This window comes from Cupressus sempervirens, chromosome 10 (assembly GCF_028749045.1).
Source record: "Cupressus sempervirens isolate cs-2001-9-10 chromosome 10, ASM2874904v1, whole genome shotgun sequence".
NCBI lineage: Eukaryota > Viridiplantae > Streptophyta > Pinopsida > Cupressales > Cupressaceae > Cupressus > Cupressus sempervirens.
In genome coordinates, this window is record NC_143127.1 from 582875560 (window position 1) to 582947648 (window position 72089).

The following is a 72089-nucleotide window of genomic DNA, read 5'->3' on the forward strand; positions in this document are numbered from 1 at the left end:
TCTAATCAAGTAGTGTTATCCCTAACCCTAAATCTAACCCTAACCCTAACTCTATCTCTATCTCTAACTCTAACTCTAACTCTAACTTGAACCCTAAATATAACTCTAATTCTAACCCTAACCCTAACCCTAACCATATCACCAATTCTAATCCCAACTCTAACTCCAACTCTAACTCTAACTCTAACTCTAACTCTAACTCTAACTCTCATACTAACACTAACACTAATACTAACACTACCTCTAATTTTAACTCTAACTCTAATTGTAATCCTAACCCTAATGCTAACCCTAACCCTAATCATAACCTTAACACTATCCCTAACCCTAACTCTTAACTCTATTTCTAACCCTATCCTTAATTCTAACCCTAACTCTAACTCTAACTCTAACTCTAACTGTAACTCTAACCCTTTTTCTAAATCTAATTCTAACTCTAACTCTAACTCAAACTCAAACCCTAACTCTTATTCCAACCCTAACCCTAACCTTAATTCTAACCCTCACCCTAATTCTTACCCTTACCCTAACCCTAACTCCAAGTCTAATCCTAACTATATTTGTAACCTTAAATCTAACCCTAATTGTAACTCTAACCCTGACCCTAACTTTAGCTCTAATTGTAACCCTAACCCTAACAATAACCCTAAATCTAACCCTAACTCTAATTCAAATCATATCCCTCACCCTAATTTTAATCCTAATGCTAACCCTAACTCTAACTCTAACCCTAATCCTAACCTTAACACTAACCCTAACCTTAATTCTAACCTTAACCGTGACCTTAGCTCTAACTCTAAACCTAACCCTAACCTTAACACTAAACTTAACCATAAACATAACTCTACCGCTAACTCTAACCCTAAATCTAACTCTACCATAATTGGACTCTAATCATAACCTTAACCCTAACTTTAATTCCAACTCAAACCCTAATCCTAATCGTAACTCTATCCTTAACCTTGACTGAAACCCTAACCTTAACCCTATTCCTAGCGGTAGTATAACCCTAACTCTAACCCTAACCTTAACCATGAGCATAACTCTAACCCTAACCTTAACCATAAATATAACTCTACCCCAAACTCTAACCCTAAATCTAACTCTAGCATTATTGGACTCTAACCCTAACCCTAACCCTAACCCCTACAATAACCCTAACCCTAACTATAACCATATCTCTAACCCTTGCCTTAACCGTGAGCATAACTCTAACCCTAACCTCAACCATAAACATAACTCTACCCCTAAATCTAACTCTACCATAATTGGACTCTAACCCTAACCCTAACCCTAACTTTAATCTTGACTCAAAACCTAACCCTAACTCTAACCTTAACCCTAACTCAAACCCTAACCCTAACCATAACTCTAACCCTAACCTTAACCATGACCATAACTCTAACCCTAACCTTAACCATAAACATAACTCTAATCTAAACCTTAACCATAACTCTAACAATAACCATAACCATAACTCTAACCCTAAGCTTAACCATAACTCAAACCCTAACCCTAACTCCAACCCTAACCCTAATTCTATCCCTAAGGTTAACATTAATGGTAATGGTAACTTTGTCCCTAACCATATATCTATGTTTGACTATAACATTTTACGTTACAATATCCCAAAAATAAAATATTTTTTTTGTAATCTAAATTAAACTCCATATATTAAATTTAAAAAAAATGTTTTGAAGCATAATTTTATAGTAACTTTATACAACTGTTATTAAAATTTAATTAACAATTTTATAATAACCTTATCAAAAAATAAATAAAAAGTAAATGTTTTTACTATTGTGCCGCGACTGCCACTAGCTTATATATATATATATATATATATATATATATATATTACACCAAGAGTAATCTTTCTTGAGGCACCTATTTTTATTTAATCCCAAGGTTATTTTAATCAGAGTTGGAATTTATGAAAATAAAAATAGGCACCTTGAGAACAATTACTCTCAGCGTAATATATATATATATATATATATATATATATATATATATATACATATATATATATATATATATGTATATATATATATATATATATATATATATATATATATATATATATATATATATATATATGTATACATATATATGTATACATATATGTATATGTATACATATATATGTATACATATATGTATATGTATACATATATATGTATACATATATGTATATGTATACATATATATGTATACATATATGTATATGTATACATATATGTATACATATATATATATATATGTATATATGTATACATATACATGTATATATGTATATACATATATATATATACATATATGTATATATATATGTATATGTATACATATATGTATATATATACATATATGTATACATATACATATATACATATATACATGTATATGTATATATATATATATATACATATATACATATATATGTATATATACATATATATGTATATACATATATATGTATATATATATACATATATATGTATATATGTATATATATATATATATACATATATATATATATATATGTGTATATATATATATGTATATATGTATATATGTATATACATATATATGTATATATATATATATATATATATATATATATATGTATATATATAAGCTAGTTTAAAACTTTATTTTATGAGGATTATAATTCTGTAAAAAAAAATTGACAATTAAGATTATGGTCAATAATTATAATTAATATTAGGACTATATTTTAAAATTTGATTTAATTTGAGATTCGACGTAATCTAATATTCTAATAATGGTTGGCAATCATAATTAATGATGATGATTATAGATCACAAAGATAAGATAACATATAGGCTTAGTATTTTGAAAAGGATAATATATCTAGCTTTTTTTGTTACTATCACAATTTAATTAGACTTAGGTAATAACTTAAAATCTTAAGTAAATTAGAAAACGTTGATTACTAACATAGGAATGAGATTTTGAGCATGTATATTTTGTTTGCATATGTAAATAATCTTATTAAAGGCAAATACCAACACACAACCTAACATACGAATGAAACATACATATCTTATTTGCACACATAAATAATCATTTTATTATTTAATCTAGGTCATGGAGAGTTATATTGATGAAATAGAGATGTTTGAGAATCCAATCATCAAAAATCATCTAGAAGAAGTAGAAATCTCCAAGATTCCAGACGTCAATTCTGAAAATTTAGTCATGAGCCCACATTCAAGTACTAGTTCAAATGATTTTACAATTACAAAAGTTCAGAAGTTGGCAAGTGACGTTTTAAATCAATACAAGGAACTCATTGATAGGTTTAAATTCATAACATCATGTCTAAATGTAGTGGAAGGTGAAGATGTTACATCAATTCAAGAAGCATTTGAAATTGGGTGCAAATCAAATGATCTACTTGTTGCATTTGGACGCCTTGTTAGGGAGATATTCTACGATGAACAATATGAACAGGGTGACTCTTATTTGATTATACAAGGGTTTCAAAGATACTTGAACCAAAGTAATCAAAGAAATGTCATAATGTTATGCAACAAATTTTTTGGTTTTGTAAGAAACAATTTTGTAGTTATGAAAATCTAAATACAATATTGGTTATATCAAAATAAAAAATTAGCATTTTGTATTTATTTATATATGTTGTATATTATTTAAATAAAACTTTACCATTTGATTAAAGTTATTTTATGAACTTGTACTATGAGCATCATTTTTTAGTCAAAATTATTATGTTATTAAATAGTTTTATACTTCAATATTTACTAGAAAGTTTATTTATTGCTTCTGTTTCTATTTATAGCTATGGTTCAACTGAGGAAAAACTTCTTTGAGATGGAAGGGTAGAGAAAACAATATAATAGAGAATATCAACAAGCATATCATAGATGTTGTATGCAACAATTAGTGAATTCTGAAGTCTATGGGCATGAAAGTGAAAGGAATGAGATTGATCAAGAACAATATGGTAAACATAGATCAGATGTCACTATCAAGCAATTACAAAATGAAACAAATATAGGTCATGAAATCCCTGGGCATAACTATAATTCTCAAATACATGATGTTGACAACCCACAACATAGTTACATAAATAGAAATATACATCAATGTAGATCTAAGGAGGAGCATTCACAAGTAATAAGAGAAAAGGATGTTGCAGAATGTCCTCCTCAAGTTGAGGGAGATGTACAAAAAAATCCTAAAATAAGAAAAATTGAACAAATGAAACATTGTGATAATGATGAATTGCATTTACAAAGATAAGATTTTGAAAGGAATAGACAAGAGGAAGCTTCTAGGTCCATAGATTGTGTTGCAGAATCCCCTGAAAATGAAAATTAACAAGCACAATGATCAAGTCCTAAATCACTTCCACATGAATTCCTAGATGCTAATGGATCGCTAGAAACTGATTTTATGAAATTTCAAATATCAATTTCATAATAAATTAGATTAGTTGGCATCACCAACTATTTGCTACATCTGTCAAGAATGTTACATTGGAATTTTTGTCTCTCGTACTCCACAAGGTCCTATTTTTAATAGATGTAGACAAGAAAAAGGTGATCACAGATTCTCAGTTGAAATTAATATGGACCCTGAAGCCCAACCAATAGAATTGGCAAATCTAACTCAAGTGGAAGAAATGCTCATCGCATGTGTGAGCCCAATTTTAGAAGTGACACATGCAATTGGAGGTCAGTTAAAATATCAAGGGCACACAATAAGTTTTCCACAGAATATTGAAAGTGTTGCCAAGAAATTGCCACACTTAGTTAAAGATCTTCCAATCATTATAGTGCGTAGAACATATCAACATGGACCACACTACAATTTTATAGTAAATAGAGATCATGTTTATGATGCCTTACGATGTAAAATAATGCATGATAAATTTTACTCAAATGTTATTGTTGATGAAAATGCTTTGGACAATATATCACCAAATATAGAGCACAACATTTTCAATGAGTTACAAACTGTGCATATGGAGTTTGATTCAGACAAAAATGACATTATATTTGTGGGCCCTTTAGTGGAGATAGATGAGAGAAAAATAATAGAGCACACAACATCAATGGTATCAAAACCACCAAATATCCAGAGGGAAAAAGAGTTGATTCGTACATGGGTAAGAGATCCTAACATAGACCCAACACTAATGATGGATTGGCCTAACATTGGTGCATCTCCCATAAATGAATATACCACTCTTGGTTTTCTTGAAATGACATTCCTCTCTTTATTTCCCAATGGTAAATGTGATTTGCTAGAACCATGACTAAGGAAAGTACATTTACATGAATATGTTAAGCACTTAATTTGATATAGAGATAATAGATTTGGAAACCATCCAAGGTTTCACCACTACATGATGAATATGATCATGAGACACAGAGCACATAGCACAACAAGTGTTTGCATGAAAAGAAGCTTGCATGAAATGCCAATCATAATACAAGAGTTGCATGAACATATGTAGAAAACACCACACTCCCATCTAGCAGATAGATTGATGCGATTTGGAACTACTTTAAGGGGAACACAATCATATTGGACAAAGTGTCGAGCATAATTAACAGACATGCTTCATCAACTTGGAATGCCAACAATATTTTTTAAATTAAGTGCAACAAATTTGTACTGCCCAGATCCACAAGAAGCACAAATATGGAGGAAACAAAATATCATTGACTATCCACACATTGTTGCACAATACATGCATTTGTGAAATACAACTTTTAGAAAAGAGATACTTGAGAATGGGATGAATGTTGAAGATTATTGGTTCAGATATGAATGACAACATAGAGGATCTGCACATGTCCACAACTTTATATGGTTAAAAGGAGCACCAAAAATGGAAAGTATTGATTGGAATAATCAAGATGAATTGTATTTTGTTGCATCATATCTCCATGATTTGGTTCATGCATGTAACCCTCAACGAGACTCACACCTTCAAAATATATAGGTATAATTATAGAAAGTTATAAAATTAAACATTCTTTATTGTGGTAACTTTAAATAAGAATAAATATGATATTAAATATCTAAATTTATGTTTCAGGCATATCAAAATTTTAGTCTACACCCATATCTGAAAAACACCAGACAATTGGTCAAAAGTGATTTCAACAAAAACTATGATGAGATTCTAAATATTGTACAAAGACACACAATGTGTAAAGAAGGTGCATATTTGTGCAAAAAAAAAGGGAAATTAGTTTGTAGATAAATACTTCCTAACGATTTTTATTCATTTGAAATGTTAATATTCTTTTCCTTTAATGTATCATTGTATTTACCAATAAAAATATGTTAATGAAATATAGGTATAATGCACCATGACTACTAAATTTACAAGGATCTAGATTAAAGAAAGATTTAGAAACTGGTGAGAGAATATTTGAGCCATTTAACTCTTATAACTATTACATACTTCAATTATGGAGAGCAGATATTGATTGGCAACCTATTATGTCTAAGCATGCGATGATTAAGTATATTGCCCAGTATGAAGCTAAAGCTAAAAGAATTTTAGAGACATACCATTAGATGTTATTTCAACTAGCAAATGTAGAAAATCTTGATGATTTAGCATCAAAAGCTTATAGACGACTTCTCATTGAAACATTGATAGAAAGGGATATTGGGGCACAAGAAACAAGTCATATGCTACTAGAGCTTTCATTGGTGCAGAGTAGTAGAGTCTTTGTCAACTTAAATGTTTCAAAGGAAGTATTCAAATGTGCAGACCTAAATGTTGATGAAGAAAGTGAGGAACATACCATATCTTTAATTGATGCTTACAAAAATAGGCCATACTTTATGGAAACTTTGTGCCTTATTGATGTTGCAAAATCATGGATATATAACAAGAAGAAGAGAGGTGAACATAAATGGAGTCCAAGAAAAAAATCAGCTATTATGAGAGTATTTTCTAGATTTTACTCAATTCCTGCACGAGACTCGGAAAAATGGATTGATTTTTGCTTCTCAAAATTATTTCCTTATAAACCTTTTCGTGACATTCATACAAATATTGGTAACAATTATGAATCTATAGTTGAAACATGGGATAACTTCAGATATAATGCATGACATCTTGAAAGAAGAAAAGATTCAAATAATATTGAAAATGGGCCTGATTCAGAATCTACAGATAATGATAATGCCCAAGCTACTATTACAGAGAATGAATGGGAGATTTTATCTAGACTTCACTGTGCTCAAATTATGCAAGTTGCTGAGATAGATATGTTAGGGAGGAGAGATATTGATTGACAAACAAATTGATCTTAAGAATTTCAGAGTGAACAATACACAAATGAAGCCGTAAATTTCATAAGATTGATGAGAGATGTAGGTTGTCTTATCCATGAGGAGATACCACAATGTGTGGACTATGAAAAACTTAGTGAGAAACAAAATAAAGTAGTTAACATTATAATATCACACTATCATACATGTCAAGATGCATCACCCTTACATATGATAATTCAAGGGACAACATGAACAATGAAGTCATATTTGATTGGTGCAATTAGCCAAGCATTACAAAATGCATCTTTTTTACAATGCTCTCCTCTCCTTCTACTTGCACCAACGGGTGTTGCAACATTCAACATTGGAGCATCAACAATTCATTCCTTCCAAGTTGAGAATACCTATAAAAGAATTTATAGAGCTACAAGGAGCAAGACTCACACGTTTCCAAGAGGAATTATCTCATATAAAATACATATTGATAGATGAAATGAGCTTCCTTGGAGAGAGGTTAATCCAAAACATAGATTCTCGTCTTTGACAAGCATTTCCAAAAAATAGCCATAAAACTTTTGGAGGTATGTTTAGTATTTGAATCTATTAGAGTAAGAGATTTGCATTGTACTTTACTTTGTTCCTTACTTTTAGAATACTAATTTGCACATATTTGTTTGATACACATATTTTAATATTTTGTCAAGGATATCTATGATATTGGTTGGAGATTTGGCACAATTAGCTCCAGTCAGTGACATACCAGTATATGAAAGCAGAGGGGGGCATGCAAATCTATTATGGCAAGAATTCCAAATTGTAGTTAGTTTAAACCATATTTTTAGATAGGATGGACAAAGTAATGAGCAAGAAAGATTTCGTGTTTTTCTATCAAATATAAGGGATACAAACCCCACACTAGAGGATTGGATGCTACTTATGTCAAGATGCAATGCACACATGAGTAGTACAGAAAATGAGGAGTTTAAAAATAGTGTTCATTTATTTTCAACAAATGATAATGTGTACAATCATAATAAGAAAATGTTATTATCATTATCAAACCCTATTGCACAAAGCATTTCTATTAAAGCAACACATGCTTCTATGGATGGAGATGGAAGTGATGAGTTGGACATTGAACTATTACTTAGCAAAGATGCAAGGGTATTGCTAACTTCAAACCTATGGATTGAAGTTGGTCTTGTTAATGGAGCATTAGGATATGTTCAAAGTATTGTGTATCGTCCTAGAAGTGCACCACCACTACCACCATCATATTTACTTTTCAATTTTGATAGTTACTTTGGAATTCCTTTCAATGATCGTCATCCTCAAAGGGTCCCAATTCCTGCAATTGATAGGGGCAATAGAAAAAAAATTCCATTGAGATTGGCTTGGGCTTTAACTATACACAAGTCACAAGGGCTAACATTACAAAAAGATACTATTGATATTGGTCCCATTGAAAGAAGCGGTCTCACATTTGTTGCAATATCATGCATCAAATATTTAGAAGGAATAAGAATTATGCCACCCTTCACATATGACATATATGAAAAAATGAAGGCAGGAAAGCAAGTTGCTAGAATAAAAGAAGAACAAAGTAGATTGGGAACCTTAGAAGTTATTTGATACATTATGCATTTTGTGAACACATTTTTGTTGTTTGTTTGATACATAATATATATTATCAATAAATTTTGGTGGTTTGTACTTCTCAAGATAATGAACAATATTATTATATTTTGTCTCTTGATCCAAATGCTTGGTGATAAAATCTAATATCCATTTAATTATATTATATAGGTTTGGTATTTCAGATACATTATACTGTACTCAAGTTAGTTATTTGAATGGTTAAAATTGTATTTTCATGTCTTTATATGTTTATACATTTTAGGTTTACTAAAGCTACGAATTTTCATATGAGAAAATGTAAATATTGCTCTTTTAAAAAAAATATTAAAATGATATCATATCTTGTTTCAAAAATAAAATAGACAGGAATAACTATTCCAAACTAACAAGTTGAAATTTATCTATGTAACAACATGTCCTTATAATTTTATATTTGGTTTTCTATTTCAAGTTTATTTTGTGAGAATTCACCTTGGTAAAAAAATTAATCTCTTATTCTGAGTATTTTTTATATTCCTTGCACAACATGTAGTACCAAGCATTATTTATTTTAACTCTTACTTTATTACAAATTATGGATAATTTTACAATCATAATTTTGAAATACTGATATTTTCTATTTTTAGTGTTTTTGTAGTAAGGAATTTAAACAATGGATGCTTCGAAAAACAAATCAGAAATCATTGTTCGAAGCCCAAATGGCTCTGTAAACTCTAATACTTTTTTTGAATCTGATATTGACAAATGTGTAAGATTGGTTACAGAGTACTGCAAATGTATCATGAAAACTCTTGAACACATAGCCTTATCGATTGATGATCTTGATGAGCTAGAAATATGGGAAATGGTGGATGTTGCAAAAATAGTTCGTGAGGCATCTCATTACGCAGATGAATTTCCATCAATGATGAAAGAAGTTCATCGTGATCATTGCACAAATAAAGGCCATAATACCAATCTGATCACTAAAGAATATGTCATGTACTTACATCATTATGACGAAGTGCTTTACATGTAGTTATTACTTCTTTGACCTTTGCTACTTATTGGTTATTAAATATGATTATATGGAACATCTCTTTTTTCTTTGATTTATGTAAGTTTGACAATAAAAAACTTTTTTTCTATATGTGGTTTTATAAATGTCTTCCATATTCTTTTTTAACTTTTTATTCTTCATGTGATGTGTATAGTATACTTTCATAACTCTATATTTGAAAGATGTGTAGGCTATACTTTCATAAGTCTATATGCATGACTTTCTAATATGTTTAGTATCAAAATATTACTTTATATTGAAGTGACAAATATGTGGTAACACAAATAAATAGAACATTAAATTTATTTGTAATAAATCATGTGTAAATCCTAAACCTAACCATGATTAACACCAAACCTTATCCCTAATTATTATAATAACAAATATTTAATAAGAGTAATCCTAATACTAAACCTAACCAAGATATAAATTGTTAAGTTATATTTTAAATATAATCAAATTAATTATTCAATGTGTTACACACACTGCGACTGCTACTAGCTAATATATACTCTATACGTAAAATACGTCGAGATGCATCGAGGCGTTGAATTTTTTCATTATTCACTTTTAATATGCATTAAAAAAATTCAATGCCTTGATGCATCTAGGCACATTTTACATATAGAACATATATTAGCTAGTTTTTTATATAAAATATATTTAAACAATTAATTATTGTATATAGTAATTATAGGAGGACATCCTATAAAAATGCTTAAAAAATTGTAATTGAATAGTGCTCTCAAATATGATCCACTTACCCAATGTAAACTAATTTTATTCATTTATAAACACATTAAATTTGCATCAGCATATTAATTGTATAACGAAATTTAAAAATAACTTATTGTATTGGTAGAAAGAAAAATAAAATTAATCATGAATAAGCCACACAATGATAAAATGATACTTACTCTAGGACAAGTACTAAAAATGATTCAATAGTACTTATCTAATAAGCTTCTTTTATTTTTTAAAATAATATTATTAATAATTCAATTTAAAAGTTAAAAATAAGTGACAAAATTTAAGCCGATATAAATCGCTCTATCAACTAAAAGTTATTTTTGCCACATGTCAATTACTCTTTTGTTTGCATCTAGAACTAAATAACTTTAAAAAATGGTTGAAGCCAAAAATTGACTATTTTTAATCTTGAAATTTTATAGTTAAAATGTATCTCAGCTCTTGATGTTATAATAGTCCAAATATTTTCCCAATCTTACTCCGTTTCAAAATAGAGAAAAAGACAAAGACAAAGAAATCCATTTTGAAGAAGAAGATTCGAAATAATCTCCGAACCCATTTTTTCCCATAAGACCACCCTTTTTACTAAAATTATAATGAAACCAATCCCACCCTTTTACTAAAATTATAATGAAACCAATCCCACGAAGTCTCTTCACGTGTGTATAATTCATTGCGCATCCCTAATAAATAAGCTCGACGTTTGTCTCACTTGAACATAGTAAACAACGTCCCCCGCTTTCTTCAAGCTCAACACGTGGGAGTTCAGAAGCTGCAATACCAAAGGCAAAGAATGGCTTCGGAGGTAAGCCACAGGGTAATCAGGACCAATGGCATCAACATGCACATAGCAGAGCAAGGATCAGGTTTGGTTTGTCTCGGCGCTTTTGCCTTCTCTTTCAATGCCAGCTTTCAATTGCAACGAGGAAATGTTGAATCAGTGGTTTTCCAGGTCCCGTGGTATTGCTGATACACGGGTTTCCGGAATTGTGGTATTCATGGAGGCATCAGATAACAGCACTAGCAAAGGCAGGCTACCACGCCGTGGCCCCTGACATGAGGGGCTACGGAGACACCGATGTTCCTCTTGGTGTCCACAATTACTCTCATTTGCGTCTTGTGGGTGACTTGATCGGCTTGCTCGATGCCCTTGGTCATGATAAGGTACGTGCCACAGATGTTCTCTCTTTCCCTTTGTCTTCTCCTTGAAACCTCACCTTTAAGTGCCTTCCGCCGCTGAATATTGCCTCCCCTTTTCCCCTGGAGATGATCAAAATAGTTCACTACCGATCTGTTTCTGGTTCATTTCTTTGAAATCTTCATCTCTTTATTTTACGTGAGGATTTTAAAGGCAAGAGGAAAGCTATTGTTAGAAGTACCATCTGTTTGGTTTTTGCAAGTTAATTCACACTCCATTATCTATCATTTGGATGAGATTCAAATCACAAGAAAGATATAATTTGATGCGATTAGAACAATCTATCATTAGGTTTTCAGAAATACACAATTAGACAAGGTATACACTGTGTAAGCTCAATAAAACACACACTCACGCACACCGACGCAGGCACACATGCACACACACCTAGACACATGCAGGCACACACATACACACAGACACACATGGGCAGACGCGCACACATGCACAGATGTACACGTACATACATGCACATGCGCACACACTGATGACTACATGCACACTTCTCTCTCTCTCTCTCTGCCTATATATATCTATCTCAATCTTTGATTTGCATGTGCTTAAGACAGCCATGGAGGCAATGAAGAATAATTACTTAAACCTCCTTTCAGATAGAGATCTTCTTCTTGACTTTGGTGTTATTTACTCTATTGCTTTGAGTGGGAAAGAAGAGGAGATTGATCAGCTTATTTTAGAACTTTTAAAGTTTAGAGAAACTTTGGGAAATTCTCAAGTAGCTCTCTTCATGGCAGAAAATCAGATTGAAGAACTGAGTAGGGAGTTGAGTTTAATCCATGCTTTACCTACAAAATCAGAAAATTAGTGGGAGGAACATTGTGTGGAGCCGAGTCTACTACATTCTACTTTAAGTCAATTAGAAAACCTGCCTCTTGCAACAACCTGTTCAGATAGACAACATATTCATGAGGTGAATGAGGAGGAGGAACCACTTGATGATACATTATCTAGCGATACCTATAGTTCCATTAATAATGAGGATATACAAGATGATTCCAAAGAAGGTATAAAGGAGGATTCCAAAGTTCTGAGTCTAAATAATAGCAATTTTACTTCCCATTCTCATGAGTTTGCTGCCTATAGTCTTGAAGAAGTTGATGACTTACATTCAATCATTGTTGATAACCCTTTTCCGAGATGAGTGTTGATTTGATTTTAGAGAACCCACACTCTGAATTAGATGATGAGGAGGCGCTTGATCTTGATGACGCAAATTATACGAGGAGCTCAATCTTGGAGTATGATTGTGAAGTTGAGCATACACTTGGTGGGTTGGCCACTCAAGAGTTCTCCCTTATGGGCATGAATGGCACATATACTTCTGTTAAGAGGTGGCCTCATGGTTTCTTTGACGGGGCAGAAATAACCTTGAGGATTAGTGACTATCCTAGTGGGGATCTTATGACTCATCCGAGCTTTTCATTGTCTACATTAGGTTTTCAATAGTATGAGAGTGTTGGGAGGTGCCCCTATAGGTTAGCGATGGAGTGGGAAATGTTTGTTGTTGATTGGAATTGGTTTGATAGTGTGTTTGATATCACTTGTGTTGCGGGTTAGAGTTATGACAGTGAGATAGGGTGGCCATTGTTGATAGTTTTTGAGGATGCAAGATATTACTCACACATAGTTATGGTGTCCTGCATACACAAAGGGTTACTTGATAGTGATGGTGATAATATGAAGTTCTTCTATATTACACAAAGTATGACATATGTTTTGTTATGGGACCCAGGTATTGATTCGCAAGATACATCACTTTACACAAACTTCCATAAATTGCTTTATGGTTTTGGAGTGTTTGGGCATTTTTGTCAGAATGGAATAACTGGTTGTATGTTTGAGAGATATGGAGGGTCGCATGCCGTGGTTGAGCATGTTATTTTGTCAATTTCCCTGGATTGCATCAAGTTCAAGGTTTGTTAGTAGGGACCTCACGGAGAGGCATAGGCAATATGGGTTTGCACATCTATTCAGACAGGTGCAATACGAATATGTTGCATTTTTTTTTGAAATTGGTTTGGAATCCAGGAATCGACATGTATGATACATTCCTTCAGTGGATTCATGGTGAGATGCTACACTTTGAAGATCTTGATGTTTATATTAGAGTAGCGCAACGGAGGACATGGGTGTGTTGGTTGCTCTTGGGCGAGTGTTGTTATAATACTATGTATCATATGCCAATTGCTACGACTCCTTTTAGAGCCCTCTACGGTTATGACTCTATCTTTTATTGATTTGTGATTAGTGTCAGCAGGGCTCCTTTGGCACAAGATTGGGTATAGGAGAACTAGGACATCATGAGATTTCTCAGAGAGAATCTTGAGCATGCACAAAATCAGCAGAAGGTCTACACTGATTGACATAGGATTGAGAGGATATTTGAGGTGGGGAATATGGTGTACCTACGATTGCAACCTTACTGACAAAGCACCCGTAAAAGGGGTGGAGCTGAGAAGCTCAAATCTTGTTTTTATGGACCATATAGGATTATCAAGCGAGTTGGAGAGGTTGTGTATGAGATTGAGTTACCATCTGGTCGTAGGATTCATAATGTGTTTCACGTATCGTGTCTAAAAAGGCACTGAGACAACATCTTATACCATCTCCAGATCTTGGAAGAGAGGGAATGCCAGTTGAGAAGTAGGGTGATTTGAGAGTATCTGATTCATTGGAGAGGTCTCCTTATAGAGGACGCCACTTGGGAGGGCGAGACTATTTTATAGCATCCAACTTTGCAGTTGCTTGTGGGCAAGTATCTCTGAGAGGGGAGGATTTGTCATGTCCCTTCTTTAGCTTTGTCTAGCAGTGACATGAGAGTTAGCCTATTATGGAGTCTCCTAGGTTGGCAGTGGTGATCAGGGACTTACTTAGGGTTTTTAGCATCCGGATTTGGTATTACAGGCAGTAGTAGATTAGTTGAGAGTAGTTCCTTGATTTTAGGAGACAGTTCCTTGATTGTAGGAGATTCCTACCTTTTAGGAGGTGGTGATGTTTCTAGAGTTGAGGTTCTATGAGATCACTCCCTCGTTTCAATTTCAAGAGTTTTGGGTGTGTTCCCTATTTTTTAGGAGTATCCCTAGATTTGAGGGTGGGACTGCTAGTTGGCCCAGGTTGTCCAGTGTCAGTCACAGGCAGGTGGCAAACTCAGTTTCATATTTTAGAAGTGTTTGGGTGGTTCCTTGGCTACTTGGGAAATATTTTAATATATTTAAATATTCTCCTAAGTTAGCATTTTAATAATTTAAATAAGGCTAAGTGTTTAGCCATTTTAGAGTAATAAGGAGTTTTCTGGCTCCATTTGGATCGATTTGCCTGTGTGATAGCTCGTTGGCAAGAGCTCAGTCTCTACTATTTGATTATCACTTTTCGGGACTTATTTGATGCTTGGAGCTGTTTGTCATTAATAAAGTAATGATTTCCTTCTATTCGGACGCCTTTATTGGGGAAATAATGTTATATTTAAAAGTTCAAATGAAATCCTCTTTAGGGTTCTTTTAGGGTTTGATTTGCCTTGGAGAGGGGATATAAGGAGATGGTAACCTAAAGGTGAGTATCTTATATCATTTTGTCAACCCATTTTTGAATGCCGTTGCTTTGGAAGAGCATTCCTCACCTAGGACGCAAACCCTAGTGCTGAGAGTAGATTTGTTGGGATGTAACCCTCAACAAGATCAGATTTGAAGTTCTTATGCATACAGTTTGATCAAGGCAGAGGATTGATTTTTAGTATTGCAGTCACATTTTGCAGGCAATGGAATTTTAGGGAAGGCGGCCACTTTGGTTCAGCTTAGCATTTCTTTATAGCAGCTCACGTGAGGAATTCTGGGGTGTTTATTTGCAATAGACTGGAATTGTTTTATCGCAGCAGCTTGGGCTTTATCATTTGAACTTGTTTGACTGTAGCCGGTTCCCATCTTCAGCTGGTGTCAACCTTTTTTGAAGTACATCTGTATTGGTACTATTCTGAAATAAATCAGACTTTGTTGTTATGGTTTTACAATCATTTCTAGATTAGTATATATTGCTGCATATGATTTCTATCACTTCTATTTTATCAGTTATTGTTATTTATTTATTGTTATACCTATATTTTGAAAAATACAAAAAGAAACAACATTCTTCTGCAACTTCTGTCTAGTTCTATAAGATCAAAGAAAAATCCACATGAAAATATAATTTATATAATTAAACATTATAGCAACAGCAGAGCAAATATCCATTTGGGATATTTCAAAAAATTTCTAAGCTCAATTTTTCTTTAGGCAAATCCCGGAAAAATACATTAAAGGCCGACCCCATAATTCACTGAAATCAAAATGAAATAACTTGGGTTTATTTCCAATAATCCTTGTAAAAGTGGATCACTGTACAAGTTCTCGAGCTCACTTTTTATTTAGGCAGATATGGGAAAAAGACATCAAAGGCCGACCCAGTAATTTCACTGAAATCAAAATGAAATAGCTTGTTTTATTTACAAAAGTCCTTGTAAAAATGGATTACTTTAGGAATTCCTAAGCTCAGTTTTTCATTAGGAAGATTTAGGAAAAAGACATTAAAGACCGATCCTTTAATTTCCCTTAAATGAAAATTAAATAACTTGTTTAATTTTCAATAATATCTAATGTCTATGTGATAATTTCTTTCATTAATTTGTTGCTTATTAGTTCCATGTTTTATGTTTTAATTGAACAATAAGGGATTGTTAAAGAAAAGAAGTATTTTGCTTTATGATTGGTTTGTAAACATCATACTTACATTAATTGAGAGTATAAAAATTCATATTATCCATTTAGTTGTTAGGAATAAGAGATTTACCTTGAAGAAGTCCAATTTTAATAAAAAAAAAATCAGTCAATAGTTCACTTTCAAAATCACTCTGATCTTGCTCTTGTTCTAGTCACCAGTAATATCAATTCAGCATCTTCCTACTTGCATCTAATTTAGTGAACTCTTCCAGCTACCTACAATCATACCATTAAGAAACAAGGAATGTACTTCCTCTTAGTTTTTATTGCTAGTAACCCTAAGACTACTATGACAAAAAATTCAATTCTCAAGAAAAATCAATTTCTCCTATCTTTCTGTGACTTTAAAATTAGGGATAAGCTAGGAGATCTCATTGGGTGTATTATGCTAAAGAATGGGCATATGAGTTAACCAAGAGGTAATAAGTGTCTCATACGAGAATTTGCATTGAAAACCAATTAATTCCCTTGATAAAATGTTAGTTCTGCTGTTTTTTCCTCCATGGGACAAACTGATTTTGCAGATGAAACTGTTAGAATATTTTGCCCTATATAGGACAAGATATCCCAGCTTAGAGCGTGAAGAGCATGAGTTGATCATCATTCTTTTAAACCCCACTTTCTTTGAGTTGCCTCATAGTGATTTCATTTTAGTGAAGTAATTCTCCATAGCATTAAAGTCTCTTGGACTTAAGGAGTTCAGTTTCTAGCTCATGGCTCCTTAATTCATTGATCTTCCCAAATAGATTTACATGTGTTATCCACGTTTTGTGAGTTCTCAAGGCCTTGACATGAAATAGAAACTTTGAAGATGGATTAATGTGTAGAAGCCCAAAGTATTGATCACATTTGTTAAACAACTATTTTTTATCTTTGACGGCATTAGGCCTTTTTCCTGTAGCCATCGTGACTCTATCCAATACTTTATCTTTCAGTGCTAGCTGAACATTTACTTTGCACTTGTGGTAGGTGAAAGGTGTAAGAATATTAATAGGTAGAATTGGCTTCATGCTATGAGTGCAAGTTAGAACGTGGAGAGAGAAAAGGATAAATAGATCAAATTGGCTGCATGCTATGATTGCAACTTAGAATTAGTGAAAAATAAAACTTAGAGAAAAATAAAATGCTCAAAGCACAAAAAATGAAAACACCCGCTTGATTTTGGATTTATTACTTCCTCGTGGATGTCATTTTATATTTTATTGCATGTACAAAAGAACGTTCTTTGAAAATTAGTGCATTTTACAACACAAACAGTCCCAGTGGACAAGGAATGAGAAAATGTGAACTTTTGCAAAAGATGGTACTCAATTTTGACTTACCATTCAAAAGTTATTACATTTTTCAATTATATAGGCCTATTTTAGTTGCAACAAACTCTTGTTTTGATTACGTAAAAACAGGTTTTAAAGGACCCGAAACCTTTAACAAAGTATCAGAGAAACAAGAACATTAAAGTTCAGAGAACAAAAGGCCTCAAAGCCAAAAGAGAACAAACAGAATAAGCCAAAAAACAAGAGGCCAAAATACAATTATGCATGAAAAGATAGCAAAAGAAAAGCAAAAAGACAGCCCCCGGACAGCTATAGAGTCTTCAAAAGGTCCGTTGCTTGGTCCACTAGTATGTTCATATTTTTCGCAAAAGCTTTCATGTCATCCAACTTTTTTGCTTCCGCTCCTTCATTCTTCTTGGAATTAGCCTTTGTGCGCTTGCTCGGGCCCTGGTCCACATTCACAACATGGGAGTCTTGCAACAAGTTCTTGTTAATTAGTAGCTTCGGTCAGATTAGTTTGATCAAGAGACAAATTGATTTAATCAGTATATTGAAACATGTTCACCAGTTAAAAATTATCTCTGATTAATAATTTTTAGATATTCACACACGTACAAACACACAAGTTTAATAAACATCTAATAATTATTAATTATTGATTAATATGGATTATTGATTTGGCTAAATCAATCATTTAAACTGTGTGCAGAATTAATCCTTTAACCCAATAATATACTGCTATCGATTTAATGAAATCGATGTACTGTGGAAACATTCATTTATTCAACATATGATTTGAGTTGCAGCAGTGAATACTAATGCGTACTGCAGAAACATTCATTTATCACCAGCGTGTCTAGATTTCTTGAGACAAATGATGAAAGTTGTGGAAGTTAAGTAGTTTCAAGTTAGTTGTAACTTAATTGCAAACTTCTTCTAAGTTGAGCAGTAATATATATTGCTGTCCTTCATTTTGTCATCACAAAATGAAAGCAACACTACAAAATGTTTCCAATTAAGTTTCATATTTATCTAAGGTAAGTCACTATTTGATTGGCAAAGATTGATCAATCAATTATTCCCAATTCATATAATGAGCCTTTTTACAAAAGCCTTTCATCAAGTCCTCTTTGTTTTTTTAGTTTGTTAGCCTATACTTGATTTTTGAGGCCTTCAAAGTCCTTTTTGTGTTTTTGAGTGTTTGTTTGGATTGCTTTTATCATTTTGCTTCCTTCAAACTCTTGATTTTGGTCACGCCCTCATTTTGAGCTAACTTGGGACTTAATCAAATTTGTCAGTCAAAAGTTATTAAGGTTTAAGTGCATATGTAAGGGGGGTTTTGCATATTTTAAATATTGAATCTTATAATTTGATGTTATATTGCACTTTTTTGAAATATGACTTAAACTCACTTTATATAATGTTTTAAAGTTATATAGTTGCACTTTTTAACTTTAAATTTATAACTTAAGTGAGTTAAGTTATTAAAGTGCACTTTATAGTCTATTTTGATGTTGAGATGCACTTTAATGTTTTAATTTGAATCACTTAAGTAAAATTTCACTTTTTCAACCTATTTGCTCATAACATGTAAAAATGTTAGTGTAGATATGTAATGGACCCTTTAATGTGAGATTCACTAAAATGAATCAATTAAACATGTGCTAAATTGCAACTTTAAGTTGTGCAAGTTTCATTCACATGTAATTGCACCGACGAACCCCCCTTTTTGCTTGTATTTTCTCACAAAAAGAAGCAAATTGGTGTTTAGAGGGTCAAATACCTATTGCATGTTATATATTTTGAATATGCAATGTGTAAATGATTTCTTAAACCACGTTTTGGCTTGCAAAACTACTTGTTTGGGTGGTTTACATGCATTTTAAATATGCATTTCACTTTGCAAACCATGATTTGTCCTCTTACATGCAAAATGAAACATGCAAATGCCTTGGAGAAAAGCGATTTGTTTATGAAGGAAAATATAAAACATGTAAATGATTTTGAGAACCACGATTTGCCAAATACACGTGTTTTTGAAACATTTAAAAGCCTCTAGGAACCACGAGTTGCATAGAAAGCCAAATATGCAACATTTAATATGCATTTCAAACCACAATTTGCATTGAAAATGTTATTTGAAATATGCAAATGAACTTGTAAACCCCGATTTTCACCATAGGTTTGCAGTTTAACATAGTCTTTCCTCTTCATTTGGGCGTCCAAGTTTTATGAGTGCATGTGTTTGCCATATACATCACATTTTCAACATGCAATGGGTCTTGTAAACCCTGATTTTGCTTGGATGTGGATTTTAGTGCTTCTTGCTTGCATATTTTAAATATGTGTTGACTTCCGAGAACCCCGATTTGGGCATTTTTAGGCAAAAATGTGGGCATGTAAAGCACTTTCTAAAGTGCATTTTCTGTAGGTGTTTGAAAGAAGAGGGATTTACAAATATATTTGCTGCATTTTCAAGAACATGTAGCTGCATCTCCAAACTGTGATTTTCTCTTGGAGAGACATTTTAAAATATGCAAAGTACTTCAAGAAGAGCGATCTGCATTTGTGAGGACATTGGCAACATCATTTGCATCATTCAACATATGCATTTGCACTTTGAAACCACAATTTAGAGCTGGAGTTTGATTTTTTCAAAGCATTTGATCGACACATGCAAAACACATCTCTAAAACCCGATTTTGGAGAAGAGAGTTTGAAATATCCCAGTCGGATATTCTCTCCAATTTTTCCTCAAATAAATTTCAGAGCCGTAAACAAGAATTTATACAACAATGACCAACAAATACTCTAGAATTCATTATTGCATTATAAACTAGCAATACAATAACAGTCCAATCATATAAATAGTGATAACAGTCAGATTGGATAATAAAAAATAAACGTGAAATGCAACTGTGAACTCCGTCGAGAATTCACCACAAAGATGAATCTGGGCTACATCCAATCCACCAAAGAGGAACATGAGGGTTTGCGTCCTTAGATCCTGAATAGAAGTTGAAGCTTCCTTGTGTTCTCCAAAGATAAATAAAAAAATCAATCTCAAATCCAAGCCTATCCAAATAAGTTCCTCATCCCTCTTTTAAAGACCTAACATGTGACTTTTGAGTTTCCTTCCTCTCCTTTCATCTTTTTCCTTATTTACACCTTTTTAAACTCCCTCGATAATATTAAATTGACTCATTTTATAAATTTATTTAAACTTTCATAAGCCAATTTAATATTTTATGAATTTAACTTTATAATCCCTAATGCCCCAAAAGGGGACATTACAAGTCCTCCCTCTTTAAGATTGCTTGCACTCAAGAAATCATGAGTCCACAACCTAATACTAGGGTCCCATATCACTCTCAAGGAAGCTACTCGACCAAGTCGCTGCACCACTCTAATACAAATAACATGTCTCAAATTGTGAAGTTGGTCATTGATTTTCCACCACAATTCACCATTTATACTAATATCAGGATCTTGGATAACCCCACGTGCATAATTTATCAAATCAACATGCTCAGTGCTGCTATCATATGTGAGAAAATCCTCAATCCAACTGAGAACTTCACTCCAATAGAGATCAGAAGCACTACTAGAGTCAAATAGAGATGGGGATTCGATATCACACCAATCAGCTTTCTGAACTAATACTGACCATTTGATTGATCCTCCTGGGTCCCACATAAAAAAGGCCATCCATCTTCCCAGTTGTATGAAATTTCTTGTTACTCCATACTAAAAAAAGGTAGTGTCCAAGATATCCAATTGCCACAACATTGTTCCTCTAACATGTATGTTGAAATTGTAACTGTACCCAAGAAGCAAGCTAGATATGGCTTCCTCCTTCATGAAGGGAAGTGTAACAACCCAATTGCTATCATCTTGCTCAACCTCTATGACAACAGTAAAGTAGTCATAAGCACTAGATAAATTAGGAGAAGAATCAATCAATGAATACCCAACAACACTGCCCTCTCTCCTTATATGCTCCTTGGCCATACTGTTAGCCAAGTTACTATCAAAGACTGATTTGATATCAGCATTACGCCCCTCTGTCAAATGTAATAAATCAGTCACCTCCTAGCTGCAATCAGTATCAATTTGTGACTCTTGATCAATATCAAAAGGTGTTCCATCATCAAACTCAAATAGTGGATTTTCCAGTATCAAATTAGCATCCATGTCAAAAAGTGAATTACTATGCTTCATCCAATCAACATTATGCTGGCTGAAAGCATTGTAATCATGAGGATAATTAGCCTCAGGTGCTACTATGCAAATAGTTGATCCAAAAGTTACCTCATCACCCCTATAGTCCTCAACCAAAGGTCATGGTGTCATAATGGAAGGAGACTCCCTTGAAGTCCCAGGTCGCTGAGCCACAATGCCATCAACTTCATCCCTGCTAAACTGCCCATATGACTGACTTTTATCTTTCTTTACATCCCTCTCTATAGGCTGAAACAAATCTTCTTCCCTCCTTCCCTCAATTTGGCCCCTTGTTAAGAATGGTTTCAGTTTTTGTTCACATCGTTTGATGATATAGGTAACCAACCAAAGGTCATGGTGTCATAATGGAAGGAGACTCCCTTGAAGTCCCAGGTCGCTGATCCACAATGCCATCAACTTGATCCCTGCTAAGCTGCCCATATGACTGATTTTTATCTTTCTTTACATCCCTCTCTATAGGCTGAAACAAATCTTCTTCCCTCCTTCCCTCAATTTGGCCCCTTGTTAAGAATGGTTTCAGTTTTTGTTCACATCGTTTGATGATGTAGGTAACCAAGCTACAAGCACTAAAAGAAGTAACATGTGTTTGTTTCAATTCCACCAATATGCCAGATAAGAAATTTTATGAATCATCATCACTCTTTTCAATGATCAAGGACATAATGGACTGCATAAAGAATAAAACATCTCTCTTCTGCTCTCCTTTAGTAGCAATCAATAATTGATGGAACATATTATGATTAAGTCTTCACAACCGAGATCAAAGGAAATAACTCAAGGGGCAAAGGTCTTTTCTACAATAAAGTCTAATGTCCAATGCAACAATGTTTCAACTTGGGTAAATCTTATATCATAGTATGTTATGGTGCCTTTTTGCTGCGTGCTTTTGAGGGAAAAGGAGGAGTTTTCTTGAGTATAAGACTCAAAGCTGTTATATATAGCTCTGATATGAACCTTTCTGTTCTTCGATGTTACTTGAAGACAACCCTATAGTGGTCAAATATAATCTACCTTTCTGTTTTGTCTTTTAGTAATTCGTTTGTTAGCTAATTGAGCTTTATATGAGTCCCTCTTAAATTAAGAATAAAAGAATTAATAAGCTATGCATGCAATGAGAAAAAATGAGAAATTTTTTTTTTTTTGTTAATATTCTAAGAAAACTTATATAATATGTGCAATACCACACTTAGGGTAGGGGTATATTCAACGTGAGTAGTTAAATATTACACCAACAAAATTCTTATCTTCACGCAACCTTAAATTTGTTGATTAATCCAGTGAAATCTAGGGACTCACACCGCCCCCCCCACTCGAACAAAAAAAACCTCAAAGTCCCATCCCTAGGATGTCCCCAACCGGATAGTTAAAGTACTCGAGTATCTCCACCTCTGCTATTCCACAATCATCCTGCCACTGAGATGGGTACGTGAAATTATATTTGAATTTTGATTTTTGAATGTTACTATTGGGTATGTACTATGTTACTATGTTGAATGTTCAATGGTTTTGGTTCGCGTTGTAATTTTAAATTTTTCTACGTTCAAGTATTTCAATTTCAATTTGGTATATTGTATTGAAACATCATTTCATAATTGGCATTTCAAGTTTTATGTGTATTGTATATAATACCCCCTGCCCCCTTGCCCCCCTACCACCGTCCCAAAATTGAGGCCCTCCGTCCTCCTGTCTCGGATACCTGTCCTGACATCCTGACATACCCAAGCATTGGTGGTACACTAGATTAATTTTTATGTCTTGCTATTGCAGATAACTGTTTAGTTAATATGATTCTTTGCTCACATTCCACAAATAGCTTTTATTTTGAAAACTAGAATCCAGATCAGCATGTAAATTTGGTTGTGCCTTTCTATATACATTCAATTTTAAGTGAAATTTTTTTAATGAGAAGATATTGGTCAAACTCTTATGTTTTTCTTTTGGTGATTGTTAGGTCTTAGTCACTATGAATATAATTGGTGCTCTGTCATTGCTTTATATGTTAGTTACACCCATAGTTGGAAAACTCGCCAAATGCAAAAACTCGCCAAGCCCCTCAAAAGTTTAATCGGGAAAAACTCGGCGATTTAAAAAAAAAACTCGGGAAAAACTCGGGAAACTAAAAAACCGCTGAAATTTAATTAAAAATACATTTATTTTGCAAAATTTAATGGGAAGATGCATCTAATAAGTTAATTAAAGAGAATACAAAAGAAAAACATAACAGCTCTTACGCTATGCCGAAGATTAAATCAGAAAAGAATTCCACAACCAATTTCAGAATACAGAGAAAAAACTTCAATAGATTGGTCTCACTGTGCATACAGCAGAGATATTAAATTGCGAAGTTAAAAGAATTGAAATTGTACTGATTTGAATTGCTTACAAACTGCTGTATCAGTAGCTTCAATAAATAAAGAGAGGCAGTTGAAGTCTTGACTGTGGATGAACTAAAATAGAAGAAGATATTATTACCTAATGAATCTAATAAGGAGATATGTCATGCATTCAAATGCACGGAGAAGTCAGACAAAGAAACTAGCTACCAAACTGCAAGGAAACTAAAATTGTTAAAACATAACTGGACTCAGCGGAGTATACAATACACATCAAATGCATATTTAACTGAAGCTAAAAAAGATTAAGATTGCAATAAAATGCAGTTTATTGTGCAAAGTTGCAAACAATGATAGTTGAATAGGCATGCATTCAATCTCTAGTAGTTGTTAATACATTAATACTTTAAATACATGCTAGAATATGCATGTCTTAATGTAATGCTCCACTACTTCCTCACTATGATATTTTTCTTTTGTGTTAGCATTTTATGTAAAAGTCAGTATGCACTCCATGATTGAAAAGACCAAATGAAATTATTTGACAAATTTCATAAGCCCCTTTTCGTTCCAGCTAAGCATTTCTACATTGTCGAAATATATGAAGCATTGAGGAACAGATTAATGCATTTTTCCCGCTGAAAATTAAGCAAAAATCTGAAAATCAAGCAATTCACGAATTTTTGAAAAAGACTCGCCGAAAACTTGCCGAGTAATCGGCGATTAAACATGGTGCAGCCGAGTTTTTAGACCCGCGAGTTAAGTGGTGAAAAACTCGCCAAGCTGAAAAAATCGGCAATTTGTTAAAACTCGCCGAGTATTCGGCGATTTTTCCATCTATGGTTACACCTATGCTTTACATTTTAATACAAATGGGATTTATCCAAATTACTTTTTTCACTCTGGCATTTCTACCTGGCTGAGGACAAGGAGCAAAATTATGCCATGACATCGTTGAAAAGAAATTTGTGTTAAAAAGAGGATAAAATATATTTTGCACAAACCATATTAAAGGTTTGTGATAAATCATGTCAAATCCAGTGATAAGAGTTTGATTGTCTTTAGATCTTATAATGTACTCATAATGCTAATTTGCATATGATCCTTAAGTTACTGATCAAGCATCTGTACCTAATTGTTGCAGAGTTCTGTTAATATGAACACCTGCAAACATATTGGAAATGCGTATATATGTACAAAAAACTTAGATCCATTTTAGAAAATAAAGTTGTTTGTTCTTCTTTTCTACTATTACTTTTGAGTGAAATCCTCTATAAGGAGGCATTAGTTATTTTTTTCTTATTCTATTTTGTTTACTGCGAGCAGGCTTTTGTGGTTGGCCATGATTGGGGATCTGTTGTTGCTTCACACCTTTGCATTTTTCGACCAGACAGAGTGATAGCACTTGTAAATTTGAGTGTCCCTTACCGTCCACGTGACCCTGCAAAAAGTCTAATTGAGCAGATAAGATCTCTTCTTGGAGAAGGATTTTACATATGCAGATTCCAGGTATCTTTAATTTTATCCAAAATTCTGTTAAAATTTGTTTCTCATAGTGCAAATTTTCCTGGTTAGTTTCATGCACCCAAATTATGTTGACACACATGTATTAGGGAAGTAGCCATAGTGAACTAACTGTATTAGGGAAGTAGCCATAGTGAACTAATGGGAGAGAAAGTTAGGGAAAAAAATTTAGTCTATAGAGGCAATAGAACCCAGGATATATGTAACTTTTGAGTGAATATTCTGGAAATTGAGACTATGTACGATGAGTGATGAGTGGTAAGCTTCAGCACATAAACTCATAATTTTTTATTTTCTTTGTTATATAACTCAGGTCAGGCACCCAAGAACTGCAAAAAACTGAAAATTTTAAGCCTGAAGTTCTCATTGCTTAAGTTTCACCAGATTCATACCCAGATTGCATTAATCCATCATAAAATGTTAAAGTTGTAGTCAATTCAGATGTATTTATCCTTTATATATGTGTGTTTATCATATATGAGATATAAGTTTATATATATGTACATGTATAACTATGATTAAAGTTTATATTATATTAATTATCTAATTAATGAATAGACATCTCTTCATTGCTTATTCTCATTATATATAAGCATGGGACATGTCTCTTCATCGCTTATTCTCATTATATATATATAAGAGGTTGTTGCTATTTGGAAAATACATACCACATACAATTGCAGTGCTTAATACATTTGTAGCAGATCCCCAAATTCTAACATGGTATCAGAGCAAGGGTGCAAATGTTTCGAAGGAATTGTATCTTCTTTAACCAAATATATGACTTTGAGGCTCGATAAACTCTCCTATAAATAAAGGATGTTCTATTATCAAAAGTAACAGGGATCAGCAGATGGATAAGCCATGAGAAATTTACAATAAACAAAATTACCAAGGAATGATGTTAGATTAGTATTCAGGTATGTGCAAGGCAAACAAATGGCCTATAGATAACTGGTCTCCTATGGACGGGTTGGAAGCTGGGCAGTGACTTGTACTGCTTGGAGGTCTGTATTTGAACAAGGTCATGCTGGCACCAAAATTTCCTTGGCGCAGTAGCCTCTCTGCTTGTGGGCCAGTATGGCTATTCTTGGCAACACGATAAAGAATGGTATTAGAGCATTATTGGAGGAAATATTAAAGGAAAACCCCAGTATGTGCACTATGAAAGGTCATTGTGTAGATTTAATGACAAGGAAGCTAACACATCCTTCGGACCGATATCTGGCACAAGACTTCTTGTTACAAGTTGATTTTAACTGAGTTGGGAGTAAGATCTCAATTAATATGTTGATGAATGGAAAATATATTTGTGAATGATTTTGACACAACATTCAAATACATGGGGAGCACCACACTGCAGAGAAGATTTGATTACATTGTAATCAATCCATTGTGTTGTGTTGAGAAAGAAAGAAAATGGACAACATGAAGACAATATCTTGAGTGGAATAAACAACTTGAAGTCAAGCACAAGACACTATAATATTATGCGGTGACAGTTACAGGAAGAAACGTTCATCTATAATATTGTGTGGTGACAGTTACTCTGAAGGATCGTGGTGGCACAGTGGGAAGAGGAGAATAGTAATATAGAAAGTGGTAGTGGACTAAATGAAGAGAAGCAATGTGAAGAGAGAATTGGAAGTAGTCACAGTACTGGTGATAACACAAATTATGCTAGAAGTAATAGCTGGAGCTGGGGCAGAATAAAGAGTCTCATCACTTCTCTTTACACGCCCATGCAAAGAGTGGGCAAAGTGTTGAAAAGTGCTCTGGTAACTTCAACTCAAATATGTCACAACAATCTGAAGGGAGATGAGCAATGTGAAGAGAGAAAGGGGCATAGTCATTGTTATGGTCATGATAGGAGCCTTTATAGAAGCAAAATAAAGACTCACATTGGCTCTCTTTGCACTCCCATGAAAAGTGTGGGCAAAGGGTTGAAAAATGCTGCAATAAAGAAATATATATAGATATACACGCGCGCGCACACAAGGCGTCTATTTGAAAGGACTGAAACATAGTAAATACAATAAGAAAGATCTAAAGCAGCTCCTGATAGTTTATAACAGAGAAACCAGAAATGAAAAGAACATCAACCAGTACTCAATTTGTTTTGCACAGCTTAAAAAGAAGCAAATGATGGTCAAACAATGTGGGCGATTAAGAAAAACATTATCTTTGAATGCATACATACAGATTTGTTAGTAATACACATGAAGACAACAATACGTGTAGAACCCAAATCAAGGATTATATGCATTTACTTAAACTACGAGCTCCAACACATTCTGTCGATCAACAATGGAGTATAGATATATATTAGAATACCAAAGTGCATGGCAAACATATACACGGTATTTTTTGTGTTGGAAGCCATTCCATCTTAGCGTTGACCTCATGTTGAGGAGAATCTTGAATTTGCCATTTGATGTCTTCTTGATCGGGAACGATTAGAATGTGATTTTGCAAGTCTAAGAGTGGCATACACAAATTGAGAATTGTCTGAGGACTGAAGGAAATATATGATGGAGCCTGGTCATAAAGTGCTAACTGTTCCCTACATAGACACGATTGATAAGGAGACAAGAATTATACCTCTTGAGTTTATTTGAAGCGTCACATTTAGCATTTGATTAGAGAATATCTTTAATATGACAGGATATAAGGGAATAGAAGATTATAACATTCAATGAAGCCTATGAGTTTGGTATATATATAAATCTATTCAATAAGGTAGGATGGATATAATATAGAAAGAATGAACAGTCAATACATCATTGGGTACATGGATGGAAAAGAAGAAAGACTTATCCACACTTGAATGTAATAATATGGAGAAATGCTCTGTGATCAGAAAGAATAATATAAAGAAATCAAAGATAGAAAAATGACTGCACACTTGACTATTAGAAGCCGTGAAAGAGAACTGGTCATTCATTAGTTTTCAATGTCAGGAAGGGGTCTACACAACCCGGCAATATATGATATCTACGTTGAAGACTTCGCAGTTTGTATTGCAAGTAAGAATAAAATGAGTTCATTGAAAAAAGAAGAAGCATTGAACCATGTACTAAGACTTACCACAGCGAATTGATTGTAAGGAACAAAGATGACGTCGGCAAGAGTACTCACTTCCATTGTTTCAAGCTCATACGCACGGAGGGTTTATATCATGGAACCCCATAATATTAAGGGAAGGCACATAAATGCCTTCCACTTGTTGGTGAGAGACCCGAAGGCAATACTAAGAGGGTGCATGCACAACGTATTGAGATAAGTTTTATGATTCAAGTTCCTCTCACATTATTATGAGTTACATTATCTAAATCTCATATATATATATGAAACAATTAATTCATATGAGCAAGTGAATAACATATTGTATCGAGACAAATTATGAAATAAATATTGCAAAGAGGTTTAATATTAATGTATATTTTGTAATATTAGCAATAGAATTAATTCTAATATCACTATCATTGAGTAAAGAATCAAATACTTAATATAACTTGATTCTAGTATATATTTACTATGATGTTAAATATACATATATTGAGATGAATTTATGTGTAAGCATATATGATTATAATGTATCTGTGGATATATAATATGCTTACAAGATGAATTATACTAAATATATTAATAATTACATTCTATATATATATATATATATATATATTGGTATAGAATTTATTCTTCATAAATTAAGTATAGAATCGAATTTCTTATGTTTTCATTATTGAGAATAATTATTAAGTGATCTTTTATTAGTTCAAGAACTATTCGCCTTGATCTTTTCCTCTAAGATTGTTATTGCAGGAAAAAAAATTGATATTAGATTCAGAGAGAGTTTGACACTTCGTTAAAGACAATTTTGGATAAGAAGCTTAGGAGATTGATGCTCAGAGGGAGCCTGACATGTCCCTCTGACGAAATAGATTGAGGATATGTTTTAGTTGATCTTTGAAGATCTTGATCATATGAGATTGAGAGGGAGTATGATCCTTCATCAAAGTCAACCTTTGGTGATATCAATATTATTGATTAAGAGGGAGTAAACCATGTTGAGATGGATTCTTTAGTGATCAATAAATTGTCGCAGTCAAGAGGACTCTAATTCATACATCGTGACCATGTGATTGTAATGGGCCTACCTCTGTGTACATCATGAGGAAGTGATGACCTCCAAAAGATCCTCACTTGTATTTGGAGAAGTTGTTTGAAGGTGACAACCTTGCAATGACTTGTATCATGATATACATTTTGTGCAAATGTTGAAATAAATCATGAAAGGCTTTATCTTATAAATCAACAACTAGGTGTTAGATGTCATTAACTTGACTATCTACAAGTTGTTTGTATAGATATATTTTAGCTGTCTTGTGTTTTTCCATTCCTATCTAAGAGGGAGTGTTGGTGTGTGGCAGTTGTAGTTGGCTAAATTCCATGTTATACATTTTGAGTAAGTGTTGTACTTAAATCATGAGAATATGCATCTTGTGAGACTTACAACTGAGTGCTTAGATGTCATTAAGTTGATTGTCTTTGAGTTATTTGTATATATGCATATTGGGTATGAGGTAATTATGCATTTTGTGAGACTAATAACTAAGAGCTTAGATATCATCAAATTGATTATCTTTGGGTTGTTTGTATACAATTATAAATGCATAATAGGTATTTTAATAACAAAGAGCTTAGGTATCATCTCATTGATCATCTTTGGGTTATTCAAACTACTGATCGCCTTTTACCTTTGATTATGAAAATGTATTTATCCTTCTTGACTAAGAGGGAGTGTTAAAGTTTTAGTCAATTCGGATGTATTTATCCTTTATATATGTGTGTTCATCATATATGAGATATAAGTTTATATATATGTATATGTATATCTATGATCAAAGTTAATATTATATTAATTATCTAATTAATGAATAGACATGTCCCATGAAGGGACATGTCTTTTCATCGCTTATTCTCATTATGTATATAAGAGGTTGTTGCTATTTGGAAAATACATACCACATACAATGGCAGTGCTTAGTACATTTGCAGCAGATCCTCAAATTCTAACATAAAATAGCAACCCAAAAACATTTTATCTGCTATTAACATTGTACATATCTGGTTTTTGTGCTTAAAATCACCTAATGGCAACCTTCAGTTTTCACCCAAAATAATGGCTTGGCTGATGGGTAAATTACTTTGGTTGCCAAGGAACCATATGCATTAGATTTTACAACATTATCTCCATCCTCAGATTGTTCTTTTGAGGAGGAATAGTCACAACAATTCACCTCCACCCAAGTGGCTTTGGCAGATGTTCACATTAAGAGCCACAATAATATATATCATACCTATGTAGCTTTGCTTGACCATCCACAATAGAATTAAAGTGGTCCATGTAACGGTTGTGAAAAGCCTTTGCCTAGTTGTTCAACACCACAAACATCTCTGTATTTCATGAGTGCATTAGCCACCATGGACAACATTGATGCAGAGTTGTGCACCTGTACCATTTCAAACACATCCCTACAGCCCATAGACTACTCAGGATCTGCAAAAGAGATCCCATGACATCTCAAATAACTACACATGGCTGATCATCCATATCTTTCCCCTACCTCCACATTCTCAACAGACAAATACCTATAGGTCTTTGTTTGTGATTTCCCTCTTCAAATATTCTGGGAACTTTCTGCTACTCTGAAGATGTCATCTTGGCTGCTGCTGGTATTCTTCTAAATGATCCATTCTTCGTTCTCCTCCATCCTCTTCTCACTTGCTGTTCACAGCTTCGGCCATTTTCCAACCCATTCTCTTTTGCTAGAGCATATGTGGAGAGTAGCGGAGCTGAAAGTCATCTTGATAGGAGTGGTGGCAGCTTGGTGCACTCAAGTGAATGTCTTTTCAACTAGGTTGGAATGTCCTTTTTCCACCTTTCCTGAATATGTGTGGGAGATTGCCATCATTTTATAAAATGGAGATTAAGGCACTTCTTGCTGTAACTTTCAAGCTTACATTGCCAATAAATAATTGATCATTATAAGCATAGTTACATGATCTGGCTTGGAATTGGTTAGCTGATTTTTGAGTCAAAGGATTCCGGATCCAAACTGGACAAAAACTTGGCAAATTGAAAACACAAGAAATTCAAAGATTTAAGGATTGAAGACTTGTTTCATGCATCATTTAATAAATTAACCTTAAAGACACAACAATCTCTAAAGATAGAATTTGCTTTGATTACATACACATGTTCACATTGATCGAATAAATATAAATGAAGTATTTTAGTCTTAAGCTGAAGGGAATAAGTTAAACTTTATAACACATGAAATAGTAAGTGTCAAATATCTACAATATTCTTGGAATCAAAAGTTCAAAACAATATCAAAATAGAAGCTAGAGCCTAGAAGACTAAGGCTCGCTCAAAGGAGCCTATATCAAAGACCACCTGCAACCCTCCTATATGTATGTCTAAGATAGGTCCTAGATAATTTTGCAGCCATGATATCTGCTTATGTGTTAGGCTCAGCCTTAGTGACATCGACAACATCCTTGGGGTCCTCCAATGGCTCTCCTCGTGCGCTAGTTTCCTTTGCCATCACAACTACCTCTGCCTCTCGACCCACCTGGTCAACCCATTTCAAGTTCAGATCGTTGAAGACAAGATCGTCGACCTTAGTGTTCCACAGTGCATGCAAATCAGCCTCCTCTAAAGTGATAGGAAATGTGTCAGCCCCCAAGATTTATCTATCTATGATAGAGTTGAAGGTTGTAATAAACAAAGACAAGATCTTTCAACCCTTTAACTATTTGTTGCACTTTTTTGAGTGTATATGTTCATGCATGCTTCAATTGTGTTTGCATCCTAAAGTACTACATGGCTAGCTCAAGATACGAACTTCAATGCTCTGTAGATTTGACACCTTAGCACCAGACATCTCCCACCATGCATTTGAAACATGAATAAATAAAAATCAATTCTGTTCTATAACATTGAGTTTATTAATGTAAAATGGTAATAGAATCATATATTGAAAAGTTTAAATTTAAATTATAAATTATACCTTGAATAGATTTTTACGTGGCATCATTAATGTTCGATTTTGCTTGCATATCTCATGAAATGAACTCTCTTTGTGAATTCCTAAACATCTCTATCTCACGGACTATGTGTGCTCCAACTGATGAATAAGAAGACATTTTCTTTACAACTTTGTAGAGCCTCCTAAACACCTCATCACTGACCTTCAAATCTAGGTGAAATTGGAACACTGGATTAAGGTAGTGGGTAGTTGCAAGTATAGACCCATGAAGCAGATTGGTGTCGTTGATCAATGACTCCCCATAGGGGGCCATATCTAGCTTGATTCCTTGATTAAATAGATCTATTGGCCACTTTATCTATGCCTTCATAAATGTATCTAATTGTGGGCTTCTCTCCATCAAGAACTCGTAGGAGAACAAGAGGCTCTAGGAAATGTGATCATTGTGAAAGTTGAAACATTAACCATAAAGTTTTGAGTTTTATTTTTAACAATGAACAATGAACATAAACAAGTGTAACAAAAATAAGGAAACAAATAGAAATGAGAGCAAAGATGTAATGGAAAATTACTCGCACAATCTCCTTGGCTAGTTGCCAAAATCCATTCTCATCTAAAACTTAATCAGCAGTCTCAATCCCTGCATTGGTATTTGCACATGATGATCTGATACACTCAGAAACGTGTTTCAAACCATTCTTGGACTAAAGCAAGAATTGCCAAGTGATAGAATTGATTGCAAATTGGGTGATTGATAAGTAGGAGATATTTTCCATAGCAAGTTAAATTGTGATATTGCTATCAAGCTTCAAATGTGCAGTCTTTTGAGTCAAATTCATTGACCCATCTTTTGTGAGTGGTGGTTCACACAAACCCATTTCTCATGAGAATGAATAGAATAACACTCATTGGATCTAGATGATAGTCACAAAGGTGAAGCATTGAGACTTCCCAGGAGGTCACCGATTGTAGTACTACTCCTACTTGAGCGCACTTTAACTATGGAGTTTCCTCTGTGGTTAAAGTCATTGCTTGCAATCCCATTTAAAAACCTTCACCAACTGTTGTGTCTTATGAACCATTCATTAGAAAGCCCTTGAAGCTCATCAGATGATAAGTAGGAGATATCTTCCACAACAATTCAAATAGTGATATTGCTATCAGGATTCAACTGTGTAGTATTTTGAGTCAAACTCATTAGTAGGATTCACTACTAATGAAAGATGGGTCAATGAGTTTGACTCAAAAAACTACACAGTTGAATTCTAATAGAATATCACAAATTTGATAATTCCTAGACAAACTAACTCTCTTATTTGTGAAATTCTTCATAAGGTCGAGGACCCAAGTATGATGATATAGGAAATTACAAATATTTCTTATGTGCTCTACACATGTTTTTATCCAAGGAAGTTTGCCAATATCCTCCAATATGAGGTCAAGTCAATGAGCAACACAAGAGGTCCAAAAAAAGGTAGGGTGCCTTTCTATAAGAAGTCTACCTGCAGCAATATAATTTTCTGCATTATCTGTACCACATTCTCCTCATCCACCTCCTCCAATACTTCTTCCAAAAACTCACAAAGATACTTATTTTTCATTTTAACTGAAGCATCAATTAACTTCAAAAACACTCTGCCACCTTAGAGAGAAAAAACAATTTAGTAAAATAAAAAATTAAAAACTTAATCACTAAATCAATATACTTTACTAATTAGAAAGTACAAATTGTACAATTACTTGATGGGGAGACTATAAAATTCAGCTGTGTTCTACTTCTTCTGTCGGGCCAACCATGAGTTGTGATGGCATAACTCTTCCTCCTCCATACTTCATGCTGCTCAGCAATTGTGGCTTTAACATCAGCCACCTTTCAACCCAAAACAAGACCTTTTAGCTCCTCTCAATTAGGGGCTTGGAACCCCACACCACAAATAGTAACAACGTGTACCATAATTTTCCAATAAGGAGACTTGAAACAAATTATATAAACACAATGAATATTAAATTTTACTTTCAAGTTTTAAAAATTAAAATAATCAATGTGACAGTAACAATGTCTACCATAATTTTCCAATAAGGAGACTTAAAACAAATTATATAAACACAATGAATATTAAATTTTACTTTCAACTTTTAAAAATTAAAATAATCAATGTGGCATACTTTTTAAAGCAAGAAAATCAAGATATAGAAACCAAAATAATAATGAATACCTTGTCACATGAAATGGAAAGTTGTTGTAGAACCAAAATTCTCCAGTTGTAATTTTCAGAGCCTCGTGCTTCTTTTTCCAAGTCATGCTCTCAAGTGATAGTTGGGCACCCAGAGTCATGCGTGGAACAAAAAGGAATCTTGCAGTTTTCTTTTTATGAACTTCATACGCAATGCTCACACTCTCAATGCCACTACTTGTGGATGCAGGAAATGGAGGTCAAGGATATGAAGAAGCCTGTCCACCATTTCTTTTGTATGCTTTTGTTTGAGTTGTTTTTTCTCTTCAAATTCCCTATTAGAGCTTGCACTTCACATATAACATCAATAGGTGCTTTTTTGCGTGGTTTGGCATCATGCTGTGATATATGTGCGAGTTGATATTTCAACTATTTAATAACTCTCCCACTATATTTTGTTTTGTAATGAAAATATATTACTTAATTTTCTGACCAGAGGATGACATGTTTCCAAGCCCTATCCTTTTTGGTTGGGTTTGCATTTGGGCTCCCAGTACTACCAGGCTCAGACATTAATCTGCAATGTATCGTAAATGAAAAAAATCAGCATCTACAAATTCTAATTAAATAAAAAATAAAGAAAATAAAGAAATAATAAAAGTAGGGTTTCTTACTTTTTCCATCAACATAAAATGAAACATTAAAAAAATCAAGGTTGCATGGGTACTCATACCCACACCCCTGGTACACGTACCCACGTACCCAACTGCCGGGTACACGTATCTCAAGTACCGGGTACTCAGTGGAGCATCATAGCTAAGGACCTTGATTAAGATTTCTGATTGTTTTTTTCAGTTTTTTGTTTGCATATCCGTTTCTTGTTTATCAAACTTAATTCAATACCTAATCAGTTTGATACAATATTGATTAACAATAAACTTTATTACTGTTCAGATCACAAGTTTATCATTTACAATATGTCATTGTCGTATGATTTATGATCTTCTTGTTCATGTTTAAAGTCTGCCTTCTCTGTTATGCATCTAGACGTTTATTATATATTATTATTACAAACATAACAAATCTGAAACTGAAAACAGTAATTACATTTGCAAACTTTATCACTGTTTTTGTTTTGAAAAATAATTGTTGTGACTCATAATTTCAGATTTTCTATAAATATCAAAGTATAATAAAAAATTAAGTTTGACATACCCAAGTACCCCCATCCCCTATTTTGAAAAATAGCTGTACCCGTGCCCATACCGGTACCCTAAGTACCCCAAGTACCCCTGTTCCCATGCAACCTTGAAATTTAAAAATAAAAAATTAGTGACCTTTTGAAGTTTGCTCCAAAAATGAACAAATGCACTTCGAATTTGTAGAGGCCTTCTCCAAATCCTTCTTTCAAATCCTCTAAGTGCATGTATGCAAGTTACTATCTTGCACAAACAATTAACAATGACTATCTCCTCTTCAATCGATATACATGTCTACTCTTCTGTGCCTCAAAATTTTCTCTCATATGCCTTTTTTCCTCTCCTTGTGTTCGCAAACAATAGAATGGTCTTTTAGGGTTGGCAGGCTAATGTAAATCCAAAATGAAAAAGTTAATAACAATAAAAAAATGTTTATTTTAATATTTATATGTTCTTCTGTCACAGCAAAGTCCTGAGCTCGGGACCCAGTGAGTCTACCGAGTCTAGCAGACTTGGTTTAGACTCCCTGAGTACGAGTCCCGAGCTTCTCATACACAGCAAGGCTGGTCCGGCTTAGGATTCAGCAAGACTTGTAACACTGATTATAAAAATTGAATGAGATGAAAATACAACACAATTGTTCCTATGTCCACTGTGGCAGGTGGCATCAATCCTTTCAATAACATTCAATATGTGGCACAACTTTCTATATTCAGTTATCTTCAATATTTGTAAACTGTCCCTTATTAGGCAACTCTAGCAAACATTTAGTAATGTACTTTCCCACAATTTGAAATGGCTTTCCTCCCTTCCTACCAACGCAATCCTAGATTAGCTGCACAGTCTGAAAAACAACTCCCTGTCTGCTTGAGGAGTACAAGGAGAAATTTTTCAAACTTACTTTACTGTTTTTTTTATTTTGAGAGGATGATATACAAGAGTGAAGCTTTGGATTTGTATTTTACTATTTTTTGAAGAGTTAATGGTTAATTCAGACTCCCCCTTTTGCCACGAGTTATCACCATCCTCTATTTAAGGCATCCTCCAAACTTCACAACATTGCACTCTACTCTTGCATATTGTTGTAGTCAAGTTGAAGTCAAAAAACAAAATGAGAATAGGCTTTCCATTGGCATCCCCAGAAAAAGCAACCCCTACTTGAGATGCAAGTTCCCTGTAGTGTCTCCATCAAAATTCATTTTAACCCATCTAAGATCAAGTGATGCTAAGTGATCTTGTCTTGTCAAGTGTTGGGATCTTTAGATTGGAATTTGTGGAACCAAGTCAATTGTGTCCATGCCTCCAACCACTCTTTTTCCTTAGGATCATTCTTCGAGTTCTCGAAATTCCAAATCTCTTCGATTTCTTGTAAGTAGGCCATATGTTGGTACCAAAATGTCCCACTTGCTTCTCTTTACTTTAAAAAATAACGCTTGATTCAACTTTCTCTTTGATTACTTGTAAGCTGGCCACACTTCTGTCCCAAAAACTTGCCCAACGTGCTCGAGGATGATGCTCTGGGCACATGCTTACTTGTGCCTAAAAATTACAGGCTCCTCTACCCTACACCAGGGTATTACTAAGACTTTGCTGTGAACATGTTGTATATGCCCAACTGAACATAATTTAAACTAAGAACATCGAGAAGGCATGTTCTTCTGTATGATATTTATGCTATAGTATGTTTTTCTCTGAACTAACTACAAAAGAGATTTGAAATGGCACAGGAAGCTGGAAGAGTAGAAGAGGAATTTGCAAGATATGACTCTAAAGAAGTTATGAAAAAGTTTCTAGTGGGAACTGCACGAGGAGGTTTGTTTTCTGCACCTACAGATCAAGGAATATTAGATGTTCTTGAGGTTCCGGCAACCCTTCCTTCTTGGATGACTGAGGAAGATATCCAATATTTTGCCAAAATGTTTGCCAAAACAGGCTTTACTGGTGGTTTGAACTACTATCGAGTGCTTGAGTTGTATGTTCTCCAAACTTACATCTTTAGAATGTTAATAATGTACTATTTAATTTTTTTAAAAAATATTCTGTACATTATTTTCAGGTGATTGGTGGTTTTTATTTATTTAATTTATTTACTTCTCAAAAAGATAGATTATGAAAGAGCAGTTGAGCTAATATATTATGGTCCATCCTAGGGCTTTACTGAATGAAACTGAATATGGTTAATGCCTTTTTCCCTGGATTTTGCAACTTTCTTAAAAGGAACATAGTATGGTTTGCAAAACATAATTTGAAAGATCAAATGTGGAAATATAAAGGTAAATGAAAATCCATGAGGCCAAAAATTATGATTCTTCGTATTAAATAGCATACTTCATTAATCTAAAGTTAAACATAACATTATATTGTCTCCACTAAATGAATATGTAGACTATGAGCCAAAAGAAAAAACAGGTTATAAGATACTCCTAATACTGTGTTCAGTGTTGTGCATCCCCTTAGAGATGTTTGTTCCCAAAACCAGTAAGAATAAATAGTGTACTAAATCTAGAACGGTATTAAGACGACTGACATGAAGCAAAGAATTGGAGCTTGCAATATATGCTTGTAAACAAACCAATGACCACTACGTCATGAAACATAAGCGAAATTGACATGCTCAAAACTACAGATTGCATGAATTAGAATGAGAGTTCTTTATACCCCTCCATTCCCTTACCATGTCATCTTCTTCGGCTATATTTCAAAAATAAATTCTAATTTACTAAATGTTTGTATGCCATTCTTTTTCATTGTAAAATTTAATTTTTTGTCCAGAATTTTGAATAATGAATGATGTATTCAATTATGTTTGTTTACTTATTTGCCTCTAGTTTGGCAGAAGTTATATCTTCAATTGTCGATAAGAGATAATTTGTGCAGACTTCATTTTGAGATACTTACTCTCTCAAAAACAATTGAAATAGACACTAATGCATAACAACTAAGGTTGTGCAGATGTACTTATATTTTGTTGAAACATAGTGATGTTTTTAGAAGCTTTATTAAGGCGTGTGATCTTTACTCTGACAATGTGCTACTTTTGGCGCAGAGATTGGGAGCTTCTAGCCCCTTGGACTGGGGCCAAAATCAGAGTTCCAACCAAATATATAGTTGGAGATAAAGATTTGGTATACAAGACCCTTGGTACCAAAAACTATGTCCATGGAGGAGGCTTAAAGGAAAATGTGCCCTTCCTTGAGGAAATAGTTGTTATTAAAGATGGTCATCACTTTATCCAGCAAGAAAGGCCACACGAAATTTCTCAACACATTCTGGAGTTCTTTGGGAAATTCAAATTGCCAGCCCTCTAAACTGCTGAATCTCTTCAAAATTCTAATCCATAAAAATTGAAACTGTGATTGAAAACTTTGACTAGTCCGTGCGCCTATTTGTGTGTTGGCATGTTACTTGGCTAAGTATATGTCGAATTTGTCACCGAAATAATTGTGTTTGTTATTATGGACCAAAATGTATAACAAAAAATGGAGATTTAAGTTTCTACAAGGTGGATTTAATGCATACTCTTTGGCACCAAGCTTCCATATGAAAAGAAAATCCTACAAATTTACAATCGTAATATTCATAAGCCACACTTGACTTGTCCTGCACCTGCCACTGTGGGAAGAATTGTCGTCTTTGAACAAGTGTCTGGCATCATTCGTGCTCTCTCTCGTCAGGATGTTTTCTTCTAAGATTTAGGCAAATCGTCATATTTGTGATACAAGACATCGGAAATTATTATCCTTTGTTGCAAGATTAACCTTATTAATCATCTATTACTGGGTAATCCTTGAGAAAGCTTCTTGTATGATTACAGGATGCTTCTTTGCATGAATGTGGATTTATGTTTTAGAATTCAAAGAGCAATTAAGATACAGATAATTTAATGTGAGCTATTTTGTATGAATCAATGCATTTGGCATATTACATAGAAGTGCTAAGGAGTCCAAGCTTTATGTGATAATACCAAGTGATGGGTGAAGTTTATTAACATGCATTCAAAATTTTACTAAAAGAGCAGTGGTTTATTATTGTTATTATTATTGAAATATAGTAGAGACATGGACAGTTAATTACTCTAAGATTGTTTGATGAACTAGCGAATGGCATTGGACACTTAAGCTTGCGTTACTGCTCAGATGGGTTTTTCCTACTATTTCAAAATTTCTTATTAATATGGTGTTATTTTTTAGCCGATAGGTTATTTGTGGGAACTTTGTTCGTATAAATTGAATTTTTGATGAGAAAATTGTAGTTGGTCAGGAAAGCTGTCATTTGGTCCGATCCAAAAATTGTAAATCCTTTTAATTAATTATTTACCAGCCAGTTTTTATCTCACTCCACTTTTAACACTTGTTTTGATATTTATTAGTTGTTATCTTCACTTTTAACTATTTTTTTTTTCTTTTTCTATTTATTTTAAAAAAAACTACTTGTGATCTTCACATTAGCTTATGTTTGATTCTATTTATTTAATTTTTGATTTTTAAAATTGATTTATATTTTAATTTTAAAATTATTTTAGTTTATCTTTTATATTAGTTTAGTTTTTTTATGGAGGGTCCCTTAGGTTGGACTGCCTGGGTGGTCAATTACTATGATGTTCTTAGTTAGCTAGTCTTTCTCCTCTTTTTGTTATGTTGTACAGCTGAATCTGTTCTTCTTTAATGAGGCTTGGCCTCCTTGTTGATTTTTGTGGTGGTACTTTGGTTGCTTTTTTTGTTCTGAAACTTTTATATCTAATAGAAAAAAATAAATATTATTTTTTAGTTTCTATAATTTATTTAGTTGACATGTTAGATATGTTATTTTTTCATATCGTTATTTTTGTATATCTCTTATTAATTTTTCATAATAGATTTTTTTAATGATTTTTAATTTTTTTAAATATTTTTATTTTTATAAATTTGATAAATTGAATTTAAATACATAATATCTATTAATCTATTTAAAATATTTTAGTAAATATTATGTTATTTAAATTGAAAATTATTAATAATCTAATTTGTTCACATAAGATTATATTTTAAATCTCCACTTTTAACTTTTTTTTTTCTTATTTAAAAAAAATTAGTTGTGTTGTGATCTTTATTTATTTCACTTTTAATTTTTAAAATTGATTTAGGTTTTAGTTTTTAAATTATTTAGCTGATAGGCTGTTTGTGAGAATTTTGTTTTTATAAATTGAATTTTTGACAAAAAAAGTTGTCAGTTGGTTGGAAAAGTTTTGAGTTGGCTAGACAAGTTGTCAGTTTGGCCAAAAAATTGTAAATCCTTTTGGTTAATTATTTACTAGTAAGTTTTTATCTCACTCCACTTTTAACTCTTGTTTTGCTATTTATTAGTTATCTCTACTTTTAACTATTGTTTTTCTTTTTCTATTTATTAAAAAAAATAATTGTTATCTCCACATTAGCTCACGTTGTGATCTTATTTATTTAACTTTTGATTTTTTTAAATTGATTTAGATTTTAGTTTTTAAATTATTTTAAATTATTTTTTATATTAGTTTAGTTTTTTTTTTAAATATATATTTTTAGTTTCTCTAATTTATTTAGTCAATTGAATATTTGTTAATGATGTTAGTCTTTCATATTTTTTTTTTGTATTTTTCTTATCAATATTTCATAATACATTTTTTGATGAAGTTTTTTAAATGACTTTTTTTTGTTAATTTGATAATTTGAATTTCAAAAAATAATATTTATTAATCTTTTTTTTTTTTTTGATAAATATTATGTTTTGACTTAAAAGCAACCAAAACTAGGGGGCTGGCCCATTAAACAGTTAAACAGGTGAACTATCAACATATTGCCACCATCCAAAATTATCCCCTACCACTTAAAACACAAAAAAATAGTTCGAGAACTTAACTAAAGAGTTTCAATAGGTATAACATAAATATTGCTCGTACTAGATCTAAAAAAGCTAAGGAAATATAAAAACAAAGGCATAACAGCCTTAAACTCAACCAAGTTCAACAACCAACATAAAAACAACATAAAACTTTGTTCCTAGAATTTTATTTTTTGATGGAAAAATTGTCTTGGTCAGAAAAGTTGTCAATTGGCAAATGGAAACACAAAGTTTGATAAATAAATACAATCATACAATACAATGACAATATCATCTGCCTCTATCCACCATTCCTGAATTCTCACCCATTTTTGATATTTTAAAAGTCCTTTAAGCTAGTAAAGTCGGGGATTATTGGACTCTCGATCATTCTAATAGCGCTCCTATTATATGGAAAAACATTAATTTATGGATCGTCGTAAGTATATACAAGATACAATTTCTTCAAAGTTTAGTAGGTGTTGGAATACAAACACCACTGAAAGGCCAATGACTATCAGACAACTTATATGCACCACATGCAGTGTTAAATAATCTAACAAATTTATATTTTCATTGTAAATTGGTGCATTCTAGTGGCACAGTAGACAACGTCCACTGAGGGGGGGGGGGTTTATCAATGGTTTAAATTAATTTTAAAAACTTGAAACAATCACAAGTTATGAATTTTAACATATGAGTAAGATAGACAATGCATTACAAAGTGACAATATTTCAACATGGAAAATCTTGTATGATAATAAACCACACTCTTCAATCCTTCCTTTTCACTAGACCTTTGAGGCAAATAGTTTTAGAGCTACAACTCTAGAAAGCACCAACACCTTTTACATTTAGGAGCTAAAAATCCAAGGAACATCCATCTCTATCTCTAGGAGCACCCACTCCACAATAAAAAGTGCAAAATTTTAGCTTAACTAACAAATAATCTAGCTAGAATGATAGAACAAAATATGCAATTGTAGAAACAAAAAATTCAAAACAGAAGATGAAAAATGAAACTTCTCATTAATTACAATGAAATAATTACAATAATATAGGCTTTCTCAAGGCATAAACTAGTAGAAAAATAAGAATAAAACTGAAAAATCAAAAGTATTCCTTAGTTAGCTTACACACTAAGAAAAGAAGCTTTATCCAAAAAAGCATGGATAAAAACAAAAAATGCTAAGTTTTATTTTCTAACAAAAAAAAGCAACCATTTCTCAAACTAGAAGGACCCACTTCCCTTAGGGCACGTTTGGTTATAAGCATAGGAATAGGAAATTACAATAGAAAATAAGAATGGGAATGAGAATGGAAAATGACAATTCCAATCGTGTTTGGTTCACTAAAATTTAATTAGGAATTTGGTTTAACTTAAAAAAATTTGTCAATTTTTTCATATTCTATAGAACACTCAGAATCATTTGTTTGGTCATATGATACATGAGACTTGCTGCAATTTGATTTGTCTCCTTCCAGTGGCGATTAATGAAAACATCGTATATAGTTTTGAAAATGGGATAATTGTAGGAAGGAATGGCCTGAGATAGCATGGGTGAAGAGCAAAGAGGGAGTAAAGTATTTTCTATGGAAATTAGTGATCTTAGTGGCGACATACTTTTTCATTATACATCTACCTCCTCATTGATAGAGGCAGTCGGTCACATAAGATATGCACCTAGCAGAATAGCATTTTGATCTTGATGTACAACCAAACTCTCATTAATGATAGAGCTGCTATAAGGCTCAAGAGTGTAAGAATCAGCCAATAGTCTCACCTCATTTGCATGAATAACCCCAACAAGTTTAAAGCTTTGAGTTTTTCCCAAATAGTGTTTTATTGAAATTTTGCAGTAGTTAATATTTCAAACGGGGAATGGTACCCATGTTTCCCCCAAATCAATCACAACTTCTCCATCTCAAAATAATCTCGCATTAGAATCTGAATTAAAAAAAACATTTATCCATCACTCGCCTTCAAATGTGGCCCAAGTTTTCCACAAATAGCCATGCAAAGGGAGCCCAACAAGCCATTAGTTGCACAACATTCAGACAAACATAAATCTCCAAATTTATCCTTAGATGACCACAAATGGTCATGGGTAAGAGCTGTTGGCAACTCAGAGCACATTGTTGTTGAGAATGTCTAGACAAAATATTTAGCGAGGGAGTTCACGAACAATCCACTGGTTTTTAAGATCTTCTATTGCAAAGGGTAGTGTCATATTTGTAGGCGATGGTTATTGGCTGCAAATGGCGGATCTGGACATGGTGACACAATGAAATATCTGCAATTTGGAGCAATCCTAGATGCAAGATGAGAGGCAAAAGAAAATGTATTCCTATTCTCCATTTGAATAACAAGTATTTTTGGGAATGGATCTATGCTCATTTGGGGCTAATGGGAATACATATTCCTACCCAATTCCCATTCCACACCAAAATAAGAACATAACCACATATTCTAATTTTCAATAACTATTCTAATTGTATTCTAGAAACCAAATGGGCTCTTATACAATTTGTAAATAATAAATTCAGAGGATTACTTTGTTTCCTTTCAAATATTTGACTTTTTTTTTTCCAGATCAAAAAAATACACAAATATGCCTTATAGCTCAAAACTATTTGGAATAATTAGCCAACTTCTTATCACACTTTTCTAGCTTGTTAGCACTTAATATTTCTATCACAGATTCAACTTAAATTTGTGTCGAAATCTGATTACAACAAGTATATAATCTTAGAAAAATATCTCTGACATTGGAACAATAACAATTTTTAAACCAAGTTCCATTCATCAAAAAACCTTCCTATCAATAAATCTTGATCCAAGATAAATTGGACTTGTCAAAATAATATGTAGATTTAAATCAACGATTTTGATCCACAAATCTGAATTTGGAATTGTCACTATCACACAAGTGAGAGAAATAAATAGAAAATAGAAATAAACCTCTCAATATTTTTTGTTTAAAATATTCCCTAATTTTCTCGTGCGAAAAATAAAATTTATCTTCAACGCCAAGTAACTAAATTTTCTTTTGTTCACAAATCTACAATCATTCTCTTCTCTTCAATATTCTAGTCCATTTCATAACTCTTCTTCAACCTACAATTTTGTAGGTGTGCATTCTGATCTTCACACAAATTCTTTCACCAATTTTTTATTATCATTATTGTGCAACATAATAACCAAATTCTGGTTATAGCTGTCAAATTAAATGCAACAAATTAATAAATAAGATCAACTTGATTATTTTTTATAATTTCTTTATACATTATTGATCAATTTCATCACCTTTCAATTTTGGAAGCCATAAGTATTATTATTACATGAAAAAACCATTTTTGTTCTCATTTTTTTCATTTTCATTTTTTATTTTTAAATTCTGAACTTCCTCTAGCAACTGATGATTTTCACAATTTGATATGTTTTATCTTCTAAATGTTAATAAAGATTTTTGTGGAAGGATAAAATTTGTAGATAACATCAATATCTATTTCTTGCAGATTTATAAAGTTATATGAGCTATCATATAATTACAATAACTTTTTTACTAACTGCAAGCTCTAACTCACAAATCTTAATCTCCAAACATCATAAGTTGACATCAATGAAAATACCAATTAACATCAATGATAAATATAAATACGAAAGGTTCTGTTAGGATAAAATCACGAACAAAAATAACAATGACATGCAAATATAAGCAATAACAGAAAATAATAGCTCACACAAAAAAGAACACAAGACACCAAGATTTAACATGGTTCACCCAATCCCTGGGCTACGTCCACCAAACAACAAGTCCAATATTATTACGATCCATTGATTACAACCTGATTACAATCCATAATCCCTTACAGCTCAATACTGCTGCAAGAACCAATTTTTACATCACAGCAATAAAATAATCCCTAACCCTAAGCCCTTTTATACAAGTAATTTTATGTTTCTTTAGGGTTACAACATGTTAGCCATATGTCAGCTATACGTCGGTCACGACCCAAATTTTTTTTTTTGGGGCACTGCTCCAAACCCCAAAGAATTTATGAAGTATGTAGAATACTTCCTTGATCAGTTGCCACAAACTAACAATCTCCCACTTAGGGACTGATCAGACTCCACACTAGACAATAATCTCCCACTTGGAGACTGATTCTATAGCAATACTGCTACCACATGGGGTTCCCACTAGATAAACCACCCTAGACTCTGTTGGTCTTTTATTCATGTACAATCAAGAAGATCAAATGAAGCTGAAGAGGAATTCAACTTCTCCCTTGTCATTATCTTTGTAAACATATCCATTGGATTGTCATTTGTATGTATCTTATCCAGCTTTAACTGTCCATCATCTAAAACTAATTGAATGAAATGGTACTACAACTGAATGTGTTTTGTCTTTGAATGTAGAGCTGAATTCTTGGAAAGATGAATGACACTCTAGCTATTGATAAAAAAATAATTATCCCTCTGAGGGTGTCCCAATTCTTCCAAAAAAAATTGAAGCCACATCAAGCTTCCTACAGTTGAAGCATAGGGTACCTTGGACATCTTATCCTCCTCTTCTTGTGTACATATCATAGCATACATCAAGCTTCCTACAGTTGAAGCATAGGGTACCTTGGACATTTTATCCTCCTCTTCTTTTGTCCATCTCCTTGGTTGCCTCTATAGCAACAACATACTCTACCTATGTAGTGGATAAAGCATTAACCTTTTGTAACCGAGAAACCCAGCTCACAACAACCCCACCAACAGTAAAGCCCATAACTTGTAGCACTCCGCTTGGTATCAATATCCCCTGCCAAATTTGAGTCAACATAGCCCTATAAGTTAGTAGTAGAGCCCCCAAAGTGTAAACACTTATTGAATGTTCCTCTCAAATATCTAAGAATCCATTTGACTGCATTCCAATGCTCAATTCTTGGATGACTCATATACCTGCTAATGACTCCCACTGCATGTGCAATATTTGGCCTTGTACATACCATAGAGTACATCAAACTTCCTACAACTAAAGCATAGGGTACCTTGGACATCTTATCCTCCTCTTCTTGTGTCTCAGGACACATCTCGTTAGTCAACTTCAAATGATAGGTAAAGGTGTGCTGATAGCTTTAGCATTCTCCATAGAGAAAAGTTACAACACCTTCTCAACATAATCAGCCTGAGATAGCATCAATTTCCTATTCTTCCTATCTCTGCAAATCTTCATACCAAGGATTTGTTTTGCTGACCCCAAATCTTTTATAGCAAATGCATGTGCTAACTAGAATTTCGACCCCTTAATCTGATCTATGTTAGACCCAACTACATGCATATCATCAACATATAAACATAAAATAATGTAGCTATCATTTTCCAACCTCTTAGAGTAAACACAATGATCTAAATGGAACCTACTATATCCATGCTCATGCATAAAACTATCAAATTTCAGAACCATTATCGAGGTGCTTGCTTCAAGCCATATACACTTTTCTTCAGTTTGCACACTATGTTCTCCTTATCTTTGACCTCAAAACCCTGTGGCTGAGCCACATATCTCTTCATCCAAATCATCATGAAGGAAGGTTGTTTTAACATCAAGCTACTCTAAATGAAAATCTTTAGTATCCACAATACTTAAAACAATGCAGATAGAAGTCATCTTAACAACAAGAGAATATCTCATCAAAATCAATGCTCTTTTTCTGTGCAAATCCTTTTACAACTAACTTGGATTTAAATCTTTTCTTACCTCCATCCTCTTCTTTTAACCTTTAAACCCACTTATTTTCTAAATTCCTTTTACCTGCAGGCAACTTGCATAAATCCCATGTCTTGTTTTTTAGGAAAGAGTCCATTTCATCTTTCATTGTAGACTTCCACTGAATCTTAGTATCCACCTATATAGCTTCATCATAACATTCAGATTCACTAGCATTATTAAGTAAAATAGAATATAAAGAGGGAGAAAGTCTTGGTGGAGGTCTAATTTTCCTTGTTGACCATCTAACATTCACTGGTGCGTGTGGTATTTGTTGTTGCAGCTATTGTACATCATGAGGAATGGGTGAAACATCATCTTTTAGAGTATCATCCAACACTACATAGTCATCTTCTTTCTTCTCATAGTGTTGCAACATATCTTTGTATAACACTTTCTCATTGAATATGACATCCTTGATTTTTACAATTTTATGATTTTTAAAATTCCAAAGCCTATAACCAAATTCATTAATGCCATATCCAAAAAATACATATTTCTTTGACTTAGCTTCCAGCTTGGTTCTATTTTTAGAATCTATATGAGCAAAAGCTTCACAATCGAAGATTTTGAGAAAAGAATAACTCACCTTCTTACTAGTCTATACTTCCTTTGGAATACCACAACCCAAAAGAGTAGAGGGACCTCTATTAATCAAATATACAACAATATTGATAGCCTCCACCCACATGTATAAGGGCAACCCAACATGCAACCTCATGCTTTTTGCACACTCAATTATAGTCTTATTCATGCGTTCAACCACTCCATTTTCTTGTGGAGTGCTTGGAATAATTTTATGTCTACGAATACTATTAGTGAAGAAATAAATCTTCAAATTCATGACTGCAATACTCACCACCATTATCAGATCTGAGACATTTTAATTTCTTACCAGTCTCATTTTCAACCAAGCATTTCCATTTCTTAAAAAGTTTGAAACACATTAGATTTCTAAGGAAATAAACCCATACTTTTCTAGTTGCATCATCAATAAATGTAACATAATAATGAGAGCCACCAAGGGAAGATACCTAAGCTAGTCCCCATACATCTGTATGCACAAGATCTAATTTCCCTATTTTGGTTTCCTTCCTAGACTTCACAAAACTCACTCTCTTTTGTTTTCATACATACAAATTTCACAAAATCCATATTAACACATTTTAGACTTAGTAAAACATTCTTTGAATGAAGTCCTTTCATACCTTTCTCACTCATGTGCCCAAGTCTGTTGTGCCACAACGCTATATCAAAATTTACACTAGCTATTTGTTCTCCCTACTTAACTGCAGCAACTGTTCCTGAACATTCATTTTTCTCTGAAACAATTAAAGTAGAAGGAACAATATGACCTATACAAAGATATAAGGTGCCTACTTTCACACCTTTTGCTACTACAAGGGAACCTTTTGAAACCTTCCAACTTTTATCATTAAAAGTAACTACACAATCCTCATCACTGAGTTGCTTTGCTGAAATTAAATTCCTACTCAGCCTTGGAACATGTCTTATCTCATGTAGTATCCAATGAATCCCATTCTACAACTTAATCTTTACTTTTTCCTTTCCAACAATCTAACAAGGTTCATTATCCCCCAAATAAACAAGTCCAAAATCCCCTTGGACATAATCAATCAAATAATCTCTATGAGGTGTAGCATGAAATGAAGCACTAGAATCTAACACCCATGAAACATCAACACTTTCTAGAAATAGAAGCAAAGCATCCTCTTAGGATTTATTACTTACCACATTTGCTTCCTTGTCTCCATGTGGTTTATCTTCTTCATTTTTCTTTCAAGTCCAACAATCTTTCTTTTTATGCCCTAGTTTCCCATAGTACCAGTAGTCATTCGGTCCTCTCGATTGAGACCTCCTCCCCTTTGACTTTCCTTTTGATATCCTACGATTTTTGAAATTAATTCCTCTCTCAGTCGTTTTACCTTTGCTTTGTGCGTTCAAAGCACTTCCTAATGTAGATCCACCTAAGATTTTCCTACAAGTTTCCTCACTCAAAATAACACCGATCACGTCATCATATTTTAGGGTACTAGATCCAAGAAAAAAATTGCTCACAGCCATTACCAAGCCATTCCAACTTTTAAGCAAAGAACACAAAATTAAGAGAGCCCTAATTTCTTCATCAAAATTGATACCCACAAAAGATAACTGACTAGTAATAATATTAAACTCATTTAAATGATCCACAATAGATCCACCTTCTACAATTTTCATATTAAATAAATGCTTCATGATAAATACATTGTTTGAAGCGGAGGGCATTTCATATAGTTTTTCTAGGGTTTGCATCAACTCTTCCATCGTCTTTGCTTTTGTAATATTAAATACCACTAATGGTGCCAGGCATAATCAAATGCTTCCAAGTTTCTTTCTATCTAAAAGATCTCAATCATCATTTGACATAGATCCTTGATTCTTGGTTTTTCCTTCCAACGACTTCCATAAATCCTTTTCATAATGACAGTCTTCCATTTGCATCTTCCATAACTGAAAGTTTTGCCCATTAAATCTGTCAACCCTTAGCTTACCCTCTTCTGCCATAGCTCCCACTCAATCGTGAGACTTCTCTGCAGAGGATAACTGAAAAAACACAACTAGGCTCTAATACCACTTGTTAGGGTAAAACCACAGACAAAAATAACAATTACATGCAAATATAACCAATAATATAAAATAATAGATCACACAAAAAAGAACACAAGACACCAAGATTTAACATGATTCATCCAATCCCTAGGCTACGTCCACCAAACAAGTCCAATATTATTACGATCCAGTGATTACAACTTGATTACAATCTGTAATCCCTTATAGCTTAATACCACTACAAGAACCAATTTTTACATCACAAAAATAAAAAAATCCCTAACCCTAAGCTTTTTATACAAGTAATTTTATGCAACTTTAGGGTTACAACATGCCAGCCATATATCAGCTATACATCTGCCATGACCCAAATTTTTTTTTTGGGGTGCTACCTTGAACCCAAAAGAATTTATGAAGTATGTACAATACTTGCCTGATCAATCACCACAAACTAACAATCTCCCACTTGGGGACTGATCAAACTCCACAGTAGACAACAGGTTCAACAAATCCCCCTTCAATATTAATGTCAACTTATGAAGCAATGCTCCCCCATTCAACTAGAATGCAAAACCATCATGCAAATAGGATCAATAAAACCACATCGTAATTGAATCTCACCAAACCTTGTACCTACATTGCACTTTATCCCCCTTGACAACAGTGACAAAGGGTCATACCAAAGGTTTCAAAACTAGACAAAGATAAGCATGGAAAGTTCAACTTGAAACCCATCACATGATAATGGGACCATGTGAGAGATGAGAGGGATAATACCCCTAATCTCATTTGTAAACCTTCAAATACTTCCTTTGGTAGTGGTTTAGTAAAGATATCAACCAATTGATTAGTAGAAGGAACAAACTCCAACACAACATTACAATTCAACACATGCTCTCTTATGAAATGATAATGAATATCAATGTGCTTTGTACATGAATGCATAACTAGACTCTTAGAAATGTTGATTGCACTTTGATTATCACAAAAAAAAGAAATTGGCTTAGAAACTCTTACCCTCATATATGACAATGTTTGAACCATCCAAAGAACAAGTTGAAAACAAGAACATGCTACTATATACTTAGCCTCTACGGTAGAAAGTGTATTAGACTCTTGCTTTTTACTATGGCAACACACAAGTCTATCACCCAAGAAGAATGTTGCCCTTGAAGTACTTTTCCTTATCATCAATACAACTTGCACAATCTGAATCAATATAAGCAACAAAATTGGAATCATTATGTTTAGGATACCAAATCCCACAATCAAGAGTACCCTTAATATATCTAAAAATTCTTTTGATTGAATTTACATGAGATCCTTAGGTGAAGATTGAAAACATGCAACAAGACATTCAACTTGGATAATATAAGGCCTTGAAGTAGTTAAATAAAGAAAACTTCCAATCATAGACCTATGTCTTGTTTGATTAACATCAGGAAAATCGTCATACCAAGTTAGCTTACAACTTGTTACCATTGGTGTTCCCATAAGTTTTCAATCTTCCATGTTGAAATTCTTAAGCTATTATTTGGCATACCTAGTTTGTGACAAAAATACACCATTTTTCATCCAAGAAATATGTAATCCAAGAAAATATGACAATTTTCCAAGCATTGACATTTTAAATTTAGATTGTATTAGCTTAGAAAATCTTGACCTAAAGCATCATCATTAGAACAAAATACAATGTCATCAACATAAACAGGGACTACAAGAACATCATCATCACTAATCTTAACATATAGATTACTATCAACACCTCCTCTTGTAAAACCATTGTTAATGAGATACTAGCTCTAATAGCTTGTTTCAAACCATAAAGTTCCTTCTTTAACCTGTAGGCATGATTAGGAAATTCTTTTCTTTCAAAACCTTCTACTTGTTCCATATATACCTCTTCATCAAGATACCATTGAGAAATGTAGTTTTAACATCCATTTGCTACATTTTAAAAACAATTATATGTTGAAAATGTAATAAAATATCTAATTGCCTCAAACCTAGCAATGAGTGCGAAAATTTTCCCAAAGTCTACACCTTCTATTTGAGCATATCCTTTACCTACTAACTATTCTTTACTCCATGCTATCTGATGCAAAAGCATCTAGTGGTGTAAGGGCAATCCCGTATCACCCAAAAATATGCTTAGTGTTAGTTTCTATTTAAAGTGTTTTCATTTTTGGAAACCCATTTGGGTCAAATAGATATTCCAACTCTCATAGTTCCACTATTAGTTTTTTGGGTTAGAGTTTTTGAGCACCTTGGGATATGTGCCAATGTAAAAAATAGTTATTTTATAATTGAGCCATAATTATGATGAGTTATAGGGTGTAAGATGGAGGGATGATTATAATTTTAATTGAGAGCACTTCAAAAAAAGAATCAAGTCAAAAGGCTTTGGGGTGTGAAAGTTATTGTAGTTTTAAGTTGCTTGGAGACCCCTTGAGAGCACTTCAAAGTCAGATTTGAGGCACTAAATGGCCTCGTATGGGCCCAAAAAATGGGGGACAAGAAAAGCTATTCATAGGGATATAGAGCGCTTGGGGAGCTTTCTAGAAATGCAAACGATTTGTCAATCAGAATCTCAGATCAAAATTTATGCCTCCTGGAAGTTGGACTACCATTTTTGGATTCTTCTAATTTTACACTAACTTTTGATGTGCTTTCTAGAACCTTCTATTTTGGTAGTGGATGCCAAATAGCATATTCTAAAATGTATTCCTAACCCTAAACCTAATTCGGGCTACTTAAGGTCACTTCTAGCATTGTCAAGACAATTTTTGGTGGAGTTTGGGAGAAAGTACTATGATAAGGATTTTCTCTAGAATTTGATAACATTGTAAGCCCATAGGGGCATGTCACGGAGTCCATTTTTGTTGTACTAAATGTTATAGCAAATCTCTTTTGATAATAATATTTCCCTTTTCCTGTCGTGTTCACTTGTCTTGGGTTTTGCCCTCATCACTATCTTTCTATTTTCATCAAGTTTGTTTCTAAAAACCCATTTAACACCTATTAGATTTTTATTTTCAAGTCTAGGTACTAAATCCCATGTCTTATTCTTTTCAATTTGACTTATTTCTTCTTCCATGGCTTTTATCCAAAAATTACCAACTCTTTCCTCATTAATTTTTTTGGTTCTACTTTGGAAAGAAAGAAAAGGTTTGCATGCTCACTTGATTTAGATGCCACTTTTCTTGCTTGAATACTTATACTTTTAGCCCCTAAAATCTGATCTTCAGGATGATAGTTCTTTAGCATTTTATCAACAGATTTTTTTCCTCATATATCTACGACATGGGCTTTATGTTTTTTTGTTCCTGTCATTTCTACGACAAGAAGAGTCTTTTTTTTTGCTTCCTCTTCACTTTCATTTGTTTCTTTTTCATATTCTGACTTGGCCTCAATTTTCTAAAATTTTTATTTAAAGTGTTTTCTACATTAACTTTCCCATCCCACACAACTTCATCCACTTTGACATGTATTCTTTCAATAATTTTATTCAACCTTTTGTTAAAACACTTGTAAGCTTTTACTATGAGAAGAATATTGTAAAAATATTCCTTCATCACAATGTAAATTAAAACTTCCAATGTTATCTTCTAAATTCTTATTAAAACATTTACTACCAAAGATTTTGAAATTCTTCATTGAAGTAGGATAACTGTACCAAAGTTCATATGGAGTATGCGTAGTTTTTATGCTGATGTGTGCCTTGTTTAGTGTGTACACTATTATATAGACAACTTCTTTCAATACTTGTTTGGTAGTTTGGACTCATCCAACCCTTTCCATTTCTTTCATAGTTCTATTCTTCCTCTTAGCAACCCCATTTTGTTGAGGATAAATTGGATATTGCATATTATCTTTCGATGCCATGTTGTTCGTAATAGTTAATGAACTCATCAGAAGTAAATTCACCACCTTTATCTAATCTTAAACACTTGATTTTCATATATGATTCCTTTTCCACCATCTTCCTAAAAATCTTAAACTTGTTAAATGCTTTCGATTTGTATATCAGGAAAGTAACCCATGTCATCCTAGAATAATTATTAATGAATAACATAAAATACTTCTCGCTATTAATAGACATTATCCTTGTAGGACCACATAAATCAATATTCGCTAATTGTAATGGCTTATAAGAATAATGATCTTTAGATGCAAAAAAAACCATTGTTTGTTTACCATGTAGACATCCTTCACAAATAATATTGGCTGATTTTTGTATGAGTGACATACCTCTTACTTTTCGGTACATACTAACTCTCACCAAGTTATCAAAATTCAAGTGTCCAAGCCTTTTGTGCCATAACCAACCTTCATCAACTTGTCTCATAAGACAAACACTTTCATGATTGTTAGTATTTGTGATGTCTTTCAAATTGTACAAATTTTCTTTAGATCTTTTACCTTCTGCAACAATTTTTCTTGTTTTTAATTTTATTTGACAACCATTTTCATCAAATAATACTTCATAGCCATTATCAAAAATTTGACTTAAACTTAGAAGATGGTATTTTAATCCTTTAACAAAATAGACATCATGTATAGGCATTTTCTCACTAAGCATCAAGGAACCCAAACCTTTAATTTGTCTAGAAGAGTCATTACGAAAAGTTACACATCCACCTTTATAAGTTGTTAGATCTGTAAACTTTTTCTTATCACCTATCATATGTTTAGAGCATCCACTATCTATAATCTATGGATCCTTCTTTTCAGAATATATAGAAACTTGCACAAACATAGACTTAATCTTTGGCATCCATTTCTTACCCATGTTAACCTTTTTATTGTGTTCTAAAAATGTATTTGATTTTTTTTTTTGAAACCACGTTAATTTGCAAAATTTCTTAGTATGATAAAAATATTACATTTGTAGCACCTTAGAGTATTCATCTTTGGAAAAGAATAACATAGTGAAACTTAGTAAATCTCTTTGACATAAATCTGCAATTTCTTAACCAATATCCATATTGATGACATACAAAGCAATAGCCATCAAAGAAAGGAGAAAATCTAATTTGTGATATCTTATCCATGAATGAAGAGCATGAAAATACTTGTTTATTATCTTTAGAGACTTGTTTAAAATCTGCACTTTTCACACAATCTAATTTTGGAGTAGTGCATTGCATATTTGAACTCTTATTTTAGACTTGAGTATTTCATAAAGAACTTTATCCTTAGTGTTACTAAAAAATTTTCCATGTTCAAATCCTATTCTGGTTAGATTATTTGACCTTCCTTATTTACTTAATATTTCATCCAAAGTAGTATTTTCATATTGTTCAAGTTTCTTTTTGTTTGTTACTACTTCACTTTCTAACCTTGTACATTCTTCTTCTTTAGAATTCAATTCATTCTTAGTAACATCAAGAATTCTCTTTTGTTCCTCTAGTTGTAGTTTTAAATTTGCAATTTGAAGATTTAAAGCCTTAACCTCTTTATCATAAATGTCTCTATCCTTTAATAATTTGTTCTCTTGAATATTCAAATCGCCTTTTATTTATTTGATCTTCTTAAGTACATAAAAATACCCACATTCAAGATCAACCTAAAAAAAATCTACATCACTATCACTTTCAAGTTCTTTACAAGGACTTTCTATCGCCATGAACAATACTTCATTTTCATCACAATCAGAATCACTTGATTCACCATCTGTAAGATCATCAATTAGACTTTTCTTCTTTTTGGAAATGAACTTCCTTTTAAAATCTGCTTCTTACTAGTGCTTTCTTCATCTTCATCTTCATTTTTTAGTGGACATTTAGAAGCAAAGTGTCCTATCTTACCACAATTAAAGCTCTTGAAAGGAAGTCTACCTTTTTATTTACCTGGACCTTTTCTCAGCTTTATTAAAGATATTCTTCGAGAACTTCAAGGTCCTTTGATTCACATGAAGTTTTCTTAGACTTGAAAAACTTGTAACAATCACAAGTTATGAATTTTAACATATGAGTAAGATAGATAATGCATAACAAAGTGACATAGTATTTTAACATGGAAAACCCTGAAGGGTAAAAAACCACTCTTCAATCCTTCCATTTTATTAGACCTTTGATGCAATAGTTTTAGAGCTACAACTCTGGGAAGCCCCAACACCCTTAACATTTATGAGTTACAACTCCATTGGATACCCATTCCTATCTTCTAAAGCACCAACTTCCCAAACTAGAAGCACCGACTTCCCTTATACAATTTGTAAATAATAAATTTAGATGATTACTTTATTTCCATGCAAACAGAACTTGTTTAACAAGTTATACATCAAATATTTGTCACTTATTTTTCATATCAAAACAATACACAAATATGCCCTTATAACTTAAAACAATCTGCCAACTTCCTTTAACACTTTTATGCCTGTCAGCATTTAATATTTCTGTAGTAAAATCTGATAACAAATTCAACTTAAATTTGTGTCCAAATTTGATTATAACAAGTATGTAATCTTAGAAAAATATCTTAGACATTAGAACAATTTAAAAAAAAAAACCAAGTTCCATTTATCAAAAAACCTTCTTATGAATAAATCTTGATCCAAGATAAATTGAATTTGTAAGAATAATATGCAAATTTAAATCAACAATTTTGATCCACAAATCTGAATTTGCAATTGTCATTGTCACATAACTAAGAGAAATAAATAGAAAATATAAATATACCTCTGAATATATGTTGTTTAAAATATTTCCTACTTGTCCCATACAATTTTTTTTAATATCTTCAACACCAAGTAACTGAATTTTCTTTTGTTCGCAAATGTGCAATCATTCTCTTCTCTTAAATATTTTTATCCCTTTCACAACTCTTCTTCAAGCTGCATTTTTTTAGATGTGCATTCTGATCTTCACGCAAATGCTTTCACCAATTTTTATAATAATTATTGTGCATCTTATTAACCAAATTCTAGTTATAACTATCAAACTAAGTGCAACAAATTAATCAATAAGATCAACTTGAACACTTTTGATAATTTCTTCATACATTATTGATCACTTTTGTTGATGTTTGATAGCTTTTGTTATATATATATATAATTATATGAGATACAATTGAGATATATATATGATTAAATATATTATTATATTAATTATTTGATTAATGAATAGACATGTCCCATGAAGGGACATGTCAATTCATGGCTTCTACTCAATATAAATGTAAGTGATTGTTACATTTGGAACACACATACTAGACATTATGGCATTGCTACTACATCTATTGCAATCCTTTGAAATATAACATGGTATCAGAGCCTACTGCAGATGTATGAAAAAAAAGGAATAATGAGATTATTCATAAAGAAATTATTTTAGATATAGAAGATTCTACTAAGAGCTATTGTGCAGTCAAATTTTTGAGTAGATCAATTCCCTTGGTTTGACTGTGCAGTCAATTTTTTGAGTAGATCAATTCCCTTAGTTTGAATGATGTTATTTAATCCCAATAGAGAAAGATTTATTTCCGATGGAGTTAAATTCTCCTAAATATAGTTGTACCAAGGCATTTGTGGACACAAATGTTGCTTGTGTTTATCACAAGAGTCATTCACATTACTTGTGTTGCTTACGACAGTCACTCTAACATGGAAGTTAGTTACCTTAAATCAAAGGGGAAACATCACATCTTTCAAATCTGTCACCAGTGGCCTTGGAAGGAAACAATGTCACCAAGAGAGTCTATCTGTAATAGTATTGATTGTTGAAGGAGATTACTATCACAATCATTGTCGAGAAAGTCAAGGTTTGCATATTATTTCAAAAAGAAATGGAAGTGATAGGGTATGCCAATGTCATTATAACCACACCCAAGTAGGATGAAAACATCTTTAGAATGAAAAGTCAAGCCTTCAAGGGCCATAATTCCATGTGACCTCTTAGCGTGGAGAACACACCAAACTAAGGCAAAGAGAGTGGTAATGAAACAACACTAACAATAATAGAGAAAATGATTAATGAGGATGAACCAAGTCATTGCATATGGATGGGTTGTTACATGTCGATTGGAAAAGATAGAACAAATTACCTTGCACATGGATTGAACACAGTATGACAAAAAATTACAATAAATAAGCCAATACCGCTAAGTTATAAATATCAATGTATAACATCTAAGTGAATGAATAGAACCACACAAAGGGATTTCCCACGATTGAGATAAGACCCCCATCTGCTCATCTAAAGACCATTATTTATGCAACTAGGTCAAGATTCATTGAAAATGATCTCTTGGGGATAGATAAGTGGAGATCAAGGAGTGACATTGAAATAAAAGGACATTAAATATAGGGCCTGGGTACGTAGGGGACCCACCTATCAAATTGAGTCTTTCTTCCTTATTCTTATAATTATCTTATGTAGAAGATGCCTAATTAGTAGAATATATAAGAGAGATAGACAAATGTGATAAATATAAGGAAACAGAGTTGTAGAAGATAACATTAGAGGTATGATTATACATCCTTCACAATTTAAGAGTATTATGAACTCTCATTGAGTATATATATATTTCTTTTATCTACTTGATTTTTGATATTTAAAAGAAAAGATATTAGTAGATGACAATTCATTTGAAAAGACAAATAAAATCTTTTATGAAGGGATGACTATAAGCTTCTAGTGCTTAGTATAGGAGATGGATACATTCCCATTTGGATTGTCAGTATGAGAGATGGGTATTTTTACTTATTTGATCAACTCCACTTAAAGAAATTATCTCTATATATAGAGGGTGAAGCTACGAATAGAATTAACTTATCATGAACTATGTATAAAATCAAACTTCTAATGTCTTTTAGTTTAATGCAATACTATTATTATTGAGAATAATTATTAAGTATTTTTTTATTACTATAAGAGCTATTTTCCTTGATCTTTTCCTCTAAGAATATTGTTGTAGGAAAAGGATGATTAATATCAGATTAAGAGAGAATTTGACATATCTGTCTGAAGAAGCAAATAGAGGACATATTCTAGTTGATCATTGAAGATCTTGATCATATCAGATTCAGAGGGAGTATGATAGTTCATCAAAGGAAACTTTGGTTAAGGAGCTCAAATGATTAGTTTTCAAAGGGAGTTTGAAAGTCCATATGTGTGACTATAATTCTAATGGGCCTACCCCCTGTGTACATCATGAGGAAGTAACAACTTCTAAATGATGTCACTTGTATTTGCAGAAGTTACTGTAAGGTGACAATCTTAGAATAACTTGTGTTATGAGATTAAACAAATTGGGCATATGGTGAATATCTTGCATCTCAACATTCTGGGAGGACATTACTCAAAGAGTACTTGGTGAATACCATTGATATTCTAGTAGGAAAATACTCTTGATATCAAATGTAATATCAAACCTTATTTTGAGTAAATGGTGAATATCATTGATATTCTAGGAGGTCAATACTCTTGATATCATATGTGATATCAAATCTTATTTTGAGTACTTGGTGAATATCATTGATATTCTAGGAGGCTAATACTCTTGATATCAGATGTGATATGAAACCTTATTGAGTATTTGGTGAATATCATATGTTGATATTTTGGGAGACCAATACTCTTGATATCAAATATGATATAGGTGTAGGAGCACCTAGCCATAATATAATTAAAAGAGATCATAATTGATTTCTTTAATGATTTATGTTCATTCATATATGTTTCAATGTCATTCTATGTAATAGAATCCAATTGAAAAGAAAAGTTGTTTCAAAAATGTAATGTTGTCCACATTGTCATAGTTAAAGTCGTAATTGGTTTAATATGTAGAAAGCTGTAAAATGACCCTTGAAAGGATAATAACCACGTCAAAGGTTATTAAATGCAAATTTCAATATGTCTTTAGTGTTTATGAAAAGTCATGGCATCGTTTTTTTCAAAAGTCTCAAAAGCTTTCAAGAAGGTGAAGAGTTGCAAAAAAATGCAACAATGTAAAATTGCATTAAAGTTGTAAAAGGAAGTCCAAATGTCATGGGTGGTATTTGTAAGGTCTAAAATGGAAAAGAAAATATAAAATTAATTTTAAGGTTGAACCAAATAATAATGGAAGGAATTAGTAACATTTGAAGAAAATTTAGAGTAATTCTAACTTGTTATTTTGATTGGCTTTTTAGTTCTCTTGTTATTTTCAAGATTTGTACATCCATGTACAACCTAAAAATGATGTATTATTGATATGGTAGAGTAGGAAAATTAATAATCCTTCCATTTCTTTTGATTTGAGTTTATTTTACACAGATTTGAGAAAGTTATGAGCATTCTATGGATGGTAGTTTTTTTTTCTTCAGATTTTCATATTATAGTCATATTGAAGTAATGTGTATGAATAATTAAATGTTGTTTCAAGGGATGAAAATTATATTTTTGGAAATAGGAATGAATCATATTTCTAATTCAATTTATTTGGTACATTTTTGGTAAGTATTGTATACATTATGACTATTTTAGTGAAATCTAGTTTTTAACCATCTTCAACGGAGTCACAGAAATGGGTCTTGGTCTAGACACCATAACTTTTTATTCTATAGTTGGATGTTTCTGAGTTTTGGATATGTTTTTTGAAGCCTAATTTTACTTAATGTGGATGGTTTTTTTGAATAAATAATATTTCATTAAAAAGTTGTGAATCTTTGTATGCATACCTATGTAGAATGACAAAATTGAAAACTATGTTTTCAAGATTGAATTGTTATTTGATAATGGTGGTTTGATGGATGATTGAATTGGGAAATATGTATTGATTCCTATAAAATATCAAATAAATTATATTTATGATGGAACTCCATGACTTATTTGAGGGTTCTTGAAAGGGTTTATAATGATACTTGCATTAGATATCAAAATGATGAATATCTTATGATCAAAGATATCTTTAATCTTGCTAATTTGATATTACTTTGATGTAATATGTGTTTATCCTCCCTAGATAAAAGGGAGTGTTGATGTTTGATAACTTCTGTTAGATATATAATAATAATAATAATATGAGATATAATTGAGATATTAATATATGAAATAAACACACACACACACACATATGATTAAATATATTATTATATTAATTATTTGGTTAATGAATATACATGTCCCATTTTCATGGATTCTAGTCAATATAAATGTAAGTAATTTTTGCATTTGGAACACACATACCAAAAATTATGGCAATGCTATTACATCTACAACAATCCTCTGAAATCTAACAACTTTTATCATCTTTTAGTTTTGGAAGATATAAATATGATTAAAACATGAATTTTTTAATTTTTATTCTCCCTTTTTCTATTTTTCCATTTTATTTTAGACCATATTTGTTAGTGATAGGAAGATTTTGAACTTCTTGTAGCGATTGGTGATTTTCACAATTTGATTTGTTTGACCTTCTAAATGTTATCGATTTTTTTAGGAAAGAAGAACACTTGTAGATAACATCAATATCTATCTTCTTATAGATTGAAAAAGTTATATAAGCTATCATATAATTACAATAATTTTTACTAACTACAATCTCTAACTCATAAATTTGAATCTCAAAACATTGTAAGTTGACATCAATGAAAATAACAATAGATATCAATGACAAAAATAAATACTGAAGGCTCAACAATAGGATGGTATTACTTTCTCATAAGGGGGATGAATTGATTTGGACTACATAAAAATCTAGAGATTATTCAGTCAAGGATGGGTATAACTCTTTAATGCTTGGAAATGTTGTGCTTGATTGGCCTGTAAAATTACTTTATGGGTCAAAATGCCTACCTAAGGCTAGGTCCTTTTCTTGGCTTTCCACTCAAGATCATGTTCTAACTGGCACGGGATTGGATAAAGTGGGAATTACTACAACCTTCCCTTATTTTTTTTTGAATATTTCCTTGAATCCTTTGATCATTTATTCTTGCATTGTACATTTTCACAATAGTGTTGGTACTAGTTATTTCAAAAATTAGGATGGTACTCTTCCCCCTAGTCTTTACTACTTCTCTAATTTCAAAATTGGCCTTTTTTACTTCAATATTCTACATTTACATATTTGTGAGATATCAATCATTCTCTACTTATCTAGAATATTTGGTTGGAAAGAAATAATGAGAATTTTAGGAAATAATTTAGTGATTCTTCTCAAATTATAGATCATATTGAGAAAATTATTTCTAAAGTGGCTCTTAGCTACCTTTAGAAGACTATGGGTGACAATATGGGCTTCTCCTATTGGGACAAAAAGTTGTTGAAGTCTTGTCCATTATTGCACATTTTTTTGGTTCCATGATCCATCTCTTATGTTCAATCTATGAATAGACATGTTTGGAATGGGAAAATCTCTCTGACAATATATTTCAATTAAATTTTGATTACTTCCCACATGGGAATCCAGGGGATTATGGAATTGGAAATGTCATCAAGATGACCTAGGGCTCCATTGTCAAGCTTGATTGTGCCTTCATTGTTACTGCCATTAATAACTTTACAGAATTCATGGCTTTGAATTATGGTTTAGAATTGGCCCATTCTTTAAGTATTAAGAAGCTCAAGATTTTATGTGACTCTATGATAACTCTTCAAGCTGTCACTTCTATTAAATCTTGTACTTGGTCATTAGAGTATGTTTTGGACATTATTCAACTTCATCTTCAATCCGTCTTCTATTATAAAATCCAACATTGCTATAGGGTGAATAATAGAATAGTAGATAAAATGGCTATTTTTTCCCTTGATAAAGGACTATCATACTCATAATTCGATAGCGACCCCACTTTAGCATAATTTCACATATTGTTATTTTTTTATTCTGCCCTTGACTTTGTCTCTCTATTTTATTCTTTCCTCATTGTCATGTTTGGCCTTGTGGGCTAGCCAATTTCTATTATTTTTTATTAATATGGACATGATTGATTTCATTCCAATTCATGCTTGGTTTACTTATGAGTAGGTAAATGATTTTATGTGGCACATAGCATTTTTACTTGGTACACTTTATGATGTGGATTTGGAAATCTAATCATGCAAATCTTTAATTTAATAGTAAGCATTATTTTTTGTAATCCATGTTCTTCACTTGCTTCATTATTTATGAGTGAGAACATTTTAATATGATGAGATCTCATCTTCATTTGGAGAAAGATATTCTGTTATTCATTTAGTGTGCCATTAGTTGGCAACTTGATTATATACTTCTCTATTTTTTATTTGACATTGGAAATGCGGGGTAGTGTTAACAATTTTATGAGATTTAGATATCAAGTCTTTATTATCTCTGTGGGGTCAACAAATGTTTATATATAGGATAGATTCCCTTCTTATTTTCTATATCATTCTTTGTTTCATGAGAGATCTACGAAGCAACATGTTTATAGAGTTTTTTTTCCATCACTTCGACCATGGAAACTCAATATAATTCTTTTGTTGTCTTTAAACACTTCTACCTACCCTTATCTCATATTTGGATGTATCAATTAGATGGATTTCCTTTTAGATGAGGTAGATTTCTCGAATATCCCTTTAGAGTAGTAACTCTATCTTTTTTTGAAGAATCTTGTTGATTCTAGTTGCAATATTATGTTTAGGTGTTACTATTGCAATGCATTCTTTGGATGATCTTTTGGGTTGGGATTGGTTCTTAATGTATATGTTGGGTTGTGTAATGCCCCACTAGGGAACCCAAAAGAAGTTAACCTAAAGTTTCACTAAGTTTTCCAAACATTTTTTTTTAGGATAATAACTTAACAACAAAAGATATAAAATAGAAGAAGCATTGACATTCACATAAACCCATACCATAAAACATATTATATTTCCTAAGGGTCCCATGACTTTGAATCACATTTAAGTTTGATTACTAATTAATCAAACACATAAAAATTCCACATCATGGAATAACTACAAGTATGAATCTATTTAAATAATATGCAATTATAGGATGCCACTTGACAATAAAATAGATGCACAATCATCTATTATACAAGTCACAGGGCATGAGAGGCTAAAATAATATACATCAAGAAATAGATTACATCATCTTGTAAGATCTATGAAATCAAACACAATACACTTAGAGTATAACCATCTATCATAGTATAGAAGAACTAGAATGAAAGAGAGTACATAAGAGTGAACTCAAGCCATGACTTTGAACTGTCAGATCTCAATGGTATAAGAAAATGTACTACCACCCGACCTCGTAAAACCTAAAAAGGTCCACTCCTATTGTGCTGAGGAGATAAACTCAAGTCCCAAATAAAGTAACAAACTCAAAATTCAAAACCAACATCTAGGTTCAAAGAATCACCTAAAAGAAAACTAAATCAAAGGGTACCAAGACACAAGTATCAACTAAACCCAGAGGCAACACATACACATAGGAAATCTACTATGCAAGTGGGCAAGTGTCATCAGATGAGCCAACTCTAAGGTTACCATGGTATTCTTTTAATACTTTGGACCCCCTAGTACCTCTATGTGGTATCAATATCCTCTCATATAGATAAGGCATACTAGCAAGTCAACTCTAAGGTTACCATAGTAGTCTTTTGATACTCTGACCCCCTAGTGACTTTCTGGTGGTACTAATGTCTTATTAATTCATTTTCAACACATTTAATGAAATTTTATCACTTATTAAAATAACTTACAATGGGTTACCCATCATCCTCTTTAGGGCCTTGACCTCCATTGCAAGCCACATCCTAACATGACATACATAAAACCTACCCTAAGCCCAACAAAAGAAAAAGATCACAAATGACCATAAACCACACATCAATTCTCAAACAAGCAAGTAGAACGTATTAAAAACATCACTAATCATAATCATAGATTCCACCAATATGATCATCCTTACAGGACTGATCCAAAATCAAGCAAACAAAAATATCAAATCCATGTCATAACATGACATCACCAAGAAAAATTCACATAATCACCTTAGTCCTATACAAGCAACTGTGAAGCAATCCAATGATAATTTATCGAAGACTCAAAGGTTAAATTAGAAAAGACACATCATCCACCTTAGTTTCACACAAGGACACTGGAAATAAATAATCATCATTAGATCAAACTCATCATAGAAACATGCATAAAATATCATAACCAAAACATCATCATGACATCATAGAACAAACCCCCAAGCCTTTGGTAAACATCCTAATAACTGGTCAAAGAACCAAGTCAATCCCAAAACCCAACATCAGTAAACCACACATCACATTTAGTACATACAATATAACTTTCTCAATACCTTAGGTTATGAAAACACAAAGGTTTAATTTCCACTTACAGGTTTCCAACTTTTCTTTCTCATTTCTAGGTTTCATAAATGCCGAGTTAAACCCAAAACCCAACATGAGATATCTCTTACATTTCATCAGAAGTTTAACAACCATTTGCATAGATCATCTAGTTTTCAAAATACAAAAGTTTGATCTAAAATCAAGGTCTCAGTTTTCATTTTCATTTTCAAAACACAAGGTTCAATAACAACCAGGTTTTTAGTTTTCCTTTCCAAGTATTATTATTTATAGATTTTTCAATTTGAAATAGGGTTCGCGTTTTCATTTTCATTTCCAAAAATTATAGTTGATAATGTTTTGATTTACAATAGAAGGATTACATTTTCATTTAATTTTTGTCATAGATTTGCTAACATTCTCGAATCCATGCAAGTCTCAGCACTCATCAAATCATAAAGAAAATTTTTTAAACATCATTTTCATAGTTCAATTTATTTTCAGAATACAAGATTTTATATACGAGTGGTGATTCAATTTTCATTTCCAAGTATATTAGATTGAAAGAGTTTCCAGTTTCTATTTTCTAAATGCCAGATTCCTAAAGGTTTTTGAGTTCACAATAATCTCAAAAGATTCAACATTCTGTAACTAGTTGTTTAAAAAATACAACTCCATTTTCAATTATTAAACTATCTTCCAATACGTTTTAATAATAAAATTCTTCAATTTACATATTATTAAAACTCACAATAATTAATTAATTAATTAATGATAATAATGATTAGTTTATTGATAATTTATACTAAATTATTAATAAATAATTATTATTCAACTAAAATCTAATATTAATTATCAAAATCTACACCAATATTATTAATATTAGTTAATATATTATTAAATTATTAAAATAATAATTATTTTAAATATTAATAAAATAACATCAATATTATTTATTAATTAAAATAACTATAATTTAACAACTTAACAAATATTACTAATCAAAAGGAAGAATGATGATTCATGTAGGAGCTAGTGCAGGAGCAAGAGTAGAGCAAGAGTAGGATTAGGATCTCAAGGGTTTGCAGGGATAAGTATAGGTGCAGGTGCTATAAACAATGTATGGTTAGGAGGGGGTAATGGTGTAGGACCCAGAACATGAACATCTAGACAAGGAAAAAACAAATGTAGTCGATTATGATAATATCCTCTAGGGCATCAAAATCTTATTGACATCTTTTCCTCTACGCCCATTGTACAACCTAATGCAAGGCCTCGATCGGATCTTCATTTTCAATGATGCCTTTTTTATGAAAAGTATAGTGGTCACTTTGAATACAAGGGTATGAGGTCAATTTTTTGTGGCAAAGCAGTTGTCCAACTGGCCAAACCCTTTTTCATGAATCTGTGATTCCATGTTCACCATAATCCTGGCTTGTGCTTAAAGATCTCTCCTGATCCCTCAGTGGTGTCTTTTTCAAAGTAGACTACAAATAAATCTAAGTCCCCCTTAGTACTCTCTTGTAAGGTCCCTCCTTATATGTACTTATTAAATATGAATTTCTCAATTAAAACTATTATAGGAGATTGAAACAGACATGAAGTAATGTTTTATGTTGTGAATGTCCTAATAAAAATTGAGATCAATTTATACATCCATATTTTAATACTCAATGATTCAAGAACTACTATATTATCTTGACTATTTAAACATTAAAATTTCACTAGCAATGATACGAGGTGTTTTCACTTGATGATGAGGATGTTGATTTTGGTACTAGGATGATTAGGTTATATGCATTTAGATGGTTCAGTATGCCCTATTGGTGATGTTATGATGTTTAGGTATATGCATGCCTAACAATGATTATTCTAGTATTTTAATCTAAATTAATGAATAAAGTTATGTTATATTGATTATGTAATTACTGATGACTAAATGTGTGTGCCAAAGTTAGAAAGGGTTATTTAAATGAAAGATTTATGCTTTGATTCATGCAACTATCCAAATAAGTTTTAAATATATGCATGCGATTTTTTTGAGCTGCTGATGTGTGAAATGAGTGTGCAGGATTTATTAGCCAAAAAATCTAACGAAGAAATGAAACTGAATCCTATGTATCGTTTATGGAAACCAAGGTTGAGTCTAATAAAAGATGCAGGCTTTGTTGTTCGTATTTTATTTGTATCATGAATTGAATGAATGTATCATTCTGTAATCAATAAGTGTTGATGTTTTGTTAATAGTAATTTTATAGTGTTGCTTGACACTCGTAACTCATATATGCATTTCAACATGATAAGTAGGAGTAATCAAGTAACCTGAAGATCTAAGTTGGACTAGGTTAGTGACCTTTTTATTAATCAGTTAGTAATCAAGATTAATTACCTTAATCAAGATAAGTGATTAATTTGCATTTTTGAGGGTTGTTAGAAAGTCCAAAATTTTTAAGCTTTTTGATAGGTCCCTAATTAGTCCTAGAGGCCAAAAATCATAAAAACTAAGTACCTAAGGGGTATGGGTATGGGTTGGGGGCATTTTCCACCCCTCTAGCCCCTTTTGTTGACTTTTGTGGTCACTCAAATATTCGATTTTTGCTTTATTGCGAAAATTGAACGTTTCTTCATGAGTTGGATAAGTTAAACTCCACCTTGAGGTTAGCCTTATGACAAGTTGAGTTAGAAGACTCTAAAAGCCTTTAGGCAAGTGGGGGAGTTATTGCATTTTGGAGATAGTTGAGTTAGAATCCTATTTAGAGACAAATTTGAGAAAGATTGTTTACTCAACCTCTAGTTTTAGAAAGCAATTCAGGATTGAAGGAGAAGGAGAAGGAAGGGAAGCTCATCTCAAATTTTAGTTGCCATAACCTTATTGTGAAGGTAGGAACCCTTCAAGCTCACTTGGTTCATGTTGTGTTTCATGCTTAAGTCATTTTGTTTGCATATGTATGTTTGTGTGGTTGTTGAATATGTTTGGGAGGGATTGAAATGAGTTTTTCTTAAATATTTTTTCTTAGTATTTAGCTTTGATTTTCAAAGGGATTATATGGGTTGTATTGGCATTACTCACCCTCAAATAGTGCAGAAGTGGCCATGTATGGGAGGAGGTCTTTAGTTGGATTTCGACAGTGCAGAGTCTCTCCTCAGGATGATGAGAGGGAGAGAGTAGGGTGTTATGGGCCCCTACTTGTTAGCAAAAACCATGTTTTGAGTTTTGGAAAATAAGAAATAGAAGAATGAAAGTTCTTGTGATTATAGCCTTGAAAGGGCACCTATTATGGTGTTGTGGCTGACGTCTCCTGTCAAAAAAATCCACTTTCTCCATAGTCTATTTCAATGATGAACCTATTGAGAAAACCTAGATGGGAGTAAATGTTTGAATTTGTCTTCATGTTAGAATTGTTTGTCTCTTAGTCAGTTTTGTTCTCTCCATGATCACCTTGATGTGTTGTATACTTTGTAATGGTTTCCCTATTGTGGAGCCAAGCAGGAAATTTAGAGTTGTTATTTAAATTTAAATGTGTTGGGAGTTTTCTCCTTGGGATTAAGATCCTATTGTAAAAATGTTATTGTTAAACTTATTGTTGAAATGACTACGATCTCGAGTTTTCTTCCCTGATTCTTTCTCGAGGGAGTCCTTGAATCAGATGATTGAATAAAATAAATATGAAGTGGCTCACCCATTGTTGTTTAGAAAAAGAAAATGATAGTCCCTTAAATAGGAGAAATATTTCATTGATTATTGTATTGTTTCAATGGTCCTCCCCTTATGGTTATTGTTAGTAAATAAAATTTTTAGGACATGATTATTTAATGTTGATTTACATTGTAGTAAAAGAAAAAGAAATCCCTTATAAATTGTATAAATGATGAAAGAATGGAACAATTGATCTTAAGTATATTTTGTGTGAATCTCCAATACGAGAACAAGAGCAAATTAAATTAGGAATTTAGTCCTTGGATTAAGTTACATTAGATATGATAATTTTATTATTATTAGTGTCCTACCTTAATTAATTAATAGATTTAATGGATACATTATTCGTTTTGTAAGTCATATAGAACATTGGAAATATAGTTCCTAGGTAATATTATCATCTTGCTTAGTATTTCAAAGTATGCCCCCATTTAGATAAAATAAATTCATCTTTAAAAGTTATCTCAAAGGAAATAATACATATACCCTCAAAAGCAAAAAGAAGAAGAAGAAAAATCCCAATAAGCATCTATAGGATGCTGGGAAATACATGGCGAAAGGGTAAAGCTTCAAAAAAAGCAAACAAACATAACAATAATTAGAATATTCCATTATAATTAAAAAAATCTCCCAAAGAATAATAAACAATTTTAAATATAAATAGAATTGATATAAATATTTCCTTTCACCTTTATCTACTCCTTGTTCTCACCTAGAAAACTTTAAATCTTATCTCCAAATTCTAAGAACTCTTTTAAAATAAAGGTAAGCATTAATTTGCATAAAGGTAAATTTATTTTGGAGCTTCCCTGTCTCCCATATTACTCGAGCATACAACCTCATTATGGACTCCCTTGCTGCAATTTTGAGCTCTTGGGAAAAGTGGGGAGGTGTGGAAAAGCGCTCCAAGGGTCCTTGAAAAGAGAAAAAGGTGGGTAGCTTGGTTTGGTAGTTTTGGCTAGGTAGTTTGATGGTTTTTTTTTTTTTGTTTAGTCCAAACTTATAGGTAGTGGTTAGTATTAAATGGGAGCACTTCAAAATGTTAAATTTATATTTATATTTATGTTTTATTCCTTATAAATTTTAAGTTGTTTTGTTAGTTTCCATGTTAGTCTATTTAGGTAGTGTAGGTTTGCACTTAACAAATTAGTGTTAGATTTTGACTAGTTTTTTTTATTTAAAGTTAGTTGCTGATTATGAGATGTTAGAATTAGTTAGTTTTTCTTATTATTTTGTTTTAATATTTTAGTTAGTAAAGTTTAATTATTGATAATATGTTGGTATGTTAGTATAGTTTTAATTAGTTATAATTTAGTTTAATATTCTTTTTAATAAGAGTACATTAATGTTATTTAAATGTTTGGGAAGTTTATAATTTTTAAATGTTTAGGTATGTTTAAAGATTAAGATTATAAATTTATAGTTGAATTTAGTGTTAGTAAATAGTGTTTTATTTATGAAAAAAGTTTGTGTCTTCATAATGGAAAGTATAAGATGTTAATAATACATTTGAAGATTTTTTTACTCTATAGTAGAACATGATTGAAATATGTCATATAGTATCAAGGGAATTATTTTCTTTTCCTTTGATAATTTATACTATGGATTTTATTATGAGTTTAGTAAGCTCAAAGTTGCATTAGGGTTAAAATCTTTTGTGTCTAAGGTTAGTATTAGTAGTTGTTAATAGATAAAAGTTCTCTTAAAAATTCAGTGAAGAGTAGGATTGGAAACTAATTAGTTAGAAATTTTATGTTATTGGTTCTTTTATTGGAAATTAGATTTATGTGATGATTATAGTATTAGGGCATTTTGCATTTTATTTTTAAACCCAAAAAGGGTGGTTAGTGGTTTGGGAAGTAATATAACTCAAGTTGACTAGGCAATGCAATATGATGGGTCCAGTTATGATAGAAGATGATTTAGATGTTGTCAATAGTTTAATGATAATTTTTTTAATAATTTAATTAGTTCTAAATGAGTTATGATCATTTTTGGAATTAAGTATCAATATGTTATGATGGATTAACCTTTAATTGCAAAGTTAGATTCTCTTAAGGTTTGTTCTAGTATAGCGTTAAAAGGGGATAGCATCATAGTCGACTTATGAACTTGGAAACCCTAAAATGTAATTTGAATAGGAAGTTGTACCTCTATAATATAACCTAAATGTTAATCGATTGACTCATTCAATTGGAGTTAAGTGTTTCCATAGTGACAAGACTTTAGGGGTTCGAACCTGTGCAGTATGAGGAGATGTCAACTCTACATCTTAATGATATGTAGTTGAAAACTTACTTTAATCCTATGCCAGCTATCCATAACTTGATTAGTGTGGCATGTATTAACTTAGTAGATTAATTAACTTAAAAAAATTTGGTGTGTTTTTTCCCTTATATTTTGGGCATGACATCTCTACATTTGAATTTGGGGAATCTTCTACTCAAGCTTTACTTC

At 32.4% G+C, this 72089-nt stretch overlaps 1 protein-coding gene across 1 annotated transcript; it reads left to right on the forward strand.

The window, feature by feature from the left end:
• Positions 1 to 11240: 11240 nt before the first annotated feature.
• Positions 11241 to 40373, forward strand: LOC149535213 (epoxide hydrolase 3-like). Its single transcript, XM_089803975.1, has 5 exons — positions 11241 to 11582; positions 11669 to 11880; positions 25856 to 26038; positions 38212 to 38456; positions 39531 to 40373. The coding sequence occupies exons 1-5, from the start codon at positions 11510 to 11512 to the stop codon at positions 39790 to 39792; spliced, it is 975 nt and encodes a 324-aa protein (XP_089660101.1). The 5' UTR covers positions 11241 to 11509; the 3' UTR covers positions 39793 to 40373.
• The last annotated feature ends 31716 nt before the right edge of the window (positions 40374 to 72089 follow it).

Excerpts from the sequence above, each read along its gene's own strand:
- LOC149535213 (XM_089803975.1), top strand. The coding sequence starts at position 11,510 with ATGGCTTCGGAGGTAAGCCACAGGGTAATCAGGACCAATGGCATCAAC. Across the intron at positions 11,583-11,668 it reads CATAGCAGAGCAAGGATCAG|GTCCCGTGGTATTGCTGATA; the intron begins GTTTGGTTTGTC and ends GTGGTTTTCCAG. Across the intron at positions 26,039-38,211 it reads TTTACATATGCAGATTCCAG|GAAGCTGGAAGAGTAGAAGA; the intron begins GTATCTTTAATT and ends GAAATGGCACAG.